This window comes from Sinohyriopsis cumingii, chromosome 13, assembly GCF_028554795.1.
Source record: "Sinohyriopsis cumingii isolate HCF-2022 chromosome 13, ASM2855479v2, whole genome shotgun sequence".
Classification (NCBI taxonomy): Eukaryota; Metazoa; Mollusca; class Bivalvia; order Unionida; family Unionidae; genus Sinohyriopsis; species Sinohyriopsis cumingii.
This window is the reverse complement of record NC_142973.1, coordinates 3,880,703-3,952,791: the sequence shown is the minus strand read 5'-3', so window position 1 is coordinate 3,952,791 and position 72,089 is coordinate 3,880,703. Positions and strand designations below refer to the sequence as shown.

The window sequence follows — 72,089 nt, the reverse complement described above, 5'->3', positions numbered from 1 at the left end:
AATTTAAATGCTCCAAACTGTTACCTACACTTCAGAGTTCGATTAGAAGTTTCCTCTTTCTCTAAGCAGATTCCACGTAAAATATGTTGGTAATCCTTTAACTTGTCTTCCTCAATTCGTTGCACTAGGTGAATCTCGAAGTAACTAAAATCACAAACATGTCGATCATTGGCGACCTGGAAGTATTGAACAAGGTCTGACCACTGAAACAATTTCTGACGAATCAGTTCTCTTATAGCATTCAGGTACCAGTGGTTAAACATCTGGTGACGTAACAGATGCAATTGTTCTTTACGTTTGACTTGTATTTTTGACCAGCTCTCGGTAAATGCGTTCTCTCAACTCCACAGGCAAACCACGAATGTTCTCTTGTAAAGTATCCATGAATAGGTCATACTAAATCCTCTTTGGTCTGACACAATAAATGTACCGTTTGCACAGACATGGTTTTACTTCAGTGTCGAATTTAAATCGTTGAGTCACTAATTTACACATTACAATTCGTTCAGAAGTTTCCTCTTTCACTAAGTTGACATTGTGTAAAAGATGTTGGTAAGTCTTTAACTCTTCCTCTGGAATTCGATGCAGTAAGTTTACAATGTAGTACATAGACTCATCAATAGCAAACCAATCCTGTTTTAAACCATGGGGTCGTTCATCAATGTCTGTCCAATGGAACACATTCAACTGAATCAGTCCTTGTATTGCATTCAGGTACCAATGATTCAAACACCGGTGACGTAACGGATGCAATTGTTCTTTACGTTTGACTTGTATTTTGACCAGTTCTCGGTAAATCTTTTCTCTCAATTCCACAGGCAAAGCACGAATGTTCTCTTGTAAAGTATCCATGAATAGGTCAGTCAGTACAATTTACAATCTTCTCATAGAGCAAAAGTAATCCACATAGTAAGTAATTTCTGACCACTGCCACTCAGGGTAACGTCCAAGAATGTCACTGAAATCTTATGATGAAAACGGTCTAAAGCGGCATAATAGGATGAACGCACCCTTGATTCAGAGAAATCTAACACATTGGTTAACTTTTTTCACTTTCCTCTTGTGAATTTCTCGGCACTAAAGTTCTACAGTTACCCATTGAGATTTCACTCTGGCAAGTCCCTGCCAAACTTCCTTGTAGATCTTCTCTCGCAGTTCTTTAGGTAATGATTCAATATCATTTTTGAAATGAAGTTTAAATACTGGTCTCGGTGATGTCCAACATTTGACTCCTAGCCAATCTGGTTTCTTCTTCAACGACATCGTAAGTTACTTCAATGTCTCGGTCCCACTAAGGGTAAGTAATGACAATTCAGTGACCAACGAGCATGTTCTAGGTAGGCCGAATCTTGCGGTTCCCAGTGGTGAAGTGACACACCGCAACTGAAGCACTTGACTTTATCCCCTTCACCCAAGTAGAAAAGTCCGGCTCTGGCTAACTCTTCGGGGGTTGGTCCTCCCAGATACTTAGGCCATTTTCCTTTGAACGATTGAAGACGATTTTCAAAGTCGCAGTATTCGGACAAACGCACAAGGAACGAATATTCGTCCTTCACAGGATCTCGATGAGGGTAGGGTGACATGGACAGGATTTGCTTAGGGCTGGATGACATCCGTAGGGTGGTAGACGTGAAGGTTGACATCCACATTTAAAATGAAACCCAGTAAAGTGTCCAAGAGGACGAGTGGCATCGCTTTCGCATCCATCAGGTTTGACACGCACAGCATCACTTTCCGTGATAGTAGTAGTGAGAACAAAGTTCCCATGATGCTTTACGGCATCGCTAAGGTCACAACGTACAGCATCGTTCCTATCGCAAGGCTCACAATCGCACTCGTTACGCAATTACAGTGGTAACCGCATGGACACTTGCAGTTTCCTTCCGGACATTTTCCGTCGCAATGCATAGGTCTTATCCATCCAATATTAGTCACACTAGGGGAAGGTAAAACTTTTTTACACTCCCCAAACTGGAACGATGTCTCTTTCAAAGGATTCATCTTGTTCGCTTGGTCTTGGTAGTCTTAATGAACTATCGATATTAGACATTGTCCCTTTTTATATACAGACCAATACCAACATGTCCATACGGCAACGTGAAGTGATTGGGAAGTCGCACTCGCTTCTGGTACACGATTTGATAGACTTTTTGCAAGGGTCGACTGACGATGTGGTGAGTGGGTAAACGTACAATCTTGTTGGGCTAATAGGTGGTCACTTTAAAGTGTTCATCTTTTCCAGACTGCAAGGCTTCTTTCAATACGCCAAAGTTCACCACTCGACTGGTACGATAATTCAGAGCCAATCCTTTCACTTTACACTTCGTGAGCACTTCTTGTTTCTCCCGGTATTAGTAGCCGTAATTTTTAGGACCGCTACTTGCGAAACTTAAAATTTTTCTCGTCGGGGTGCTCGTCTGTCCAGGCTCCTAAACAGTCTCCTTCGATATCAGGGTGCTGTTGACTCGGGTGATGTAAATGCAACTGTCCGTGTCAAAGTACATGACACGTTCCCCTAGCAGTTCTAAAGCTTCGTACAATTTTAAGCGAGCATGAGTTGTAACGTAAGCCGCAATGATGACATTTCCAAATGGGTCGGCTTCTACAAAGTCCAGATCTTCTTCCTAACTGACTAAGAGCTAATCCTCGCGAACGACGTCCACGTGTTTCATGAATTTGGTTTTGTCGTGAATCATCTGAAAGTAGCGATAAGGTTCTGTCAAATACTCCGTCTTGGGTAAACACGGCCGTTTTGCCATTTTACCCCACAAGCAATTTAACATCACTTTGGCAAACGATCTCCTGCCTTCGTTTTTCTCGATGTGATCTAAAGTAATGCCTTCTTGTGCCCAGTATTTATCTTTGAATGTCTTTTGGTCTTCGGGAGTGTGACACCAGGAAGGATAGCCACTGGCTTCTTGCTTTAGTTTCAAAAAGGTATCCACGTAGTCTGCGAACATGCCTTTCTGAGTGGGGTCTCCCTTGTGGTACTGTTGTGTCTTGGGAAAGTGACAAATTTCGTACACTTCTAACAGTTGGTATCCCATGTCCATAGCTTTGAACAATTTTACGCTGACCCACGTCCCCGTCAAGGCGCGTTCTTCCTGGGTGTGCTGACAAGGTTGATCTTGGTTGCACGTTTCGGCACAAGTACGGCACAAAGGAAACATCAGTTTGCCTTGACAATGGTGAGGTAACACGGGATGGTACAAGTTCTGCTTCATTTCGTTGTTTGGCTCGGTCGGATTGTTGAATAGTTTTCCAGGCTCTTTTCCATTCTGCCGTGTCGTTCTTGTCGACATAGGTTCGTCCCACCACGATAGCCCTGGCTAAACACATCTGGTCTTGAGAATTGTGAATTTGGACGAGGCTCTTTTTGGTGCTGCGAAGACCGTTCACCAATAACATTTTTCTGCGTTGTCGGTCCCTTGAGGGGGAGAGACGTGGGTCATGTCCAGTGTGGCTTTTCCATCGGTGATGTCAAACCGGTCATTGGATTGTTGCAGTGTTGAATCTTGTCCATGTCTTTGGAAGCGGTCAATTCTGCAGGACTGCTAAACTCGATCCAAGCAGGGGATTTCGAGCCGTCGTGTTGTATGGAAAGTCTCAAGCGATCGTATTCTTTGAGTTGACGTTGTCGCTTGAGTGTAGTGAGCAAAGAATCCCACATCTCGGTGATGAACCCTTCTGCTTTCTCTAACGGTACTTCGGACTTGAAATCTTTAAACTTCACCCTGTATTTGTAAACCGTGGTTCTAAATTTTCTAGAGGGACGCTTTTCCGTCTCTCGAATGGGATAGTACTTTTCAGGGTTGACAAAGGGTGGTGAACTTTGTTTAGAGGAAAACTCTCTGGGTTTGGATTCTGGTTCACTAATGTCCTCTTCAAAATCACTGGCATGAATTTGTGCCAATACTTCAGCCATGGTGGTACGAGGCGATAGATCACGTTTCTGTCTCTTACTTTCTTCTTCTCCTTTCTTCTCGATTGGATTGGATCGTTTCATCTTGACTGCAAAAAGTCAAACGACTAAAGTTTAAACATTATGGGTTAATTTATAGTCATTACAGACCAGCGTATATAAAGGGTGTGTGTCTTGTCCTTCCTCTATTCATTTCGCTCTCAAACCGAGCACAACGATGAACGAGACTACACAGATCGAACTTTTCATCATAGCTTTGCGAGGGGTCATCCGAAATTTTTTTTCAGACCAGCCGAGGGACTACTCACCCTCCTATCGAGATAAAAGTCAAGATACTTGCTATATCTGTCAGAAGAAAGGGCATTGGTCTTCAGAGTGTCCAGACCGTCAAAGAAAACAAAACAGGGGTTAAAATAAACAAAAGTCAAGATACCTGTTATCATTGTCAAGAAAAAGGACACTGGTCTCCAGATTGCCCTAAGAAACAACAGGAGCAAGAAGAAGAAGAGGGGAGTGATGGATAGGAAGAAGAGGAAGAAAGCAGACAGGCGAAGAAACAGAAACAGGAGAAGAAAAGAAGAAGGGAAGAAAGTGAGAATGAAGAGGAGGAAAAGGCTGTGAAAGTGAAGACATTTAAAAAAAAAGAGAGAGTGAAGACAGACAAAGAAGAAGTTTATGGACTTTTTAAAATGTTATGTGGTGTTGTGAATTGAATTGTAAAATTTGTACCAGAATAGAAAGTCTATAAAAAGTAAGTGTCTCTTGGTTTTGATTTTTAGAATAAGAATCTACACTCAAACACTCCATCATTCACACGTACACTAGGGTAAAAAAGGGTTTTGTGTTTTAATTGATGTTGGCTATTGAAATATTATTTCTTTTCAAGAGACATGGGTGGCCCTGAAAAGGGCCTTTGGGTCTTGGTGGGTTTTATACAACAAAACTTAGGAAGCAATCAACTTTAACTGCCTTAAGCCTTTGCCACGGCCAAGGCCTACTTCTGGACTGCGTACTGTCGATGATGATGATTTGGTAGAAATCACTAAGGGTGGTAGGGTAGGTGGTGTCACTGGGTTGGGTTGTTTAGCTCTTGAAGGCCTTTTTCTCTTCGGTCGTAATAAAGAAGTCTGATACATTTGTTTCACACTTCTTATCTCCGCTAAAAATGTCCAACAGTATCGTGACCGTTTAACTTTCACCCTCTTGTTTCTTGGCTGCTTCTTCTTGTTGTTTCTTTCTTACCTCTTCTTCTTGTTGCTGTTGCTGTAGGAGAAAAGCTTGTTCCGCTTCCTTTTGCTGTTGTATAAATTTCTCCAATTCTTCTTTCTGTCTTTGTTTAAAAATTCTCCACGTGCGGTAATGAAGGAGAAGGTGGCGAAGGTTCCGGAATAAATTCTTGCGAAAGAAAATCCACAAAATCCCAATTTACCTCTTCTGAAAGTAAGTCCGGGTTCCCTTGGGTAGTCTCCACGACTGGTGCACCCCAATTCACGGTCTTCTGAGTTTGCGCCATGTTTATGCTCACTGTGTCGCATGGATTGACTGCGCACAAACGCTAGTGTCTCTATATAGGACATGTGACGTCACGGTCTGCTTTCTTCGGATTGGACAAAGGGTGACTGAATCCGTTTCAATCCTTCCTCTCCCTGTAAATACCCACAGTTTGCTGAATTCCTTCACCTGTTCTCGTCACCAACATGTGGACCGACGTAGAATCATCAACTCTTGTCTCTTCCATGATGTTCAGAACGGACTTACCCATGTACGTCCGATCCACCTGGACTATTGTTAGAATGACAGAAACCTGTGCGTGGAAAAGAAGAATCTACGTGGAGAGGCAAGGATGTTTAAAGAGGGTTCTCATTTATGGCCCTGAAGTAAGACAGAGTTTGAGGACAAGAAGAAGACCAATGCGGTGCCCTATGTGTTAACAATATGGTATGTTAACATAAACCCAAAGGCCCTTTTCAGGGCCACTCCCATACATCGAAAAGATATTCATTTTCATGCCTACCTTTTTTTTTAACAAATGTCTATTGTCGTGTGTGTGTGTGAGTGTGTGTGTGTGTGTGTGTGTGTGTGTGTGTGTTATCCCTCTCCCCTGTTCAATTTCCCTTGACGCTATACAGACCCACCATGTTCAATTTCCCTTGACGATATACAGGCCCACCATGTTCAATTCCCCTTGATGTTAAACAGGCCAACGATTTATTCCCCTTGTTAAATTCCCTTGACGCTAAACAGGCCCACGATTTTTTCCCACGTTAAATTTCCCTTGACGCTAAACAGGCCCAGGGTGGTTTTTAATGCTAATTCCCACTGACGCTGAATCTCCCCACTTCACTACTTGCGTCGCTTGGCGCTTAGCATTAAGAGGTTAGTGTTAGGACTGGTCGGCCTGGTGTCAGAATAATGTGACTGGGTGGGACATCATGCTACATGTCTGCGGCATGATGCCTCAGTGCTAGACATCACAATAAAGTGCCACACTGCAGACATCGTAGCGATTTGACTGAAAAATTGTTAAAGATACGTTAAAAATCCTAATCACACACACACACTCCCATACAAATGCAGTAACCTATAAATATGAGTAGACTATATTCAACAGCTATCAATCAGATATATAGTTTTCATTGGACTGGGTGTGTTAGCACTAATTTTAATGATGTAATAGTTACCGATTACTATTGCATTTCTGTTACTTCTCCGCGTGGAAAATACCTCAACATCGGTGCGCGCGGGGCTGGAGGTGTGAGTCTGGCAATATCAGCAGGTAAGTATTTAAAACAAGAAATTTAAAGTAAAAAGTAAATTTATATATTTGTTATAAGGTATCAAACCTACTGATGTGGTATAACTGAAATTGTTTGTTTGGTGGAAGGCTGATCGTCCCAAAACTGGCCGATTAAAACAAGCACGCGGAATACTCACCACCATTCAAGAACAGGAGACTACTGTGTGATGGGACTCGCATGGGGTACTTTCTGAGCGACGACGGCTGTGCCCAAGGACAAAATAAATTTGCTTTGGTGAGCTAACGAGGAAAATTAAAAGCGGAAGAAAATGGTGTCAAAGCGCCAAAACGCAGCTTTCATCACATTCTCCAAAGACAAACGAGCTAGACAGGTCTATGAGGCAACAATTGCTAGAACTTCATTGGCTTTAATTTTCATAAAAGACAGGGCCTTATTGGTAAGGAACTGGTAAGCTCTTTTGATACCTAATGCAATCCATATAAACATCATGGAAGCTGAATTTCCAATGAACCTGAGCACTGCTCCATGGTTAGGCATGGAGCTCGCTCCTTCGTCGCGCAGACGCTTAGGACAGTATATATATATATATAAAATCAGTCAAGGCGGTAAGGTTCTAGAACGAAGATTCTCTCAAATGTTCAAAGGGGTGTTTATTTGGAGACCTTAAGACACCAGAACGATTATATTTAAGCAATAGAGAGCGCGACAATGGGCTTTATAACTCGAAATACCTGGTCAGATCTGCTAAGTGAGAATCTCCCGATGGATGTGCCTTTCGAAAAGGTGAGTGTTGAAAGAGCTGCTCAATAGCTCTTAATAGCAGAAACCGAGCATTGTTTCTCTTCGAAAAGGAAGAGATGAAATTCAGCCACTGCGCTTTCAGAGGAGCATCTAGGATTGGCACATTTTCTACTACACCAATCACGTAAGATTCTCCATTTTGATGTCATACACCTTAAAAGTCGATTTTCCCTGAGCGGAATGATGCCCTTGTCAACTTTGACCGCAAATGTTTCTTTGCGGAGAGATCGTTTGCTCCGCCAGCAGATCGAGAAGATCGTTGAACAACGATTGCTTTGACTACAAAATGAACTGAGCAGTATTGTTGGAAGAGACCATCATACATCGACCTATTCTCTTGTGGAAGCATCCCTGGAGGGTTAAGGAGAGGGTGGGTCCGACTCACACTCTCCCCTTCTGAACGAAAGAAAAATGCCGCTCTCTTTCCTAGTGGGAAAAAAAGGGTGCTGCTCCTCCCTCACGGGATGCCGTATTTCACTTTTCAGACATATATATCCCGCTAAGTATAAATAATAAACAATTCACAGTATAGATAACCTGAATTATAATGATACAACGTAAAAACAATTCTAGGAATCAACAGGAGTTTGTAGACTGCAAATCATGCAAGAATAGGGAAAACCTTTTAGCAAATACTCACGCAAGCTAGACAAAAATGCACAACCAAACGAAAACACTCGTCCTGTGTATAGTGCATACAGATACTCAGGGCAAAACAGTACATGACGTGTAACCATCAAATGCTAATAACTTTCAAGAGAGATTAAATTACCAGAGAAAAAGCCCCATCATGGTGAATCTAAATGTTTATGAAGACAACGCATACGAGAGATATAGTAATTAATATGCCTTGTTGACCCATGAAGGGAAGGCAAATCTACATCGACGTAAACAAGATAGACTCTACAGTCATGCAACCAGAAAACGTATGAAGTTCAGAGCGTAGGAGCAACGTATCTATGGGTTGTCTCATGAGCGATTCGTTGTTCTAAAAAAAAAAATGTTTCGCCGCTGTATTTTCCACTTGGAAAAGTTGCAGCTACTCAGTAGCAACATATATGGTTTTTTTCTTCTGATATTAAAAAACCCCAACCTTTTGACCTACTTGAATTTGTCTAGCAGGTAAGTATGATTTTATTTTGTACTTACGATCACGTATTTTGTGAAATTCTTTCATTTGGGAATCATGTACAGCCATTTAACTTTTAATGCTGTGTTTCACAATCAGCATGAACTGTGTTTTCTGTTTAATGCAGTTCTAGCCCAATTGCTTAGTAACTTGTTTGTTATTATGTAACTTTGCAATTTGTGTAATTTTTATGTAATCCACGCTAAATTAGATGCTAATCTAGACAATTCTCCATTTATAATTTCAGGTGTTTTCCTCTTATACTAATAAATGGTTTATCCTTGATGATCTTATATTTTAACCTGATATAAATATACCCTTATGACACACATTTCACCGATTAAAAATCAGTAACGTTCCCATTTTTATCGCTGTTAATTGTATAAAATGAATTTGAACCAAATTTATTATAACTTTTAGTAATAGAAACGTTTCAACAGTTTTGTTCATTACTGTCTTACTTAACAATGTACTCAAAGAAGTTGGAGATGGATCTATCGCCATTCGTATCATATGCTGTTCAGGGTTGGAATAGAAAACATTATGTTCATAAATCATAAGTGAATCTTACCAATTTATCGGTGTTATTTTGCATTAAATGACATTATTCATTTAATATATTGCATATAGTCTGCAGAAATATTATATCAATTTCATGATATTAGCCTATTATAAGTAAGTTCTCATAATCCACTCACACAACCTATTTAAAAATTCATGTAGATAAAAATGGATGTATTAAATCTGCCTTTCAAGAGTTTACTGCGTCAAAGTATAAACAATGAAAGTGTTACTAGAAACACCGAAATACACTTTTAAAAAATCGTAATACACAAGTATATATATATATATATATATATATATATATATATATATATATATATATATATATATATATATATATATATATAAAGGTACTCACCGAAAGTATCATTTGTAATTGTTTTTATAATAATAATTAAAGTCAAAATGAACTTTGATTTAGGAGATTTTGATGCGAATTATTTACTTATTACCTATTTCTAGCACAATTCATGTAATGACGTCACTGGGTCGTACTGTACTTGATGGTACATGTATAATACAGGGCGCATCGTTCCGAACTTGAAATATAACATTATATGCAAGAGTGAGATTATGAACAAGAGAATGTCGAACATGTGTTTACCTATTTACGATATATATATTATATATGTGTTGTTTTTTTTTTTAAATTGAGCAAAGACTTAAAATGCAGTCATTAGAATCACCCAAACCTACAATCTGCTTCATCCATCATTTTAAGTCACTAAATTCACATTTCAATTCACTGCACACTATTGTCCTCCATTTGATTTCATTTCTTATTCAAGGGGAGAAAACAATGTCGCACACGTTAAAGAAATGGCACGACTGTAGTGTGTACGATATATCTGCCAGTGCGACCCCAAAAGTAATAACATTTGCTGCCAGAGAAGGGCGAACTGAGTGATTTGTAAAAAGAAACAAAAGATGGCAAGTATTCTGTAGAAAACCAATTCGAGCGGAAGACAATAAAGACGGGGCTCCAACTGACCGAATCACTGCCATCTCACCTTTGTCTGCGTGGGTTCGAGTCTCGGGTTCGGCCAATGTGGGTATGTGAGAAAGCTTGTCAGTAGCTTCTCGTGGGTCGGTGGTTCTTTCCGAGGTTTTCCATTGTAATTCATCCACCATTTATACTGGCCGCCATGTTTAGCCTATCTTGTGCTGAAAAATGGCGTTAAACCCTACAACAACTAAATAAAGACCTTCGACTTATAACCTGGCAAATATCAAGCTTTTGTGATCCACATGTAAACTCTACAAAAAGAGGGTCATGTAACATGGGGAAGGTGGGCCTGGCAAGTAACATGTCACTGGTTGAATATGTTCGGAAATTCCCGGGTTTAACACCGCATTAAACTCGCGATAGAGGACTCCAAAATACAATGAACTGTCATAGCCGACAGGACTTCAACAAACAAAAAATATCAAAAATCAAAGGACAGAAAATCGCCAGGACTCCAAAACTGTTGTTATACGAAGCACAGGCACTTGATTCAGGGGGAAATAGATTATAACACACTCCCAATTAATTAGGAGTATGTTATCATTGGTTTCCTCCTGAATCAAGTGCCAGTGATACAAAGGACAAACAGGCGAAAAACTGACAAATGAAACGAACGCCAGCAGCAGAGAGGGGGAACAGACCGAAACTATTTTCATGACAAACCCTTCCAGGAAACTATTCCTCGATAGAGGGCTTATTTCGACGAAATAAACCCTTCTATTCAGAATACAGGACAAAAAAAAAATGTCCCCGACGATGCTAGTATCGCTCGCGGGGTCGTCATTGAAAAATCCATGGGTCGGGTCCGGCCCCCGAGAAATGCTTCGACGCGAGAAATGCTTTGCATTTCCAAGGAAACATTTTTATGTTAGCGGAATTAAATCATTGACAAATAAATAATGGCAAATATCGGAGAAGCACTTACTACTAGATTAGCTCGAGAACGTCTCGAAGCAATTCAGAAATTTCTTCCTGTCCGTGATAGTGTCAGACAAAAATTACAACTAAGACAGCAAGCGCGGGAAGTCTTTGCAGAATCCGCGGAGGAATTATTTAAACCCGTGACCAAAGCTACTGAGAAAGTTACAACTGTCATCAAAGAAGATCTTCTTCCGGTATCAAAACAAACTGCGACGCAGGCTGAAAAAATAGCAAGAAGAACTAAACAGACAAAGAAGATTTTACGAGATCTTCCAACTGATATCGCTGCGGCTCAACCTCCACCTGTCGGTGAAGAAATACTTGAAGGTACTGACGTCGCCGCCGGGAAAGAAAAACCAAAATCAGTAAAGGAAACCGCAGAATTGATTAAAAGATTTAAGGAAGATTTTATCGAAGACATTAAAAATACTAAAAGGGAAGAATTACCTAAAAAAGTATTACACGGTTTATATAATAAAACTAAAATTTTAACCCCCACCTATGAAAAAGCAGCTGATGCTAATATTATCAAATGGATATATCGAATATATACAGACAAAAAGCAAGCTAGAGAAGATGATCCAGATTTTATAAATTTTCATGAAAATTTAACAAACCTTCATAAGATACTAGTAAAACAAGCAAAGAAGAACAAGCAAAACAAAAACAAATAGAACAAAAACAACCCGCCGGGTATCAACTTCCTCCACCTCTGCAACAACAGCAACAACAGCAACCTTCTTCTCGGCAGCAGAAACAAACTCGGCAGCAGAAAAAACAACCTCAGCCACAACTTCGGCCGCAATCTCCAGAGGGGGAATTTCACGACGCACCAGCCGCTACTGGTAGTGGTCTTGGTGGTCACATTATTTGTCCTGATAATATCATCAATGACGTATCACGGTTGGAAGTTCTCATCGGAGGAAGACGTGCCGGAAACAACTCTCCGGAAATTATAAATGAGGCCGCAGGTATCTGTCAGCGACTATTTCAGCGTGGCATTATGGATATCGGCGTTTACCGGGGACTTATTGATGAACTCGCGGATGGTTACTACAGCGACTAGCAAATTTAGTTAGAGAAACAATAATTAAATAAAATGATCGTGCACAATTCTCAACCCGGACACGCTCGCGTGTTACAAGTCCGCGTAGTGAACTCGCGATTACCAGTCTACAGAGCAACTTACGGTGATGGTCTCGGTGATACAATTACTGGTTTGTTTTCAAGAATAGCCCCTAAGGCGATTCCAATTGCAAAACAATTGTCGATGAAAGCTATTGATGTCATTAAGGATAAAGCCCTTGGATCTGTTGGTGATCTCGCCGGGAAAGCATTCGCGTCAATCAAGGACAGACTGTCACGGTTAATTCGCAGATCAAAAAAACCGCCACCGGTGAAACTGGCCAGTACTGAAATCATGCCCGCGGATGTCAGTAAAGTGATAAATGAGGCTGCCAATCAAAAACTTGCAGAGCTTGTAACCCAAATACCCCAACAAATAAATACGAGCCTGATATCAGGAAGCGGAATTTCCCGAAGTGGTCTTCGTTTTAGACGACAATAATTTTATATAAAATGTTTAAACGCGTATCTGATCCAGCATTTGACATGGAAGCACCAATACTCAAAGATGAATCTGTTCGCGATTATCAGTATTATTCTTACGAAGCAAGAAATCCTAATCAGCGAGGACGAATTGAATTACAAGTTCAGGACACAAGTAGATATTTCTTGCCCGCGGAAGCATTTCTTGAAGTCACGGGGGAACTTGTAACAGATGTTCCTATTGATACACCATACGACGCTAATATCCAAGTTGGGTTTGTTAATAACGGTATCATGGCACTATTCAGAAGTGCCTCATACAGCATTGACGGGAGAGAAATTGAAACAATTCAGGATAATGTTGACATTGCCACAACAATTGTCGGATTAGCACGATACTCAGATGATTACACCAGATCGGCTGGTCCGACTATGATGTTCGCTAAAGATAATTATGATGAACCAGATGGTAGACCTAGCATTATTAGACAACCATTTAACCGTGCTGCTCCTGCTGTTCTTAATAATGATGTTGAAGATTTAATATTTCCCAACCCTAATTATAATTTAGGATTTAAGACGCGTCAATTAATGTTGGGGGATGTACGCAGGAGATTCTCATGCGCAATTCCACTGTCTCACATCTTTGGGTTCTGCAGAAATGTCAGAAAGGTTATTTTTGGAGCCAAGCACACAGTTGTATTTGTGCGAAAAGGTGACGACAACGACGCTATCTGGCGAGACGATAATCCCGCTGTCGCTGCCGGTAAAGTAATATTATCAAAGCTTGCGTTGTGGATGCCAGTAATGTCTCCATCACTCGCTGAAGAGCAACGGTTACTCTCTTTTATGGACACAGGTGGTAAATCACTGATATCATGGTTAACAACAACAACAGATTCTATTCAAGGTGCCGGTGTTGGACAATTCACGTGGCATATCTCATCACAGCAGGGTGTGTCAGCACCGCGACATATTTTCATAACACTTCAAGCTAACGCACGAGTAAATAATCAAACCCGATCACATATGATATTTGATAAACTCGCTGTTTCTGGGGTTTCGCTGCGAATAAACGGACATCAAGAACCATCCGAGGATATAGTGATAAATTTTGAAAATAATCAAGTTGCGTGTGCGTATCATCGTCTAATGACATTTATGGGACGCGATCAAAATATTGATACTGGGTTGCAGATATCACAGTTGGATTTTACAACGCTGTATCCCATTTACTACTTTTCGCTGGAACATTTGGATTTAACAAAACAATCTGTCGTTGATATACACTTCAAGGCTAACGTTGGTGAGTTTCCCGCTGCAGTTGTTGGTCCACCTGCAATTCCTGGTGGTTTTAGAGCTGTCGCGGTTATACTCTCCGATAAAGCAATGCTACTTGAAGGTGTTGGTGGACGAATGAGAGTTATTGACGCTCCCGTAGAAAATATGTGATGTTTTCCAAAAATATACAACAATTAAATTAGTTTCTGAAATATAATGTCATACAGTCACGTTAATGTCACCTTGACTTCCGGTCAGACAAAGAAATTGCAATCGAAGAACGCAAGCACGTGCGGGACATCAATAACACTAAAACGAGATCAACTTGTTGGTGGTCCAAACAAATTGTCGTTGACTAATACTCAGATTAAACATTTTAATAAGGCACTAACAGCAAAAACCGGTGTCCGACTTAATTTCTCTGCTGCAGCTATCAAGGACATGACTAAAACCGGTGGAATATTTCCTCTTCTCGCAGCAATACCGGCGTTGATTGCCGCGGCAGCACCAGCCGTAGCAAAAGCCGCAGCACTCGGTGCAGTTGGAACAGCGGCCGGAATGGCACTTAAAAAGGCAACCGGAAATGGATACAAAAAAAAGGGACGCGGTCTAAGACTACCAGGAACTCCGGCATCATGGTACCCAAAACGGGTTTAAAAACGCTTCGTCAGTCTCCAATGTTGAAGCTTCCAGCGTCTAATTTTGATTTATTAGATGCTGTTAAGCGATTGCGTATAAAACATTTCAGAGGTGTATTCATGCGAGATCAATTACCGCAACGACCAAATAATCCAGAAACTGGCATTATCAATCTCGACAACAAAGACGGTCCTGGAACTCACTGGGTTGCTTACGCGATCGATCCACGTGGAATTATCTATTTTGATTCGTACGGTTTAGCACCGCCAGTTGAGTTTCTCAGGTATGTCCGCGGAGTGCCTCGCACTCTCAACAGCAGATTTTCTAATATTCCAGTGTGGCAGTCGACGTTACCAACACAAACATTAGTTGATCCGCCCATTTGTGGGAACGAGGTTTTAAATGTTCTTGATGCGATCTCAAAAAATCTGGCAACATCTCCGCATCGAGTAGTGCATGAATATACCGCATCGAGAAACGCTAGCGTTTCCAATGCTTAGCATTTCTGGAAGTCCAAAGGACTTCTCACGCATTTGAAAAACAGCAATAACAAATAATGGTAGATATTTACGGAAGACCTTTCACAAGAAAAGTCAAACCTGGCACGGATGTTGATCTCTCAAAATATGCGACCCGAGATGAAGTCGATAATCTTTTGAATATAGCTGGAGTTGACCCAGATGAAGTTGCTATTTTTCAGGACAAGCAGGGAAAACTAAGAACGAGCAACATTAAGTGGAATGATATAATTCGCAGAGTTCTTGGAGCTACCAAGGATAACTTCGTTGCATTTAGTGATGGCGGCCGGATCAAGGACTCGAACATATCAATCGCAAGCATCAAAGACAGTATTGATAAAGGTGTTGATAAATGTGTGAAAAAAGCCGGTGACACGATGACAGGCGAACTCAGCATGAATGGAAACAAAATAACCGTACTCAGAGATCCAGCCTCGAACGACGATGCAGCAAACAAACAATACGTCGACGCGCAGTACAAACTCGTTGTTGACCTAGTCAGCGACAAAGTAACAAAATCCGGCGACGTAATGACCGGCGGACTTGACATGAGCGGCAACAAAATAACCGCGTTAGCAAATCCCGAATCCGACCAGGATGCGTCAAACAAACAATACGTGGACATCGTCAACGGTAAACTAAATACGCTGCGTGCAGAGTATGATGTTCACGTGGGCGCGTTTACAAGACTTCGAAGAAACTTCTCAAAAACTGATGAGGCCGTGGATAAGTTCTTTGGGGATCCTCCAGTCGTCGACACGAAACTTTCTGAAATCATACCAAATCTTACTAATAACGCCAACGATATCAACAAAATTAATACCCGGTTAGGTGTAGTCAGAACGGAAAAAAGTTTTTCAGATCAAGTTCAGATAATAGAAAATAACATTAACACGATCAAACAAACACAGCAGAATATAGTATCGGGTATTCCTGAGATCGTTAACAAAACCAGTTTGATTAAAGTTCCCACTGGAGTTACTCCCGGGCATATCACCAACATCGTATTCACGGTATCATCGGGATTCGCAACATGGTCACGACAAAATAACAACACTATCAAATATACAGCAACAGCCACCGGTGTTTACAGGTTGTCTGTGTTTTCAGCCGCTAAATTTGAAATCTTCACAACATATCCTTGGAGACATTCCACCGATAAGTATTCCGGGGTTTGCACTGTAATACTAAACAGCGGAACCGAGGAAACATTTATGCTTGAAGCCGCCGACGATACTTTAACAGCAACATCTTACTGGTTTTGTTTGGAATTCGTCGCTGCAACGCCTCAATTGGTTACCGTGTAATTGAAAATCGGCAGCGATTTTTAAATAAATGTCAACGTTGAAATCCGAAGGATTTCCAGATGCTCAACAATATCGATACAATCAAGTCCGTGAGTGGCAATCTGAGTTAAAAACTGTCATCGAAGTAACCAGTCAAAAAGTAAAAAAATACCGCAGACGCATAACAGTGTTAGACGTTATGGTTTATTCAGTATCCGCCGTTGTTGCATCCGCGGGAGTAATACTATCAGCGGTCACTCCGGTAATTGCAGTCGCTGCCACGATCTGTGTTTGTACGACCACTACCGCGGCAGGAGTTTTCGGCATCATAGCAAAAAAAATATCCTCGTGTGCTAACACAAAATTACACGATTACACGACAAAATTAAATACAGCCACGACCGCATATCAGAAATTATCATCGCTGATATCATCATCGTTAGACGCGCAATCCAGCGATGCCGCGTTGATATCAGATTCTGAATTCAAACTAATGTCAGATGCGTACAATGACTATTTGAAAACTAAACAAATAAATAATGTCACTGATGGCAACGCCACAGGAACTGCTTCAACAAATAGTCACAAACACAACACCGGTAAGGACCACAATGATCTCAGTGTCCTCGACGACACCAGAATTCAGCATTAATTTTCGAACTCCAATTCGTGTGAACGAAATCGCGTTGTCGAAGCTCAGTGCGTATCACAGCTGGCCTAATGTCAGAGCGGCATCATTTGGTGATCTGCAGCCAAATAATTCGTTTGTGTTTTCGTGGAAAACCAAAGCCGACTCTGACGAATTCGACTGGGATACAATTACGCTACCCACTGGGAGTTATCAGATCGACGAAATCAACGCGGAGATACAACACCAAATAAAACGAATCACCGGCAAGGAAGCCAAAATATCTATAACAGCTCATGAACCAACGCTGTCTGCGGTCATTGAAATCTCAACACCGGGATACGCCGTGGATATTTATAGCAGCTCTCTTCGAACAGTATTAGGATGGCCACAAAAACGACCCGAGGTCGAACCGGGTCCACCAAAACCTAAAAAATCGGATTTTATGACCACCAAGGAAGAAATACACGACCTCGCGTACAGCAATTATTTTTCCCTTGCAAATAGATTACTAACAAAAAAAGGAAATCTTAGACCACCAAATGATATATTTAATTTTTGGATTGTCCAGGTTCCACGTGATGATGGAACCCCCATTGCAGATAATTACAAATTTGATGATATAGAATCTAAATTTTTTATTCCGATCAAGACCGAACATCAACAACAGCTACAATTGTTGCGAGTATATTTTCAAGATTATATTTCCGATTTAACAAGTGGAACTGCAAGCAGTTCGGGAACTGGAAACGCTAGCGTTTCTACAAGCAGTTCTCGCGATAAAATTATCACAACCATAGAAAAACTAAACAAACTCGCATCCGCGATGGAAATCATAAATCTAAAAATAATTCAGTTGTTGTTGGATCTCGGGGATCCGGATGCGTTTAAGGAGGATCCTCTGAATGTCCTTGGGGAATATGGACAGCAAACTAGATTAGAATTTGCAACTAAATACGGTATTCAAGTGAAGGATATTCCGGGGTTTAAATTTCCTGGATATAACGCACCAGCGCTGCGAGAATCAGTTCAGGATCTCATCGAGGAATCCTACAAAGATATCACTGACGCGTACGCGCGAACAAAACCGCAGCCGGTTATTCTCAAGCACGACAATAGTATAGTATCCGATGGCAGGCACGTATCTCCGGGGATCGTAAATATCACAGATGTTATTGCGGTCAATCTTGTATGTGACGTCATCGACGGTAGCTACAGCGCTAGCGCTGACACAACGACGGCCCAACAGGGGTTTATCCTGTATACGTTCACACCAAAAGACCCCCCCGGTTTTCTGATTGTGCAAGAACCAATCAATGTGGTCTATCTGCGGTGTAATAATCCGTGGTTGTCAACGATAAATTTCAAACTCGTCGACCAACGGGGAAATTTGTTGGACCTGCGTGGCGAGACTGTCTCCGTGAACTTACTGGTGAAATCCTGAAACTCTTCGAGTTTCCAAATTGGCGATGCTAGCATCGCTCACGCAAAGCACATTTTGGAAATGCATAGCGTTTCACAATTAAAAAAAAACAGTTGTGTATAATGGAACACGAATACATCCACGCACGAGTTCATATTCATGATAAGCAAATTCTTCACACGGCAATAAAAACCGCATTTGGAAACGCACACGAACAGTATTTCCCCGTTAAAATAATCGTTGACGTGTACGGCGACGAAGACTTCTTGTTAACGTCGTCACAATTGACGCAGTTACAGCAAAATCATATGATCACAGCTTGGTGTCAACGAGAACAGATCATGACTATTCTCATTGTTGTATTGATGTTGAAACGCTCGAGCAAATCCTGGAAGTCTAAGGACTTCTCATGTAAAACATTTCGAAAACTCTTTGAGTGGAAAACGCTATGCGTTTCACACACTCTGAAATTGGAAATACAAAAAAAAATAATACACTTTTTTTTTACCCGGGAAATGTCAAGTACGCTGTCACTTTCACACTTCTTCGGGGTCACAAATACTAGCAGGCATTTCCGCGTCCTTTATATAACCTCGCAACAGTCTCACCCTGGTGCTAATTAATTTTCGAGTCTCATACTCGTGTGACAATTCAAGACGAATCTTCTCAACTGCACGGCACAGTGGAATAAATTCAGATACCTGATTGGACGTTATCGTGGCAAGTGATCTGTAAATGCGATCTTGCAAACCCTTAATGAACCTATATCTGGCAGGGAGATTGTTCTTCTTCGTTGATAGCTCATTAAGGGATTCAAAATCTGAAATAATTGTTTCAGTGTCTAGTAAAATATTAAAACCTCGCTGTTGTAATTTTTTAATTTCAACAAGTATGGTATTTATATTTTCGTGATTCATATTATTATATATTTCATATATTTAAAAGAAAACGGACACCCCATATGAACTCGGAAATCCTACACATTCCCGGAGGAGTTATCGTAACAGAATGAGATCTTTTGATTAAATTTCTTTGACAGAGCTGATCTGGTCACGTTATTTGCAACTAGTTGTACTGAACGGGTGGTAATATTGAAATATTTACCAGCTGCGTTCATTGATTGAAAGCTCAAGACTTCGCCAGTAACTGTATTTGTAGACTTGACCCGTCTTTTATTAAAAACCTTATATTTTCCAACATTACCCCGAATATTATTTACACTCTGAGTGACCGCTTGAAGGTTGCTAATATTATTATTACACTTATTTCCATCAACGTGGTCAATGACAAGACCTTTAGGAATCTCTCCAAAGAAACATTCGTAGATAAAACGATGGCAGTAATAATGTTTTCTTCCTTTTTCAGCAGTGAACATTCGATAACCAGCATTAGTTGCAAATCCGAGTGGTCGTCTTCGCGTGCAGTGTCTGACTATGCCGTCGCGTGATGCTTCATAATTTTTAATAGTTGGATGTGGAACAAATTCTTGTTCGGGGACGAATTCTTGATTCATTATACTATAAGCAAATCATTTGTCTAATTCATAATTTGTCTGAAAACTTATTTATGTAATCACGCTCCGAGAACGTGTTCGAGTCTGGATTTTTTTTATCATAATACCGTTTTAGTTCTCGATAGCGTTTTCCACCACACGCTGAACATAATTGCGTTTTTCCTCGTACTCCAATGCCGCATCTGATACACGGCATCGGTCCTAGACTCCCGCCGCGGACCTGTTGAGCATGTTGTCCACAGTATTCGCCTCTGCAACGTCTGTTACACGGCTCTGATGAATTTAGTTTGATCCACTTGCATGAGAAATGCTTTGCATTTCCAGAGAAACTCTTTGAGTTTTCGTTCATTATATATAATATTTTTGTCTATTTAAATACTTGTCTTAATTATAATAATGAGTTTTGAAAGACTATCCAGAATAAAACCTGGAAATCTCCAATTTCCCCGAGGTCGATTTGATCTTGACCGGTTAACCACTGATCGTCGACGAAGAGAGTTAAAGGAACTGCTTGGTGTTATCAAGAATGCCAAGGAAGAGTTTCGTCGTGATGGTGCCGCACATGTGTGGTCGACATATAAAATTATCCCCGACGCGAGCGTTATCATTGATGCTACCATGAACGATACAATCGCGCGTAACATAATTGGGTATCTCGACGATAGAAGATATTTCATACAGATAAAATTTATTGTCAAAGTGGTCAACGAAAACGACGATGACACGTGGATTATCCGTGATAAACTAGACCCTGTTCTTGATGCCCGCGGAGGGAAAACCGTCGTCGTAACCAAAGACTCAAACCCGGGAGTACTTGTTGGGATTGATATACCATATTATGCCAGAGCGTATCCTGTGACCGCAGTCATTTATGGAATTTATCCGATGAAGAAACCACGCGTTGATAAACTCAAACCGATGAAGATGTCGGAGTCGTTGACAGAGTCAACAGGGATAAAATCCCCAGAGAAGTCTCTGACTTCCAGGATGAATTGTGTAGCCGAGCGAGTAATGGAACATTTTAAAAATGCCGCGCGAGGAAACGGCCTAACACCGCTAAGACAGACTAAAATAACAGCGTGGGCGGCAAAAGTAGTGGATGAAGGAGCGTCAATAAATGATGTTGCCGAGCTCGAACGATTACTAAAATTTCCTATAACGGTTTCATCGTTGACCGGTGAGGTATTGTACAAGTGTAAATACGATTCCCGTGGAGCACCAATAACTATTATCGATCATAACAGTCACGCCTGGACTGACTCGGTTAGGATATTTCCTCGAGACCGTGTTGTAAAGTATTATCCGGAATTGGAAAATGCTAGCGGGGGAACCACTAGTGGTTCTGGAAATGCTAGCATTTCTATGTTTGATTTTATTTATCAGATAAGTAAAACCGATCCCGTGTCTGTGTGGTTATTCAGAAGTAGCGAAGATGGAGAATATGATCAGTTTGTGAGACCCAGCGGGGAAATATACAGAACAATGGAGTTACATCACGAAATGAAAAAACTCGCAGAGAAGTATGTGAGAAATGCTGGCATTTCCAGCACGAACACTGATACATTACTGACACAGTGTTTTACTGTCCCGGGTGTTGTCGCACATGTAGCCCGAGAACGAAATTCATGGAGACCAACCCCGAAGAGTTTTCTCGAGGATATTCAGCAGAGCTGTGTCGAATACGGACACGGTGGTTTGTGGAATACCCAGTATGATCACCGCGATATGATATCCGTCGACATGACGGCGTGTTATCCAGGAAGTTTCCTTGGGCGCGGAGAATGCAGCGAATATTTTAAACGGTTTGGTCACATTACAAACTCGATGACAAGAGTAGCTGTTGACGGACCATTGCCTGATTTTGACCTGACCGGGGTTGCTTGTGTGTCGTCGTTTAAATTCGCTACGGGTTTACATCCTGTGTGTTATGCTTGGTTTGGCAGACATTTCGTTGAACAGCGATGGGCACCGATAGTGTTATTGCGATACATGCTTGACAGTCGAATACTGCTGTCGCTGACGGTCAGTACCGCGATTATATGTTATTGTCGTCAAACCGAAGTTTGGTTGCCAACTCCGCAAGTCACCGTAGAAATTGAAAATTTCCGAGAATATCCAGAATCGTTTATCGACACTATCATCGAAAGAGCTCCCCGAACTGATGAAAGCACCGCAAAAGATCTAGGACGAAGAATAATAGGAAAATTTACTCAAGGTGGAGCGTATGATCATAAATTACATCATAGTCGATTAATCATGGACGAGGCCGAATTGGATCTTATTGTCGCTGATGCCGCCACGAATAATACGTTTTGTACCCGCGAAGATGTGTTTCTGTCAAACGGGGAAAAATTAGGAACTGTTGTTAGTTATATCGACGGAGAATCATCTCAGTACACACATTTGAGATCTTCGATGCTAGCTTATGTATCAATAAACCTATTGTCGATGATTAATAGGTTTCCCGTTGACGCAGTGAGAGTTGCAACGGATTCATTTTATATCGATAAAAAACACTTAGCGGCGTTAAATAAGGTTATACCGAATGATCCATCGTGGGGTTCATGGAGAATAAAAAATGAAATGTTGCATGGATATTGTGAATCGGCTGATGTTGAAATCGAGGATGAATATCGCGGCGCAGAAATATCTGGGAAATTTTCAATTTCTACGACAACTTCGCTGCCGCCGGTGCACGATCCTGTTGTGAGACACAAAACAGTTTATCTGAACGGTCCTGGTGGTTCCGGTAAGACAACTCGAGCGATAGAATTATTTAGAAACTCTGACATGATTGTGCTAACACCCACACATAGACTTGCCAGGGAGATGAGACAACGGGATGTTAACGCGTGTACGTATCACAGTTTTTTCAAATACAGCGGCGGCACGTGGACACCTACGCGAATGGGTACGAAATATATTCCCGAGAAAATAATCTGGGATGAGATAGACACTGTGCCGTTAGATATATTAAAACAGTTTCTGGATTGGTTGCTAAAGAAAAATACCGCAGTGGTGATGTGCGGCGATCATGGTCAACCACCCCCATTTACAGGTGAATCTCCACACACGTGGCTGAAAACTTTTGTAGATTATTATGAGGAAATAACTAACGATCACAGATCACTCGATGAAACGCTGAAAGAGTTTAAGGCGTTGATCAGGCTACAAACCAATAAAGTCCAGTGTGAGATAATGCGTGAAATAATTCCACAGACGGAGCTGAGCGACTTTTGGGAAACGTGGAAACCAGATGATTTAATTGTTGCAAGTAGAAAGATAGTCAGGGACACGCTTCAGCAGCAGTTATTTCAGTTACATCAGAAGAAATTTCCAATGTTGCCAGTGCCGTTGTGTTATAGACCAGCTGATACGCGATTGCAGAATATTGACGTTGATATTCCAGGGCGCCTGTCAGAGTCAAGGAAACAAAATTTAGTATTGAATGATATTGTTATCGTTGATGTTGATGCTGTCGAACAGGCACTGAAAATGAGCAAATCCCCGTGGACACTAGGATACGCTATGACCATCCACAGTTCGCAGGGACTAACTATTTCAGATACAACAGTTTGGATTGTTGATGATCGCATCGAGTGGTCAAATTTAGTTTATTTAGCCGTGTCAAGAGTAAGAAGGATAGGTCAGTTACGAAGAATTGTATTAGATGATGTTATCAACGACAGCATCAACAGCTCAATCGCTGATGATACAATAAGAAAGAAATTAGCCGGTTACAAACAGAGCGACAAAAAAAATGGCAGAGAGTTTGATCTCGACGAAACACTCATTATACAATTACAACAACAGCAGAATAATCACTGTGCGAGTTGTAATTGTTTATTGCTGTGGCAGTATTCGAAAAATAATCCAAGGCAATTTACCGTAGATAGAATAGATAGTAATCGCGGTCATACGCGTGAAAATGTAATGCTGACCTGTCTTGAGTGTAATCGACGCAGAGGTGTTGCTGCAGTTATTTAAGTGATCGAGGTGGTAATTGTGTATCCGTGGGAATCACCTGAAGTTGCTCGCGTGTGAATCCACGCTGAGGAGCAGTTGAATCTAATCTGTAGATTGCGTTTCTCCCAGTTGATCTTGTTATGCTGGATATCTTATGTGTAGTAACACTCCATGTGGGATCGGTTGCTCTTTTTTTTCCTCCTTCGAGTTCGCCAGGTTCGTATAAATACCTAACGGTGACATTACCCAGCAACGGGGACGCTAGCGTCGTTGGCTGCGTTGAAACACGTTCACTGACGCGGGGTATATATTTTTTTGTGATTGCATTTACAGGTCTCATGTTTGTTGTTCTGGTAATTTCATTATTCAGTGCGGCTATCACGTTTGGCAGTCTTGCAACCCATTCACGAGATCTCGTATCGTAAATGAATTCCCTCGCGTACTGGTATCCGAATAATCTCTCAGCGAGTGTTCTATTAAATCGCTCAACAATTGCCTGATCGTGATGAATTTCAGTATGTCCTCGTCGTATAACAACGTTATGCTGCCTTGTCAACGATGACACCGCGCCCTGAAATTCCTTGCCAGGATCAACTTGTAATAATCGTGGCCAGTTTAGAGGTCCTCGCTGATAAATTCGCGAAAACGCAGAGGCGACTTCGGACGCTGTTTTTGTCATTAATGGTTCTGCTTCTTTGTATCTACTAGCAACATCAACTACTGTTAACGCGTATTTGTATATTTTTCTACGGACAGTATCATGAGGCAGAAATAGTATGTCAGCCTGATGAACTTCATTGGGGACACTAACATCAAAATGTGCAAAGTTGATTTGTCGAGGTGGTGGTAGGTAGATTTGCCATATTGCTTGTTTTGATAGCCAATTTTTGGCAACCTCGCGTGTTACTGATGCCGCGTTGGCGAGTTTATTAATTGCTGAGTTACCTCTCCAGTATCCGATTGGGGAATAATAAATCGCTTGCATGGAAACACTAGCGTTGGAAGTCCTTGGACTTGTCTGCATCGTTATTAATTATCCAGCGCCTAATGCTAATTTAGATTTCATCGCTGATCTTACTAACCAATTAGCGAGTGACTCCCTAAATGATTTATTTTTTATGGCGCTTAGTGCATGAATTAATTTCACATCCGCGATATGCCTGTCTTGTAGATCTTTACTTCGATAAGCAATATCATGTATGTGACACGCTGCGTCGATAGCGTTTATCGGATACTCGCCGGGTTTGGGCTGATCGTTGCTGTCAAGCCTGATATCTAGTCGTGTTCCCGGACCGCAGTAATTGTATCCTGGGAGATGTTTTTCTCCGGGATACTTTCCCCAAGGGGTACCTGGAAGTCGTCCGAGGGCGGCTGCAATGTCACTACCTCGTTTTTTTTTTGAAATTTAAATTTTTTTGTGCCACATCGCGTACACGTACCTGAAGTTGCTAGTCTGTTATTTTTTGTTGTAACCGTTGTTAGATCATTCGTAGGGGTTCGTGCCCGACACTTCACACAATATAGATCCATAATTATTATTCTTTGTATACAAATGGAAATTACAGACTTTTCTGCGACGCGGCGAAGGGAGCCAATCAAGCATAATTCGGTGTTGCCAAATTCTATCAGAATGATTATCATTGGACCGTCAGGATCGGGTAAAACGCAGTTGTTGCTGAACCTGATTATGAAGTGGATAAAGTGGGATAAGCTGTATTTGGTAGCACCATCTGTAGACGATCAGCGATGCTATAATGTTATAAAAGATTTTAATGAGAGTGCAAGCGCGCTGAGTGAAGACGGTGAGGAAGTAGTTGAATTTATCACTGATATCGAAGAAGCTCCCAGCGTTGAGGACCTCGACGGGGAAAAAAATAACCTAGTAGTGTATGATGATGTGATGCTGGATAAACAAAAAAATCCTGCAAGGATATTCTCCCGGGGTCGTCATAAAAACACTGATGTCATTTATGTTACTCAACGTTACACACAAATACCAAAAGTAATCAGGGATAACTGTAATCTTCTTGCGATATTCAATGGAGTTGATGTTCATACGCTGAGAAATATTCATCAAACCTGGTGTAGCGGCGATATGGATATTAATAAATTCAAAAATTTCTTTAGTCGCGCTCAAAGAACCCCGCACGGATTTGTAACAATAAATTTACACGACCCGCGGACACGATACCGTATTGGACTTGATACACTATTTGCAACATAAAAATGTTTCCTTGGAAATGCAAAGCATTTCTCGCGTCGAAGCATTTCTCGGGGGCCGGACCCGACCCATGGATTTTTCAATGACGACCCCGCGAGCGATACTAGCATCGTCGGGGACATTTTTTTTTTGTCCTGTATTCTGAATAGAAGGGTTTATTTCGTCGAAATAAGCCCTCTATCGAGGAATAGTTTCCTGGAAGGGTTTGTCATGAAAATAGTTTCGGTCTGTTCGCCCTCTCTGCTGCTACGCCTAATCTATAAAATGTGATAATTATTCCTAAAATTTTCAAACATGAATCTTGAAATATACGTCGCTAGAGATTTATAATATAATGTCGGCGAATACTTTGGAGGTGTCATATATTTCACTTACATTCTGTGTATGTGTTACGATTTGCTGTTTATTAAACATGTCCACTCCAGCAGGAACGGTCTTAGTAAACACGGGGCCCGATTAGGATAATTTTGGCGGTGAGCCCTGGATGTACGCGAAGAGCCCCCTGTGGGCACGGCATTTGGAAATAAACTTTTAAACAAATTTTATATGATATTAAACTTAAAATTTTCTTCCATCGCTTTAAAATTACGTTATCTCTATAGGGATATTGTTTGTTTAAAATTACTAACGCCCGGAGACCCTGAGACCTGGGGTCCCGAATAAGCCAAATCGGTCCAATCGGCCAAAGGCCAGCCTTGCACTCAAGTACGACTGAGTGTTGTCATTAATGACATGTGCTAGGAATGGGTAAAGCGTAAATATTTTATATAAATTACAATTTCATCAAAGTTTATTTTTAATGCATTATTATATTGTTGAAATAGATTCAAATCATAACAATGTGTGCATGGATATATACACGGAAACATATAAGTACTTGTATATTTCGGTGCATTTCGGTTTTTTGAGCGTAGTTCGGTGCTTCTAGTGACAGCATTGAACTAACCCCGGAGATCCGGTAAACTAGAATAGCTTTGCAAGTACTTGCAATTATTTCAGAATGAGTGTAACAATTCGGGATTCCAAATTATAGCGCAATTCCAATTTGTCGCCCAAGGGTTTTGTTCGACTGTGATCATAATTTGTTTCGTGGTACTGTACTTTACATTGTGTCCAAATCCTTATAAATCATATGTTAACGTAAAGTATCTTTTAAGATGAACTCATGGTGAAAATCTTGTCATAGGTTATCCGGCATATTATTATTTATTTTCTTTTAGAGAGAGAGAGAGAGAGAGAAAGAGAGAGAGAGAGAGAGAGAGAGAGAGAGAGAGCCTGGACTGTAAACAAAACACCGTAGAATGGGTCACATATTTCACTTCCGGATCAACATCATTGCCTCGTTACTCACTGTGCACTGTCGCCGAAATACACACCATAATCCTCATATTCCAAAGAACAACCAGTTACCTTTAACCAATATAAAAAATGCCTAAATGAAGTTCGTGAATCATGATGAAAATGAGAGTGGTACAAATGCTCTAAAAAATAGATTGGGCTTATATTCCTGAACCGGAAGGAATAATTATAACCTGAGTTCTATCTTTGGACTTTAGACCGGTCCCCTGTCTTACTAATGTACATGGCAGTGGTCCCAATAGTCAGAGAACCAAGCTACATTGACTCAAGCAGACCGGCGTTTCGAAGTGTTCCTTTAATATTGTTATATAACCCGCCGAAGCTATGATTCGCAATTGGTCTGCAGTATGCCTGATTATTGTAGGCATTTTTAGAATTGGTGTCAGTGAAGGAGTCCCAAGGATAGGTAATAATTCAAAAGTGTTCACTGTATGTTTTACGTTGCATGGTTTCCCGTTCTTAATTTCGCGTCATGCCTAAATTTGCGGTAGTCGCAAGCATCTTCATAATCGTATTTCGTGCTACATCTTTCGTTGCTGATTATCACCGCATGTATATGTCTTGTGGTCTAATAGCTGAAGATTCGTTTTCAGAGCAAATCTTGTACGCTTACATCTTGAAATCCTGTTAATTTTCCTTAAATATCCCCTCCACTAAATCGCCCAGAATAGTCACATAATCCACCACCATAGACAGTCTTCACCGGCAGGTCCAGATCAGTTCAAAGGGTGGGGTGGGGGTAATTTTTTGAAAAAGGGTCCTGACAATAATGACGTAAAAAGTACAGCATATTTCACGCTTGTGCTACCATGTCTTGAGTAGAAGCCACATTAATAAAGATGTAATAGATATAGATAGTTCAGAGGAGTGCTTCTAGATTCACCACAAATAGATAATACTAGCAGTTTCAGTACAGTGTTAAACCATCTCCAGTGGGAATCGCTCAAATCCAGGCGAACCAAGGTCCTGCTGATATGTTGTGCAAGGTAATGAACAATCTAGTGGACAAATACTTGACCATAGCGTATAGCCAAACTATGACAAACCACAGGAATAAGTTCCAATTAAAGTCAGCATCAACAAATTGTTTCAAGTACAGCTTCTTCCCACGTACAATAGGTACTTGGAACAAAGTGCCATCAATAATTGCAGAAGCTCCTGAATTGGTATTTTGCAAGCAGGAGCTATCCAAAATCACATTCTAATGAACTAGTCAGCTACAAGTAAGACGAAGTGATTCTCAGGACTATGCTGGTTGAGGTTCATTATCTCATCGCTGCTATGGTAGCTGGATCGGTCTGAGTAAGATCGGATGAAAACATACACTGACACTCTTTTGCTTATTTATGCCTTTCCTATCATTACTCTTCTGACTGTCCTATCACTTCCGTCTTTGCTTTATCTTTGACAATGCACTACCAATTGTTTAATAGTCAAGTGTGACTATCAACATATTTATAGATCGATAGACATTCCTGGAAAGGGAACCAAGGCAAAAGTCTGTGTGTCTGTTTACTCAAAGTGTGCTGTGCATAATACCCAGTAATCATGCATAATACCCAGTAATCATGCATAATACCCAGTAATCATGCATAAGAATAATACGATGGTCAAGTTTTAAATAACTAGGTGCGTGTACATTTTTTTGTTGGTTTACTTTTAGCCTGGGGTAGGTTTATGGACCCCTTCCCCCAATATGGCCTTGACTGCATCTCTTGATTTACACATTTGTTTTAGTTTGTATTAATAAAAATTTGTTTTTATTTCAACAAACTTATTTTATTTAACCCATTTTGACCAAATGAAAATCAAGTGATTGTAAAAGGATAATATGAAATTTCATTGGTTAGAAGATAAGGAGGTTAAGACGGGTGTTACAGGGTTCTCAATATATTTCCAAACTGAAGAGTCATTTGTCCCTTGACCCCAAAATCTCAAGAGTCAAAACTAAAATCTTGAGGGTTCTTTTGCGCAGTCATGAGCCCATAGCTGTGATTCCTCATTATTGGTTGGAAATAATGTTTAAGCTTTATTGTCTCGTGCTGAATAATGAGAAATACCTGTACATTATTTTGTTAGAAATATACAATCTCATTTTTATAAAAGTGTTTTTCTAACTATATGTTACTATGTGTTATTTTGCATATGATTGTTTTATACTTTATTATATTTTCAACTTTGCAACATATGCTGTTATCATCTGCTCAAATAATTTTATATGAAAGTATATACCAATACAACTGTGAAAGTTTTTTATTATTCAGATATCACTGATGTACATCACAGAATTGTCAGTTCATTTTTCCACTTGTACTTAAATTTTCTAACAAATTTTGGAGATTTACTCTTCTTTTCCTTAGAGCTGACTCTTTATATTTCTTTCGAGTCTCAGGGTCAGAAAATTCATCACTGCCAGGTCGTTTCAGGAACAGAGACAGAAAAGAAAATATACTTCTTTGCACGATTATGATTTTAATGTTCAGAGTTCAGATGTATGCACTGAGTGTTCTGTCCTTTCAGTTTTTTTCTGAATGATCCAGTAATTAAAATGTTCAAGGTTTTAAATGTTTTGCCAATTTAGGCAAATTTATCGCCAATAAAACACAATCCCACGCCAGAAACTGGCTTATTGAGAAACCATATATTCCCGTTTTGTCTAACAGATTATAATTTAAAACGCAATCAAACAAATGCCAATACTAAATCAGAAATGAATCCAGTGAAGACATAAATGATTCCAAACTTTTAAACATCCCGATAAATATAGCAACTTGCCAATAAAACAATTAAAGTTGGTCCACTTCCGTTGACAACTGGCTTTGTTAGTCACCATAATGATATACTCTAGTTCTGACCAGTTGATTATAATTTGATGTCCAAACATACCAAGGCAGTCCATTCTTGTCATAATTGTTTCCTCTTTCTCTCATCAACTTCAAACATGATCTCAAAATAATCCAACACAAGTCAGCTGAATCTAAGCCAGACTTGAGTGAACTGTTGTTACCTCCGCCCAGTTTGTGTATATCTTCCGTTGTCGCAATATTATTGGTTGTCAAGGTCTAAACTATTGTTGAGCAGATGTCAATCAGTGCCTTCATTAGTATATTTTTTATGGACAGCTCACTCTTGGTAAGAAACTGAGTTGGAAGCAAAGGAAGGGTAATTAAGATTAATCTTTTAGCCCAAATCTACGTGCTTCAAAAAGACGCTCAAGTTGAAATTTCTGCGTTTCAAAAATGGGTAGTTTTTAAATAACATGTGTCAAAACCCGAGGGTATGCATCTATTCAGGGATGGTCCTGGCTTTTAAAAAGCTGTCGTCAAAAAAATCGCCAACCTCAATATTTTGTAGCAGCAGGGGGGGGGGGGCGAATCCGACATTTTGTCCAAACGTCATTTGGCTTAATTAATACTTTCTGCACTCAGCGGATCCGGTGTCGTCAGCGCCTGGTAAAAAAAAAGACGACGTCGTCGTCGGGGGATCGTCCAATCGTCATTTGGTTTAATTAATACCTTCTGCGCGCCGATCCCAGCGTCGTCAGCGCCTGGTAAACAAACGCGACGACCGCGTCGATGTCATCGCCCCCCCTGCTGCTATGATCTTACAAACAAAGTGATCACTAACTCCTCCTCTTGCAGATCAATTAGGTTATTTGACTGATCGGTAAGTCTAAAATTAATTCTCGTTAAAAACCGATTATGGCATCGCATATAGACCGGATTAATCGGACTCTCAACGATTAAAAATCCCGGAGGGGCTGTTGGTGAAAATGAATAAAGGATATACCCCTGTTGAGCCTGATTTGATTGCTTGGTATCCACCTGGTAACTCCCTTCGATAACATCACACACTAGATTAATCGCTATCACCGATGCAATATTTACGTTGTATGGAGCAATATGCCTACCACCATCTCCGTTATCGTGTCTGAGGATAGTTGATGGACTGAGAAAATCATTAAGAGACTTTTTTAGTTCTGGCGCATTGTATCCTGGAAACCTGAAATCGGGTAAATCGGCTTCTGCGATATTATACTCGGTTAGGAATTTTTGTTTATTATCATCGCTGCTATCGGATATTGTTTTAACGATTCGTTCATTGATATATTCCATGTCTGATATAAGTTGATTTAACACCTCAACGTGTTTTCGTTCTTTTGTTTCCCGTAGCTGTTCTAGTTGCAATCGGTAATTATGATTAATCTCGATAAAGTACCTATTAATATCACTTAAACCAACTGTGGTCGACGCGAACAATTTAGGAGTATCCTTATACGGAAACTCCCATTACATGGTATTCCTGTCTTGAAATATAAACTTGCTGGGTAATAACGCGCTTTTTATGATAGACAAATCAATTCGATAAGTGGGATCAATCTCATGATACGATTGCTCATTCGTGTGTAAGTCCGCGGGTGGATTCTTAGGCCATCCTAGTATGGTTCTTACTGAACTGTTATAAATATCAACCATATACCCCGGTGTGCTTATTTCAATCGTCGACGATAACGTCGGTTCATGAACCGTAATATCGATTTTTGATTCCTTTCCTGTGATCGATTTTATCCTGCGTTGAAATTCCTTATTGATTTGTTCTATTTGGTATGACCCAGTTGGTATTGTAACCTCATTCCAGTCTGGGGTCCCATCGGGCTTATTTGTCCACGCAAAAACCAGCGAGTTATTAGGTTGTTGTCCGTTAAATGCGTCCGCTCGGATATTAGGCCAACTGTGATATACTCGCAATTTTGCCAGCGCTATTTCCATCACTGGAACCGGTGATGGAAAGTTCACACTGAATTCGGGTTTCGTTGACGTTATCGATATCATATTTGTTTGTACCGGAGTGGTGTTCTCCGCGATCCGCTAAAGTAATTGAAACCCTTCGGGGTTCAGCGACATTATTATTATTCGTTGTTTTTAGTGTCTAATTTCAACAACCAGGTGGTTCCGGCTTCCAGTTGAAAATCCTCGATTTTTGACATCGCGGAGCTATACAACTGGACCATCGTGGAGAATTCAATATCGGATATGAACAAATTATCAATCGATAACGAGATCAACCCGGATAATTTCGAGTACGCGTCGGATACTATTTGATGTTTTACTGTATACTCGTCGAGTTTTTTCTGAAAAAACGATGATATCTTTTTAGTGATTGCGTTGGCGACTCCAGCAATTGTTGTCATCGCGGAGATAGCGATTGGAACAGCGATCGGGGCTATCGTGGTTACCGTGGATAAAATAACACCGGTACCGGCTACTATACCCGACACCGAGTACACGACCGCGTCGATGGTGGTTATTTTTCTGCGGTATTTTTTTATTTTTGCGCGGTATTGTTCGGAAAGCGTTTTCAAATTCGCGGAGAATTCTTTTGCGGTATCGAATCGATATTGATGTGACGTCGGTGATACCTCTGATTCAATTACCCTGGTGGTCATTTTTATTTTAAAAGAGCTAGTGTTTTTAATTAATTAGATTCGCTACAAATTCCACATACCATGCGATGTTTGTCCTAAATAGACTGCTATCAACGGCTTTAATTATAAACCGTTCAATTGTATCCTTGTCAATGATTGTTGACACTGTATTGTTAAACCCGGATGAACTCGACGATGATATACTGAACTGCATCGCCGAAATCAATGTCAATCGATAAATGCCCTTAACAGTTGCGGTAATATCTACTGTATTCTGTGTAGGAGTCCAATCGAATGATCCATGCCGAATTGTGTATACTGTGTTGATGATGTTCTCATGAGGGGTTTTTATTTTTTCGAATTGCTCTGCTACTCTCGGTAGTCCGTCTTTAATCGCTTCAACATCAGTTCTGATTATTTCTATTTCCCGCCGACTCGCGTCTATATTATTCTTGTTCGCTGCAACATCAGTTTTGATCGTTCCTATTTCCCCTGTATGCGCGTCTATATTCCTTTTGTTCGCTGCAACATCAGTTTTGACTGTTTCTATTTCCCCTGTATGCGCGTCTATACTTTTTTTGTTCGCTGCAACATCAGTTTTGACTGTTTCTATTCTCCATCCATGCGTGTCTATATTATTCTTGTTCGCTACATATCAGTTTTGATCGTTCCTATTCTCTGTTCATGCACGTCTATACTTTTTTTGTTCGCTACAATATCAGTTTTGATCGTTCCTATTTCCCCTGTATGCGCGTCTATATTTCTTTTGTTCGCTGCAACATCAGTTTTGATCGTTCCTATTTCCCCTGTATGCGCGTCCATATTTCTTTTGTTCGCTGCAACATCAGTTTTGATTGTTTTTATTTCCCCTCCATACGCGTCTATACTTTTTTTGTTCGCTGCAACATCAGTTTTGATTGTTTTTATTTCCCCTGTATTCGCGTCTGTATTTCTTTTGTTCGTTGCAACATCAGTTTTGATCGTTCCTATTTCCCCTGTATTCGCGTCTATATTCCCTTTGTTCGCTGCAACATCAGTTTTGATTGTTCTTATTTCCCCTCTATACGCGTCTATATTCCCTTTGTTCGCTGCAACATCAGTTTTGATTGTTCTTATTTCCCCTGTATGCGCGTCTATATCCCTCTTGTTCTCTGCAACATCAGTTTTGATTGTTTTTATTTCCTGTCCATTCGCGTCTACATTTTTTTTGTTCGCTGCAACATCAGCTTTGATTGTTTTTATTTCCTGTCCATTCGCGTCTACATTCTCTTTGTTCGCTTCAACATCAGTTTTGATTGTTTTTATTTCCTGTCCATACGCAGTGATATCATTTATAGTTGTTGTAATCTCATCCAGCTTGACATTTTTTTTACCAAAGAATTTATCAAAGTTGTTATCGATCCTGTTAACATTTTTTCGTAACGTGTAAAATTGGCCCGACAGCGTTGTAAAACCGTCTCGGATTAATGTTATCGTCGATATATGTTCACCCGGTTTGAGTCGTCCGTCGCCGGTATACAACGCGATAGTGTCCTCGGCGGCGTCACGCTGTCGTATTAAAACGTCATCCAGCGACACATTACTGGATTTCAATTTACCCTGGCGGTCCTGAAATACAACTATTTCGCCCGGGTCAACACTTGTTAAATTCAACGTATCAGCGATTTCATCCTCGATTAGTTTTTTTATGTCATCGGTGGCGAGCGTTTCCGTGGATTTTTTAGCGCCGAAACCGGTCGTCCCCAAATATCAATCATCGTTATTGTAAAAAAAACGGCGTTTCTACTTAACCCGCCGGGCCTCTACGACCGCACTAGCGTATTCGTTTACAACCACATGAGGTGGTTTCCGCGATGATGAAATCGCCGCGAGTACGTTCAATACCTCACGGCCACATATCGGTGGGTCGCTTAATCACTGTGTTGGCAGCGTGGAATAAAAAACCCGGGCTGAACACGCCCGGATATACCGCATGAACTCTTTCGGCGGGGCTAACCCGTATGAATCAAAATAGACGATCGCACGCGGATCAATCGCGTACGCAACCCAATGAGTTCCCGCTCCGGAGGACCCATCGAGGTTAATTATGCCGGTTTCAATATTTCTTGGCGCCGCCGGTAATTGATCCCTCATAAAAACACCCCTGAAGTTTTTTATCGCTAACGCGTCGGCGGCATCTATTAAATCAAAATTAGACATAGGAGTCATTGACTCCTGGTTCCCGGTAGTCTTAGACCCTTTCCCGAGTACCATGAATACGGGGTTCCCGGTAGTCTTAGACCCTTTCCGGCCATGGATCGTTTTTTTTTATAGCCTTTCCCGTTTGCCTTCTTCAATGCCATCCCCGCCGCGGTACCAACGGCCCCCAACGCCGCCGCCTTAGCCACTGCTGGTGCGGCCGCGGCAATCAACGCTGCAATCGCAGCTAACAGCGGAAATATCCCACAGGTCTTTTCCATGTTTTTAATCGCTGCGGCCGAGAAATCTATTTGAACACCCTTTTTATTCTTCATCGCATTATTGAAATGTTTTATTTGACGCGCCGTCAACGATATCTTATGATTACCACCTGCCATCTGTGACGGCTTCAGCGTTATTGTGGTTCCGCATTGTTTAGCCGACTTTGATCGTAATTTCTTGACTTGACCATCAGTCAACTCTACACTGACGACACTATACGACATTTTATTGTAAACGCGTTTGTGCTTTCAATTACATGTTTTCCACTGGCGCATCAACGATTCTCATTCGTCCGCCAACACCTTCTAGCAGCATTGATTTATCGCTGAGAATGACAGCAACCGCTCTATAATTGGCACCAGTCGGGGCTATACGAGCTCTAAAGTGTATATCAACGACGGATTGTCTCGTTAAATCAAGATGTTCCAACGAAAAATAATAAATCGGATACAGCTTTTTAAAATCAAGTTGTGATATTTGCAAACCAGTGTCGACGTTTTGATCACGACCCATATATGACAGCAATCGATGGTACACACGTGCGACATGGTTGTCGCCGTAATTAAGCTGTATATCCTCGGATGGTTCCTGTTGTCCGTTTATTCTCAGCGAAACATCCCTGACTCCTAATTGATCAAATATCATATGGCTGCGTTCTTGATTACCCAATTTTTCCCTATTCTGTAGCGCTATAAAAATATGACGCGGGGCTGAAACACCCTGTTTTGATGCCAGATGCCATGTAAACGTATCGGCGACGTTATCCTCTTTAGCATCAGTTGTTACCGCTAGCCAACTCAACAACGATTTTCCTCCCTGTTCCATAAATGATAACAATCGTGCTTCCGTGGTAACTGATGGAGTCAGCACCGGCATCCACAATGCCATTTTAGTTAAAACGACTTTACCGGCAGCGACGCCAGCAGCATGCCATATTGCATTGTTATCATCGCCCCTTCGCGTCAGCGCGATTGTATGCTTGGCCCCATAGATAACTTTTCTGACATTTCTGCAGAATCCAAATATGTGATGGAGTGGAATCGCGCATGAAAACTTTCGGCGTGGTCTTTGCAACATCAATATTCGTGCTGCGAATCCCATATTGTAATTATCGTTAAGACTTTTTATAACAGTGAAATCAGCGTCCGGTTTTGCTCTGCGGTCTGGATTGGCTGCTTCAGCCTGATCACCTGCGATATCTTTTTTCGTAAGCACGTTAACGTACTGAAAATGATCAGCGTTATCGGTGGAGTCCTTTGCGAACATCATAGATGGCCCCGCCGATCTTGTATAATCATCCGAATATCTCGCTAACCCAATTATCGTCGTTGCAACATCAACCTCGCGTTCTATTGATTCAATTTCTCGCCCGTCAATAAGATATCTGGCGCTCTCAAATAACGCCATGATACCGTTGTTGACGAAACCAACTCGAACATGATTGTCATCTGCGTATGGTGCATTATCGGCGGCATTTGTCACGAGTTCTCCCTCAATTTCGATAAACGCTTCACACGGCAGAAAGTATTTACTGGTATCTTGGACTTGAAGTTCAATTCGCGATCGTAGGTCAGGTTGCGCTGCATAATAAGAATAATATTGATAATCGCGGACAGAATCATCCCTGCGCACTGGGGCATCCATATCAAACGCGGGATCAGCGGTTCGCGCAAACATTTCTATTATTTATCATGTTGATGTTTTCAATTGCGATTTTTTCGTCGTAAATTCTTTGAATTCTGTTTAAGACCACTCTCCCACTATTGTGTTCATGGGCGCGTTGGTGGATGACTGAGCCGCCAACGACTCTAATTTTTCTTCCACGGCGTTATTTATTACTTTACTGACATTCGCAGGCATCACTGTCGTTGATGGCATCACCGGTGGTTTCTGTTTTTTTCTCCTCACCAACGACATTAGTTTGTCCTTTGCTGCAGAAAGCGCCTTTCCGGCAACGTCTCCAATAGCGCTGATTCCCTTATCACGAATAACATCAATAGCCTTCATTCCTAATTGTTTGGCTAACGGCGCTACTTTTGGAGCCATTCTTGTAAATAACCCCGCAATGGTGCTACCGAGACCATCTCCATAGTACGCGCGGTAAACAGGCAATCGCGAGTTTACCACGTAGACGAGTACTGGTTTATTGTGGTTGTAGTGTATGATCATCTTTATTATAAAACACCGGTTTTTCAATTAGTGATTGTGATCACCAGTGATTGACCCCCCTTCCCACCGCCGTGTGGAAAACCGGAATAAATTTTATCAAAATTTCCTCGGGTTTTTACCCTCGATAAAAATCCGGTTTTTTTCCGGTTTTTTCTTGATTTCTAGTCATTTTTGGTCATTTTTTGTTGCCTATAGTCGTTTTTTTTCGATTTTTCAGCAAAAACATCGATTTTCTCTAAATGATTTCCTGGGGTTTTTGCCCTCGAAAAATGGCAAAAAACGGTCAAAAAATGGCAAAAACGGTCAAAAAATGGCAAAAAACGGTCAGAATTAACAAAACGATAATTTTTTTAATTATCCACGAGTTCGTCTATGAGCGTTCGATACGCACTGATGTCCATGATACCGCCCGTAAATAACCGCTTGCAAATATCAGCGGCCTCATTGATTATTTCCGGAGAATTATTTCCGGCTCGTTTTCCTCCGATTAGTACCTCTAGCCGTGATATATCACTGAGAACACTGTTAGGACAGGTAACGCCGTAGGATTCTTTGCCAACAGAGTATCCTTTTCCTTTTTTTGGTTTTACCCTTTTTTCAACTTCCTTGTGGAATGCGTCGTAATCGGGATCACCACGATGTGGTAATGCATTCTCGTGTTTACTCGCTAAATACACTATTCTTGTCCAATCCTTTAACGTCTTTATATTTTTCTCGTAACCGCTATTGATATGCTCCTTATCTCGTATGCTCTTAGCAAAATTGGAGGCAGTAAAATCAATTAATTCTTCCCCCCTGCCGCTGAAGCCTCTAATTTGATCTATTGTGCTCTTCTTAAGTACATTACGGGGTATATTCCCCCTTTTCTCTTTTTCTTCTGGTATTTCTTCTTCTGGTATTTCTTCTTCTGGTATTTCTTCTTCTGGTTCTCTTGCGGTGACGCCTAGTTCTTCTTCGTCGGCCATTGTAACATAAGGTTCTTGTGGTTCGGTTATAGCGAGTGGTGGTGGCCTCCGTGTTGTAGCAGCCGCTATTTTTGCAGGGAGTGTTTCTAAAGACCTTTTTGTTTGTTCGGTCTGAGCCGCTATCTTTTCAAGCGCATCGAGAACGGGTACAGTTGCCGCCGTAACATCTTTGGTCGCTTTAGTTACCGGGGCAAAGAGTTGTTCGCTTCCAACAGTAAAATCAGTTTGCATTTGCTGCCGCGTTTGAAGTTGTTCTCGGACCCTGTCTCGTAACGGTATGAACTTTTTAAGCGCCGCTAGCCGCTCTCTGGCTAGCCGAGTAGTAAGTGATTCGCCTACCATTATTGCAATTGCGAAGCAATTTCTAATTTCTCGCCGGAGTTTTCGTCTATGATCCTTCTAATGTTTTTGATCTTACTAGAAATCTCCCGGCGTCGTTCATAAACACGTCCGAGTTTTTTTCGTATTATTTCAACGGCAGTGAATAGTCCAATGAATGCATTTGCGTCATTGTGGTACAAGTTTTCATTGATCGTATGTTGTAATCGTTTTATAAAAAAGTACTCGCGGGCCAGGGTAAAACGCCCCCGTTTCGACTGTTCGTTAATAATCTCGTAATCGGATAATATTTTTTCACTGTCGAGACCATCAGATAATTCAATTCCTTGATTTTTTAATTTTGAAATCTCGGCTAATATATTATTGATGTCTTCGATATTCATTATTCTTATAGAACATCTTGTTTTTAAATTAAAAAAAAATGAAACCCCCGTGTATCAATTCCGAAGGTGTTCAATAATTCGTTTTCTTCCGGAACAGACAATAACGTTTCACACTGTCATGGCGACTTCGTCAGCGCCATGGGCGCCGGTGACTTCGTATCTATATATAAAAATCGAATTCTGTGGCCCGTCTTTTTTGAGATCGCTGTTTTAGTTATATTCTCTGCAACATCTCGAACTGAGGCTCTACAAATATCGAAATATTTTCCCGCCTCATTCATCGACTGAAATATTTTTTCCTCGTGCGTTGACGTATCAAACGATTTGACGCCCCTTGCTTGCTTTGAAAACTTGCCAGTTTGGCCTTTTTTATTGTTTTCACTCTGAGAGATGGCTTGCAGGTTTGTAAGAGAATTATCAGTCTTATTATTATTAATATGATCAATAACGAGACCGTCGTTGATCAGTCCGTTAAATGCTTCAAATACCACCCTGTGAACAAGATAAATTTTCCCCCCGGCACCAAATATCAAATACCCGTGATTATTTACGGTACCAACCGGCTTCTTCAGTCTACGATTTCTAACAATGCCGTCGCGAGACTCCTCGTAATTGACGAGCAGGGGATGCGGCTGAAATTCTCGGTCCATTTGTATAATAATACTACTTGCCTAATTTATTATTTGGTTTAATTATAAATCTTTCAACGTAGTCTTGGGGGGTTTTGATGACGAAATCGGCGGTGGGGTCAATGACGGCGTTTTTAATTCGCTTATCATAATAGCGTTTTAGTTCCCTGTATCGCTTTCCGCCACAATTGATACACAACTGCGATTTTCCTCTTACACCGACGTGGCAAACCAAGCACGGAAGGGGGCCAAGAGAACCATTACGAACGCTTTGTAAATGGTACCCGCAGAATTCACCTCTACATGATTTATTGCACGGGGTTGTCGACCCAATCATCAACCATTTGCAGTGATTCATTATACTATATTCTTTCATTTAAATACTTGTTTTAATTATATGGATGAGTTCGAGAGATTAGCAGCAATTAAGCCCTGGAAAAATATTAAGTTCAATCTCGATAGAGTCCTCAAGGACGCACCAAAAGCGTTAATAAACGATAGAACCCTGTTGAGTAAAATACGCGATTGTATCGATGAATTCAAGCGTGATGGTGCATCTCATAGTTGGTCAACATTTCGAATTGATGGTGTTGTTGATGCTACCATGAACGACAACCGCGCAGCAACGATAATATCACAACTTGGCGGTAAAAAGTATTTCTTCAGAGTAAAATTCATTGTCCGGGTGGAATCAGGTGATTGGATCATACGTGATAAATTTGAACCAGTTCTCAGCGACAAGAAAACAGTCATTGTTAGCCGCGACTCCAAGCCGGGGTTGTTAACCGGAATTGACAGACCATACTATGAACGAGCGTATCCTGAAACAGCAGTTGTTTATGGAATATACCCGTTAAATAAGAAACCTGATATCGGAAAACTAGCGCCGATGAAACAGTCAACGGGGATAAATTGTGTAGCAGAACGAGTAATAGAGCATTTTACAAATGCATGTCGAGGAAACAAATTGACTGATTTACGACGTAGCAAAATCAACCGGTGGGAGGAGACAGTGCGCGAGCGAGGAGCAACCATCAGCGACATAGCGAGATTAGAAACATCGCTGAGATTTCCAATAACCGTTACAACGATAACCGGTGAAGTATTATACGAATCAAAGTACAAATCAAATGGGGCCCCAATCAAAATTATTGATCATAACGAACACGCATGGACGCCCGCGATCACAGTGTTTCCACGGGATAGAACAGTAAAGTATATACCCGAAGAATTCCTGGAAGAGAACGGGTTTCTCGCGGAGAGGAAACTATTTGATGCTATTGCTTGTTTGTGTAAAAACGACCCTGTATCAGTGTGGTTACTTCGCAGCGCTGATACCTTTGACCAGTTTGTAAGACCAAACGGTGAATTATATCGCACTGAAGCATTTCACAACAGGATGAAAAAAACCGCCATAGAATTTGAAGAGCATGATGAACAACTGCTAACAAATTGTTTTACGATTCCATCGGTTGCGGCTCATGTTGCAGCGAGGAAAAATGCGTGGAGTCCAACGCGCAAGGAATTTCTACCGGATGTACAATCCAGTTGTTTGGAATACTATCACGGTGGACTATGGAACACTGAATACAACCGCGACGCTATGATCTCGGTTGATATGGTTGCCTGTTATCCAGCGAGTTTTCTCGGGTATGGATCCGCCGCTGAGTACTTTAGACGATTTGGACACCCCAAACATGAAATGACTCGTGTTGCTATTAATGGACCACTGCCTGATTTTGATTTAACCGGATTCGCTCGCATAGTATCATTTGAGTTCGCGGGAGGACTTCATCGCTGTTGTTATATTTGGATCGGTAGACACATGGCTGAAAAGAAGTGGTTGCCAATAGCGCTGCTACGGTATATGATTGATTGTAAAATGCTAGTTTCGTTGATTGTCAGTGACGCGATTATATCATATCGGGCGCAGACTGAAGTCTGGTTACCAGAACCAGAGCGTCTAGATAGCATAATTGACGAATCCAGAAAACACATCGATGCCGACGAGGAATATATCGTCGAATGGTCCAAAAAGATATTCAACCAACGAAACCACGAGGCAAAAATCTCGGTAGAAGAATAATCGGTAAGTTCACACAAGGTGGAAAAAACTGCGACTACAAACGATATTGCTCACGGCTGATTATAGATGACGCAGAATATGATTTCGTAATCAAGGACGCAGTGGCGAAAAATAGATACGTGAACTGCGAAACAGCTTTCTTGTCCAATGGAACAAGGTTGGGTACAGTTGTTACCTACAGCGATGGAGACAGCCTGGCATACCCGCATTTGAGGGCGTCTATGCTGGGTTACGCCGCTATCAATTTATTCTCGATGATAAATAGATTCCCCGACACCGCGGTTAGAGTAGCCGTTGATTCGTTTTATATAGACGTAAAGTATAAGGGAAACATAGCCGAGTTTACTAGTCCGGACGAGAGTTGGGGTACATGGAGAATTAAAAATGAAATACGACGCGATTATTCCCCGTCAGCAGATGTCACCGTTGAAAACAATTACTTACGCGGTGATAAATTGTCAGAATGGTCTAATGCACCACCGTGTTCTGATCCAATTTGTAGACACAAGACGGTTTATTTAAGCGGCTGTGGCGGGTCAGGAAAGACGACTCGGGCAATTGAATTATTTCGAACGCGGGCAAGTATAATCGTGCTTACACCGACCCATAGACTAGCGCGAGAAATAAAACAACGAAATGTTGACGCCATTACTTATCACAGCTTTTTTCGATACAGCGGCGGTGAGTGGACTCCTGATCGAATGGGTGAAAAATTTATTCCTGAGGTTATCATCTGGGACGAAATATGTACTGTTTCGTTAGACGTTTTACAAATGTTTCTTGATTGGTTGCTGCTCGCGAATACAGCGGTAATCATGTGTGGCGACCATGGCCAACCACCACCATTTGTCGGCGAGGGTCCACATGATTGGTTAAAGGGTTTTGTGGACTATTATGAAGAAACCGATACTGATTACCGGGCACTTGATGAACAACTGCGCGAGGTTAAAAAATTAATCAGATTACAACCGGATAGAATTCAATGTGAAATAATCCGCGAGGTGATTCCGGAAACGCCGTTAAATGAATTCTGGGAAACATGGAGACCAAACAATTTGATTGTAGCGAGTAGAAAGATAGTCAGAGACACACTTCAGCGGAGGTTGTTTACGTTGCATAAGGAAAGGTTTCCAACGCGCCCAGTGCCGTTATGCTATAGACCCGCGGATACACGGCGGCAGAACATTGAAGTTGAGATTCCAGGCCGGACAGAAAAACAAATTCTCGTGCTGAATGATATCGTGCTCGTTGATATCAGCGTCGTCGAAAACGCGCTACGTGCTGATAAATCCCCGTGGACGCTAGGATACGCAACAACAATACATTCCTCGCAGGGACTAACCATCACGGATACAATTGTTTGGATGGTTGATAACCGCATCGAATGGTCAAATCTAGTCTATCTTGCGGTGTCCCGAGTACGGACGATAAATCAGCTTCGAAGAATTGTTGTTGACGGAGTCAGTGACGACAACGACATCATCGATGCAAGCGTCATTGATAGAAAACTCTCGGGTTACCGCCAACAGGATAAAAAAAAAACAGCGGCGTTTTGATATTGATGCCGAATTAATAATTGCGTTACGACAACAACAGAATAATCACTGCGCGAGTTGTAATTGTGTAATGCGCTGGCGTTATTCGGATAAAGACGCTCGCCAATTTACCGTGGACAGGATCGATAACAGTCTCGGTCATGTCAAAAACAATGTGAGGTTGACCTGTCTTGAGTGCAATAGACGCAACGGCGCTAGTTAAGACCACGCGGGGGCAATTGAGTATCGTCAGGTATCAAATGAAGTTGCTCGCGTGTAAACCCCCGCTGTGGGGCAGTTGAATCCAGTCTATAGATCGGTGGTCTACCAGTTGATCGTGTTATCGTTGATATGTTATGTGTGGTAACACTCCAGATAGGATCAGTAGCCCTTTTTTTACCGCCTTCAAGCTCTCCTGGTTCATATAGATATCTAACAGTGACATCGCCAAGAATCGGCTTGGAAACGCTATTTATTTTTGATTTTCCGGGTATATACTCGTATTTAATCGCGTCGCTGGGCTTCATGTTGATTGCTCGGGTAATCTCGTTATTTAACGCGGCAATTACGCCTGGCAACCTTTTGACCCATTCACGAGATCGTTTTTCTTGGATGAATTCCTTCGCGTATTGATATCCAAATAACCGTTCAGCGAGAGTCCGATTGAATCGTTCAACAATTGCCTGATCACGATGTAGCGCAGTATGACCTCGTCGTATCGCGACGCTATGATGTTTCAGCGTTGATAGAACAGCGCCGCGAAATTCACTACCGGGATCAACTTGTAATAGATTTGGCCAGCGCAGAGGACCTCTTCGATAAATTCTTTCAAACGCAGCGGCTACTTCAGTTGCTGACTTTGTTTTTAACGGCTCCGCTTGTTTGTATCGACTCGCAACATCAACTACGGTTAGCGCGTATTTGTAACCGTTGTCATGCGGAAGAAATAGTATATCAGCCTGATGAACTTCATTAGGTACGCTGACATCAAAGCGCGAGAAGTTGATTTGTTTAGGCGGTGGTAGATAAATTTGCCATATAGCCTGTTTGGATAACCAATTAGCCGCAGTGGCCCTCGTTACTTTTGCAGCGCTTGCAAGCTTACCAATTGCGGCCTTCCCCTTCCAGTATCCTCTCGGAGAATAATAGATGGATTCCATGTTGTTATTATAAACGCTAGCGTTTTCAATTACCAGCGCGAGAAGCTCCGCTTCCAATCATTAATTTACCTTTCATAGCCGATTTTACCAACCATGAGGCCAATTTTTCTTTGAAGGATTTATCAGGAATAGCATTTAACGCGTGAATTAATTTTACGTCCGCGATATGACGCTGTTGCAGATCGCTACTTTTGTAAGCAACATCATGAACATGACACGCCTTATCGATAGCGTTTATTGGATACTCACCGGGTTTGGGCTGATTTTGATCATCGAGTCTGATATCTAATCGTGTTCCGGGGCCACAGTAGCTATATCCTGGAAGGTGCTTTTCTCCTGGATACTTTGCCCACGGGGTTCCGGGGAGTTTTGATAACTTGGCTGCAATATCACCTCCTCGCTTTTTTTTTAAAACATCCCCGGGTCTAATAGAAATAAATCTAAATTTCTTTGTACCGCATTGTACACACTTACCAGTAAGCGCCGATCTGTTATTTCTTGTTGTAACGGTTGTCATATCATTTGTGCCAGTACGCACTCTACACTTTACACAATATAGATCCATAATTTATGTATAGAGACATGAATATAATTGACTTTTCAGCGACTAAAACAAGAGAACCAGTTAAGCATGTTGCAGCGTTACCAAACTCGATCCGGATGATTATCATCGGACCATCTGGATCCGGCAAGACGCAATTGTTACTCAATTTAATAATGAGATGGATGAAGTGGGATAAGTTGTATTTGGTTGCTCCTAGCGTAGATGATCAACGATGCTACGAGGTGTTGAAAGATTTCAACGAGAATGCATCAGCGATCGCTAAAAAAAATGTCATCGAGTTTATTACGGATATCAATGATGCACCGGGTATCGATGATATTGATGGCGACGTTAACAATCTAGTCGTGTACGATGATGTTATGTTAGACAATCAGAAAAACCCAGCTAGGATATTTTCCAGAGGCAGGCATAAAAACACTGACGTGATATATGTCACTCAACGATACTCTCAGATTCCAAAAGTAATCAGAGACAACTGTAATATTCTTGCTGTATTCAACGGCGTTGATACACACACGCTACGAAATATTTGGCAGACATGGTGCGGCGGTGACATGGACTTTAATGTTTTTCGAAACTTTTTTAGTCATGCTCAGTCGACCCCACATGGATTTGTAACGATAAATTTACATGACCCTCGGACACGATATCGTATCGGACTTGACCAAATATTCGGTTAGTTGTAGATAACCACTTAGCAGCAGGGGGGGCGATGACATCGACGCGGTCGTCGCGTTTGTTTACCAGGCGCTGACGACGCTGGGATCGGCGCGCAGAAGGTATTAATTAAACCAAATGACGATTGGACGATCCCCCGACGACGACGTCGTCTTTTTTTTTACCAGGCGCTGACGACACCGGATCCGCTGAGTGCAGAAAGTATTAATTAAGCCAAATGACGTTTGGACAAAATGTCGGATTCGCCCCCCCCTGCTGCTTTTGTCGCCAATTTTCAAAAAGTGTCGCCAAAAAAAGTAGTGTACAGTTTTCCAAGTGTTAATTTAGTCTATTAATGTAACAGGCAATGAAAATTACAAAAGATGGATTAGTTAATACTTTAATTACAACAAGCATTAACAAAATGTTACAAAGTGTTGCATGAAGATCCGTCGCGATTTTAGGGCTGCCCACTTGTTGAATGCAGTTTCAAAGTCTAATTTTTCACATCTGTACATGCTGATTCTCATTAAATTCTCGAGAGGTGAGATGCAGAACTTATTTCTGATGTCAGTTTTTATGAGGTTCATCTTATTGAATTCACGTTCACAGTCCTCAGTGCTGACAGGTGACACTAGTAGTCTCTCAGCAGACCCCCCCCCCCCCCCCTTATGGCTAGCTTCACAAAGCTTGTAGCGAATTGCTTCCTAAATCCCAAGAATGATCACTGAATGCTGTATAAATTTTCTCGACAAGAAAAATATGATCTCCATTCCCACGAATGAATCTTACACGAGTCAACACCTGGCAATATTGGACCGTATATATAAGCATAAATTCACAGCCTTTTTAAGGATTCTTTCACTCCTGTATTTTGAGAAATAAATAATTATTATTAATTATGCAAAACTGTTGTTTTTTTTGCTATTTCTTGTTGCGGAGTTTAAGTCTCTGCAGCCGTAACACGGGACTGATGGCAAAAGGAAAAGATCAATGAGTAAAATGCTGCACTGGCGACAGATGTAATTGTCATTGAGATTTTTTCCATTTGCTTTGTATTTATACATAGTAGTCGGTACTTCAAAGGTTATCAGTTTTCTATGAAGGTTCAGCAAAACTCTTGTATTGGTATATGTATAAAAAAAAACAGAAGGATTAGCCATTCTATTAATTGTATCTGTTCTATTCGCGTCTTCAGAAGTCGGTCAATTTTAGGTATAGTGCGGTAGCATGATTGACTGTATCGCAGCATACAGTACTCAGCCCAGATGTCAGCATAAGCAGATTATGATGTAACAATGCACTGTAAAGATGGGGTTGTCAATAAAAACAAAAGGATCGTTTGTGTAACAGATTGATTCCAATGCATTTCTTAGTCAAGTTTGTGGCTTCCTTTCATTCTGCCTTTTAATTTATCCAGTCCAAATCCATGATTGTATGATGATTGTATGTACAAATTAAATAACCAAAAAGTATGTCGCCAAAAAAATCGCCAGATGGGATATTTTTGTTGCCAGTAAGGAAAAAAAATCGCAATTTGCGACATTGGCGAAGGCCAGGACGATCCCTGCTATTGAAAACTCTGTGTTAGTTGACATGTTGATGCCTTATACTTATGATTTAAGGACAAATTACATATGAGTGTACTTTGATAAGCATCATTAAGCACAATTTTATGAATCATTCTTTAAATCCTTCTGCTATGGTTGAAACACTTATATTTTGTCATATACTGTCTTTAGAATAATAGTGCCACATTTTTTTTTGTTTGTCAGAGAAATTAGCTTTTCCATGTTGTGTTAAGTCATTATCGAATATGTTTTTTCCAATTGCAACTCTACATCATTTGGTAGCAAGTGCAAGACTGCAGTTTAGCCATATAATGCAATGGATCCCCTCACAGAACCTGGATCACTTTATGGTGGAGAGTCACTTTATGGTGTAGAATCATATGAAGTTAAAAGTCATGGAATGGAGGATGACAGGATGGTTGTAAAATGGAGGATGGTTGTAAAATCATGCTTGGGATTGTGCAGGAGTTACTCTGGTGAAAGTGGAAAAATAGAAAAAAGAAATTGCTCTAGTGGCAGTTAATTAACTGTTTATGCTGTCTGTAATTACAATGTAATTGTTTCTAATGTGTTCATATGAAGTCATGTGGCCAAAATAATGCTTAATTTTATTGTTGCCAGTAAAATAATATCCTAGATGCTGTACTGAAGCATTCAAGTAGCTTCATGGATGAATAAGATCCTTTTCTCCATCTGAATTGGTATACTGTTAAGAACAAAACGGGAGCCATGCCACGACTATTTTATATCCGAATTTGTGTTATAACAGAGCGTGCTATAGCAGGGTCACACTGTACAAGGATGAATGAGATCCGTTTCTCCATCTGAATTGGTATACTGATCAGAACAAAATTGTGCTACACATGCCACTATTTTTTAAACCGGTTTTCTTAATATGACCACAGACTTTCTAGCTTCATTACAGCACTTCATATATAGGGCTGCAAATTTATGTTTTTTTTACATATGTAACTATGTACACATAATGATGTATATTGGTTAGATATTATTTGCTTCACGTTTTCATATTTTCATAAGATGCTCTCTTTCTCTCTTGCAATCTGTACAGTTATACTATACATATATGTGATAAACACACAAATATCATTGCAGTATGCTGCAATTTCAGTATCTTTGTGATTAACTACCTGTGCAATCTTGCTTTCTCACTAAATCTTTATCTATCAGGGACTTGTACATACGTATGTATGTGTGTGTATATATATATGTATATACGTATGTATGTGTGTGTGTGTGTATATATATATATATATATATATATATATATATATATATATATATATATATATATTGCATACATGCATATGCAGAGAAAATTCTGATACTGTATGGAGATCCACAGAAAAAAAACATTAAGGGAGGCAACTCATGAAATCCAATAGATGTCGCTAGACACTGAAATATCTGCTTGATATGACAAGGCGTAAATAAAGTTAATATATCAGAACCTTGGCAAGCGAAGATATAGCAAGATGGAAGCATGTGAAAATAAAATAAGAAATATGCAATGTATTACATTTTAAGTATTTGCAAAACAAAATCTTTCAATACATTCAAAAACACTACTTTTATAGTACATTTGGCACAAAGCAAAATGTTTTTAGCAACTCAGTTATACTGAATAGTGATTCCTGTTTGATTTATCAGCAGTGCAAAATGGTTGGACTTCTACAATGGTGATCTGCAAACCATCCCTGTCTACAAAAGTTATTATTATCCATTAATAGCCATATCTTATTTCAGATACTCTTATTTTCTAATAAAATTCTGCAATCTTTAATTTGGGGGCCCCGATTGGCCGAGTGGTCTAAAGCGCTCTCCGTCACGGATCACTGCCATCTCACCGCTGTCTGCATAGGTTCGAGTCTCAGGCTTGGCCAATGTGGATATGTGAGAAAGCTTGCCGGTAGCGTCTCATGGGTCTGTGGTTCTTTCTGGGGTTTTCCCAGGTTCTTCCTCCACCATTAATACTGGCTGCCATGTATAGCCCATCTTGTGCTGAAAAATGGCGTTTAACCCTATAACAACAACAACAGCAATCTTTAATTTGCTTTGGATGATAACGTATGCCATTTTTGATAGTCTCTCCATTACAAGTGATTTTACTTTCTTGCTTTTTGATCCGTCAGTGTGGACTTTAATCTCTGCACCTATTGATTATTTATCTGTTAATTTAACATTGGGATATATATGGAAGTATAAATTGTTGGATGTTTAGTACCATGGTGATTACCCCATGATCATTTCCTTTCTGGTAAATTAAAACAAAATCAAGCACTAAAATGATTTACTGTAATGGAAGCATTAGATAATCAAGTCCAGGCCGCTACATCTCTTCATACTGTTGAAAATACATAGTAGTATGGGCTCATTACATTAAAGCATATATGTGTGGTTTGATAGAATAGTGATTGCTTATGATATCTGCCCCACTATCCTGAAGCTAAGGGTGGCCGATCGGTCAACAGATCTCTTGCCTCTATCCACCTGGGTTCAAGGCTCAGCTCAGCCAATGTGAGAAAGCCTGCTAGTAACTTCCGTTGTTCTGGTAGTTCTTGCTGGAGTTTACAAAGGTTCTTCCTGGATACAAATATACTGGCTGCCGTGTGTAGCCTATCATGTACTGAAAAATTTGCATTAAACTCACAGAACCAAACCAAATGTAACAGGTCATGTGGAGAACACTACATTTTTATGTACTTTATGTTTTTAATATGTGGATCAAATATATCTAAAGTATGCATAACATGTGAACCATGTCTTTGACAACTTTTTGTTTGTAGTCTACCAGAGTGAAATATAAAAGTTTAAAGCACAGCAATATGAAAAATTATTTTTGAAAAAACTCAGAGTAGTAATTAGTTGTTTCATAATTCAAGCTTGGTTTTTTTTCAAGCCAGTTTTCTTAAAATCCATCACATTTTTATATCATTTGTGACATAGTTTTCCTTTTGTTCAGGTATTGTTGGAGCAGGAGTTGGTGGAACATCGGCTGCCTATTTTCTGCGAGAGTTGTTTGGCGATTCTGTACAGATTGATGTATTTGAGAGGAAAGCTGTTGGGGGTAGACTGGCAGTTATCAACATAGATGACCATTATTATAATGCAGGAGGATCCATCATCCACCCACAAAACATGTACATGGTCAACTTTACTAACATGTTAGGTGTGCTATATTCACAGTAATGTAAATTGTATTGCAACATTTAATGAAAATGGGTTAATAATGAAATTATTTTTACACAGTCACTTTCAAGGTAAAATATATTGTTAATTATTTTTTAAAAAAGATTGAGAATCTTAGGCAGCATGTTAATAACTTGTTTTGCAAACAATGTGATTAGACCAGCAACATGACAGAAACAAGTACCTTTAACAAGAATTCCAAACTGATTTATGGTGTGTTTTCAGTTGCACTGAAGACAGAAAAGCTTATGGGATCGCCTGTCGTCTGACTTCCATCTATTAGCAGAAGCTTGTTACTGCTATTCCTAAACTACTTGGAGAGTTGTCATGAAACTTTACACACAGATTGTTACGTGTTTATGCTCGAATAAACAACACAGAAAGAGTGCTTTCTAAAATTTAACAAACAATTTATTTTCCTGGTAAATTCTGTAAAAATCAAAAAAAGGAGAAGAACTTACGGTTTCAAGAATCAGATCCAAAAATAATCCACGAATTAAATTGCAAAAGTCCTGGTAATAAATGTTCTAATAATTTCAAATTCGAATCCTGCTGTAAAATCTAAGATGGATGACGATGACGTATGCTGTAGTGAGTATTGTGCTTATCTACAGTTCCTTGTAGAAATACAAATAATGGCACTCAGGTGTTGGAAATCCAAATGAAATTTGTAAGCAATGTCTTTCCAGAATTTCTGTGTGAGCACTCCTCAAAATATTTTCCAGAGAATAAAGAATTAATCCTTTTGAAATCCAACTGATCTGAAGAATTATTATAGCTCAAATCTGGCTACAACAAATTAACTTGACATCAGTATGAAAAGCCCAAAACTGAGAAATCTCTTTCAGAACAAAGATTATATTGTATCATAAGATGCAGTTTCGAAATTCCCCCAAGTTGCGAAATCAAACGGGGGGAGGTCACATGTTTATATCACATACACAGAATATGACCTTGATTAGACTAGTGATTTTATTTCCAGAATTTAAAAAAAAACCTCTTCTTAACCACCCACGTAGTCCCATCATGACCTTGACAACAACAAATCATGACCTTGACAACAACCAATCATGACCTTGACAACAACCAATCATTTTAAAATAGAGCTTTCTTTAATAATTTTAAATCCAGGTCAGAATTTAGATCAACACCTGGTGTTTATAAACTAACAGTCAATGTCAAACAATTTTCTGAAAAAGTATCATCTCTAGTGAAAAAATGTACATTATAATAGAATATTTCATATATAATCAACATCATACTTAAGATATAATCAGCATCATACTTCAAATATAATCAGTATCTTACATCAAATATAATCAGTATCTTACATCAGATATAATCAGTATCTAACTTCAGATATAATCAGTATCTTACATCATGATCAGTATCTTACATCAGATGTAATCAGTATCTTACATCAAATATAATCAGTATCTCACTTAAAGCATAATCAGTATCTTACATCAAATATAATCAGTATCTTACATCAAATATAATCAGTATCTTACATCAGATGTAATCAGTATCTTACATCAAATATAATCAGTATCTTACATCAGATATAATCAGTATCTTACATCAGATATAATCAGTATCTCACTTCAAATGTAATCAGTATCTTACATCAAATATAATCAGTATCTAACTTCAGATATAATCAGTATCTTACATCATGATCAGTATCTTACATCAGATGTAATCAGTATCTCACTTCAAATATAATCAGTATCTTACATCAAATATAATCAGTATCTTACATCAGATATAATCAGTATCTAACTTCAGATATAATCAGTATCTTACATCATGATCAGTATCTTACATCAGATGTAATCAGTATCTTACATCAGATATAATCAGTATCTCACTTTAAATATAATCAGTATCTTACATCAAATATAATCAGTATCTTACATCATGATCAGTATCTTACATCAGATGTAATCAGTATCTTACATCAGATGTAATCAGTATCTCACTTCAAATGTAATCAGTATCTTACATCAAATATAATCAGTATCTTACATCAGATGTAATCAGTATCTCACTTCAAATATAATCAGTATCTTACATCAAATATAATCAGTATCTTACATCAGATATAATCAGTATCTAACTTCAGATATAATCAGTATCTTACATCATGATCAGTATCTTACATCAGATGTAATCAGTATCTTACATCAGATGTAATCAGTATCTCACTTCAAATATAATCAGTATCTTACATCAAATATAATCAGTATCTTACATCAGATATAATCAGTATCTCACTTCAAATATAATCAGTATCTTACTTCAAATATAATCAGTATCTTACATCAGATATAATCAGTATCTAACTTCAGATATAATCAGTATCTTACATCATGATCAGTATCTTACATCAGATATAATCAGTATCTTACATCAGATATAATCAGTATCTAACTTCAGATATAATCAGTATCTTACATCATGATCAGTATCTTACACCAGATATAATCAGTATCTTACATCAGATATAATCAGTATCTTACATCAGATATAATCAGTATCTTACATCAGATGTAATCAGTATCTTACATCAGATGTAATCAGTATCTTACATCAAATATAATCAGTATCTTATTTCAAGCAAAAAATCCTGCTTGTTTTAAAGCTTCAGACTTTTTGCTCATTAGCAAGAGTTGCAATAATATTCTTCTTGACTAACTCTGTTCAAGAGAAGGAAATTTGTATGGAACATTCTTTGTGTTTTGCCTATACAAAAATGTTTTTGTAAAAAATATTATTGACGAATTCTAAAAGAAATTCATTTTCATAAAAACAATTGGAACAACCAGGTTGTGACTGTTTCTCAGAATTTTGAAATTTTCCTTTTCTTTGAAATTTTTGTTTATTGGAATTGTATGCAAAATATATGTTAGGATTCCCTGTGGTCATTTCAACACATTGTTCTTCAGGATAAAATCAAGGATAGATTAAAAATGCAATCAGTTCGGTTGTTTCCCTTTGCAAGTGACACTACCACATGACCTGATGCAAGTCAAGTAAGGTTTTGGTTGATTATGTAATTGGGTTAGCTTGTTACCAATTCATCCATGATAATTGCAGTAAGGCTGATAGTTAAAATTCAAAATCACATAGCTGGGACATTGAAGAGTGCACAGAGTTGGGACATTGATAAATGTACAGAGTTGGGACATAGAATAGTATTTATCGACTTTTTTGATGATTTTTATGATGCAGTTGGGAGAATAAATTTTAGCAGTGACTGAATATGTGTCTTACCGTTTTATATTTAGGTGATTCAAGAATAAATATTGAAATTTTTTCCAGTAACCAGAATGAAAGTTTTCAGATTATAATTGCCATCTCTTGCAGTTAATTACCATTGGTAATTTTGATGATTGTTATGTAAATCTAACATATATTGTATGTTTCCTGTTGTTTGGGATATTTTTGGTCCCAACTTCTATGATTGGTTTAACAAAAATAAACATTGTTTTTTATTGCAAAATTTTCAGCAATTTTTTTCCAGATATCTAAAATATTGACACAATTTGATTTAGATGTCAGGAATATCCCAGATATTCACAGAGTTGCAAAATAAATGTCCACATTTTCTTACTTTACAGCTGAACTGTCAGAAAAGCATTCAGAAGGGTCATTTACTTGAGCACTTTTTTTCAATTCATTAAAAAAACTAAAAGATTTTGATTAACCAAATTATGATTTATGTCATGTATGTGAAGAGATTTCTTCTGTGAATGAATTCTCTGATCTCATTAATGTCAGAAGAATAAGCATGCTTAAACCTTTCTTTAAAAAAAACATTATGAGGTCATAGTCAAGGTAATGCAATGGGCAAGAGTTTCTTCCCATGTTTATGGAGTACATAGAAAAAATGATGAGGTCGTAGTCAAGGGAATGCAGTGGGCAAGAGTTTCTTCCCATGTTTATGGAGTACATAGAAAAAAACGATGAGGTCGTAATCAAGGGAATGCAGTGGGCAAGAGTTTCTTCCCATGTTTATGGAGTACATAGAAAAAAACGATGAGGTTGTAGTCAAGGGAATGCAGTGGGCAAGAGTTTCTTCCCATGTTTATGGAGTACATAGAAAAAACGATGAGGTTGTAGTCAAAGGAATGCAATTGGCAAGAGTTTCTTCTCATGTTTATGGAGTACATAGAAAAAATGATGAGGTCGTAGTCAAGGGAATGCAATGGGCAAGAGTTTCTTCCCATGTTTATGGAGTACATAGAAAAAACGATGAGGTCGTAGTCAAGGGAATGCAGTGGGCAAGAGTTTCTTCCCATGTTTATGGAGTACATAGAAATAAAGGTGAGGTCATAGTCAAGGGAATGCAGTGGGCAAGAGTTTCTTCCCATGTTTATGGAGTACATAGAAAAGACAAAAGTTTCATAGTGTTGCCAGTTTCAAGTTTTAGCAGGATGTTGAAGATTTCGATCCAGTTAGGAATTTTAAATAGAGTAGGTTCTTAATACAGGTGCTAAATATTATGTTTGATTTTTGGTCCATATTCGGGTGAATTTTTATCACATTGTACACTTTTTTTCTTCTGAGTTCTTGTTTTAACACAATATAATTTATAAATGTTGTTGGTTATTAATGTGTACTCTGTGTAAGTGTGTGTGTGTGTGTGTGTGTGTATATATATATATATATATATATATATATATATATATATATATATATATATATATATGTTGGCTCAATACTCAAGCTGAAGCTCAAATTCCCAGCTTTTGATAACTTTACTTTGATGCATGTTTTTGACAGGGTTTTATGACTCATCAGCAAAAAAGTGGCTGTGTAGTTCCAGCAGATGTTCAAAAAATATATAAATAAATTGCATCAAAATGCAGGAAGATAAATATTCCAAAAATATTAAATCATGCACAAGATAAAATATAAAACATAAATGTTAAAATTCTGTAAAATGTATGTAAAAATAAGACCAATATAAGACATATAATGTGCAAACTTCATTCCCTCAAAGACTCAGAGTATCTTGGTTGTTTTATCATTGTATATTTTCGTCAAGCGGTTCTATTCAAAATACTTTAATTAAAATTAAGTTACAAAAGAAAAACAAACTTTTAGTCTCACTTCTAGACTGCTGATTTTTACTTATCCAAGGCAATCAGAGTATCATATTTTGACTGTAGGAGTTAGAACTTTATATCAAACAGGTTTTGAAAATACGTGGCTTGCACATGAAGTCTCCTGAAATTGGATATTTTGGGTGTCCATTTTCACCAGATAGTTGAATTAAACATATCAGATTGACAATAAATGAACAAAATAAGCCATTGTCATGTTAAATTGTTACATTGCTGTGCCTTGAAACACCAAATCAAACCAATCATATTTAACTGTTGTTTGAAGATAAGTGAACTTAAAATGAAACCAGTCGATAATAATAATTAGTTATTACAATTTTTTAATTTGTTTGATTTTTGCTCAATGCTGGACACACATGGATCGAGTTGTTTCTTTCTGGACTGGTTTGCCTTTAAACCTTCTTGAATTTGTTGAAAAACCTTGAATTTTTCTGAAGGAATATAAAACATTAACAGTGAGTAAAACATAATTTTTTAAGTTAAAAATGTTTTTGGTATCTGTATTTTTCAAAATAACGAATAAATAAATAAATAATAATGGATAAAATGTGGGTGGATCAAACAGCATGAAAACAGGTAGTTATGAACTTGGCAGTACTGGTGCACTCATTATTACATTTTCTTTTTATCACTATTATACTGATTTATGCAATGATAAACAAAGCAACAAATGGAACAAGTTCAATTTTCATTACACGAAACATAATACTCGTTGAAAATGTTTAGAAGCCCTGGGGCTGTATGAACCATCTACAATATCTGACAACTTAGAGGCAAGACTCCTAGTGTAAAGTGCCTACAGAGATGTCTGAGTTGTTACATTTACTCTAATAAAAACAATAATGATATTCCTTTTCTTTTAATCAGGGCTTGGTATGGATACAAAACCTGATTCTGGTACATTAGGACTGTTTAATGGAGATGAGATGCTGTTTTCAACCAGTGACTGGTCTGTAATAACCCTCATGAAGCTTGTCTGGCGTTATGGCTTGGACATCATAAATATCAAAAATTGGGTGCAAGAAAAAGTTTTGAAGCCTATGCAAAAATAAGTAGCTTACTGGAATAATAGTTAAACATTTTGAGCTTTTTGTAGAACTAGGAAGATAATGTTTATTTCTGTAACTTTTTAGTTTGTTAAAAAGCTGCTAAAAGACTTCTATGATGAAATTGATGCTGTTTTAAAAATCTTGTTATCAGTTCTCCTCCTTAGCAGAAAATCATGTCAGTGTGGGGTTTCACCAGAAGACTAATTATGTTGTTTAGTTTGGCTTATATAAAAGTTTTTCTGATCTGCTATCAAATAAGGCTGCCTCAGTGGGTGTATTGAAAAGATTACTGATAGTCCTTCTAGATGGAAAGTCATGTCTTTTTGGGTTTTCACCAGAAGACTTCATATAATATCTGGTTGGTATTAAATGAAAATTGGTGCTGATGTGACATCCAGTATGGTCACCATGGTAACCAACTTGAAAATCTTATTATTGCTACTCTTAAATGGAATGTCATATTGACATGGGGTTTTCACCAGAAGACTTATTAGAAGTGGTTCTGATGGTATTAATCTGACCATAAGTATGGTTTTGAGAATGAACTTCTTGTGAATGGATAGTCATATCAATATACGTTTTCACCAGAATCTTCCAATGACTTCTTTTTGTGTCTGGTTCATACTAAATGAAAATGTTTTTGTTCTGATGACCACCATGACAGTCATCTTGAAAATCTTGTTATTGCAACTCCTTCTAAATGGATGGTCATGTCAAAATGATGTTTTCACCAAAAGACTTTGTATGGCAGATATCTAGTTAGTATTAAATGAAAGTAGTGCTGATCTGCAATCCACTATGGTCACTATGACGGCCATTTTGAAACTCTTGTCTAATTTAGCTGTCATTGTGGCCAGCTTGAAAATCTTGTTATCACTACTTAACGAGAATGAATGGTCATATCATCATGGGGTTTTCACTGAATGGCAGCTTATGTTTTGTTGATCTTAAATTCAAATGATGCTGATTTGTTATTCAATATGTGACCATCATGAAAATCTAGTTTTAGCTATTCTTCTTAAAGGTAAAGCCATTTTGACATGGGTATTTTATCAGGTGCATTTTTATGGTGTCTTATTGGTCCTAAATGAAAATGACTAACCCTCAACATGGTTACCATAGTGATTATTTGGAAAATATTGTTATCTCTGCATCCAAATGGATGGCTCTAATAACATCTAGTTTTTACCAATATACTTCAGATGATATCTAGTTGGTCCTTAACGAAAATGGTGCCAGTCATCATGGCTATTATGAAAATCTTGTCTCTATTACCTCAGAATTGATGGTTATTGTGATATGACTTTTAATAATATCCACTTTATCCTAAATGAAAAAAATGCCAATCTGATAGCCAGGATGTCCACTTTATCCTAAACGAAAACGATAGCAATCTGATAGCCAGGATGTCCACCGCTGCATCTAATTTGAAAATCCTGTTATCTCTGAAGAATATCAAATGGTTTCAACTATCAGCAGTTCAAAAGAAGAAATGGTCTTGTCTAGAATTACTGGAAATTCTTTTTGCCCAGTAGAGCAACAGTCTCTTCAGGGGACTCTTGTTTAAAGTTATAGCCGTGAGCGACATAGATTTGTAACAAGCAGGACAAATTATCTCAATCATTGTTACATTTAACTCTAGTTGTCACCATTATTCTTATCTACTGGCTGTTATTCTTTCAAAGTGAACTCTTTATCTTGTTGGCATTAAAAGATAACCAGATACATGCTTTCAAGTGTCCCTTTATCCTTTCTTTTTTGATTTTGCCCTCTTCTTTTCCCTCCATTTCTTCAAATAAGACCTTCTGTCCCAACCATTCTAAAATTTTGGAGACCTTCCTTTATCCATATTATATGTATTAACCATCATGAAGTGGTTCTTTCTTTTTGGTACTTTATGCAGTTTTAAGAGAACATCTAGTTTTCTTATCTTATGAATTTGTCTTGGCAGCCTGGTCCATCTGTTTGTTGTACTTTGTGAGTGGTAGAGACAGCATGTCAACCTTGCCTGAACTGCAGTTTCAGATGAAAGTTGGTTGCTGCAGTATGGAACCTGTTCAGTTCAGTTCATTGTTTCCTGGAGGAGCAGGTATTTTAGTCTACTTCTTTGTAGAGATATGGTGGTTAAACAGCAAGTGGTAGGTCATATGATTCTGCCCCACATTCTGTTTGATTTTTCCTTTTTTTCAGTACTTCAAACAATCAAAAACATAGCCCTATTTGATCCATGTTTTTTTTTTCTCCAGAAAAAGTGCTTAAAAACGTTTTTCAGGATCTTTAGGTTACATTCATATCCCTTTCTGATCTGAGTTGAATAACTAAGACTCTCTAAAAGAATCTCTATGCTACTTCTCAAATTGTTAGTTTTTGGTGGACAAATGTTGGCTTAGATTTGCAAGGAATGGAGTCTTACAACATGGTAGATCTTGAAAATAACACTAATTTTTTATTTCAACAACCAATGAAATCACTGCACATTTAATTTTTAATGTTATTCCTACAACTTTGTAATGTCTTATATATATCTATATTTTTCTTTTGTAACTCCTGCTATATGATTTTATTTAATTTTTGTAATTTTTATTAATGGCTGTAAATTGTACTGATTATCATAGATTTTGCCTGCATGACTAGGGTCTGTTTTAGGGATATTAAAGAACACAGAATTGCATAGGATCTATAAATAGATACTTGTGTACATATTGACAGTTACTAATAATAGAATTGTTAGTAAAGATGGTTGCCTTTTTTCCATTGGACAGATCGGTTGGGTGGTATATTAGAAGAATTAAGTTAATCCTTATTGGATGAGTTAGGTCACCTGAATAGGTATTATGAAAAATTAGAATGAGTATGATCTGTCACATGGAGGTTTTATGTTTTTCTTAGATAATATTTGAGAGAAAAAAACATTTTTTTAGGCTTTAAGTGGAAATAGAGTATGCTCAATTTTTGGACTTAAAATATTATTTTGGAACTATCATGAATTATTTAAAGGAGTTCTGGACAACGCCATTTTGACAACGTCAAGATTCTTGGCAGACCATTACATTTCTGGTTTTTTAAATTTATACCAAACTTTTCATTCTTTTGGACTTCACTAGAACTTTATCAGGATTATTTGGGATTTACTTCATGATACTATAAGTTCCTCTCAAATTACATTGATAACTAATTTATTTCTTTAGTTTCATAAAACTTGTTGGTTTTGCTTCTTTCTGTTACTTAGTTTATATGACCACTGTGGTAACCTAGTGGTTAGAGCATCCATCTTGGATGATGTTCACTGGTTGGAACCCAGGCAGAGTTATATCAAAGACTTATAAAAGTGGTCCTAATAGTTGCCTCGTTTGGTGCACGGCATTAAGAGATTAGTGTTAGGACTGGTCAGCCTGGTGTCAGGATAATGTGACTGAGTGGAACATCATTATTGACTGTGTACCTTAAAAAGCCAAAGGGTATTAATAAATAGTTTTCATTTTACAGAATTTAATAAAATGAAAGGGAAAAAAACACAACAAAAACACAATCTCTCACTAAGTTTGTGCGCTGTAATGGAAAGTTTTCCACAACTGGCCACTGCGCATTTGTACATTTTGAACCAACGTTTGTATGAAGCCCGGATGTAGCAGTGGTTTAAATTGGAATCATTTGCTTCGACATGTCTGGATGCTGATTCCAACTTAGGTGGCTACATGACGAAAAATATCAAGTTTGGATTATGAGATAGTTTTCAGAGAGCTTTTCAAAATACAAATTCTGCCAGAAGGTTATTGATTTGCATGCAACGGGAGAGAGTGCTCCATGGTCACATGCTGTGGGAAAAACCCCAAGCTTGTGTAATGGCACTTAATACAGGCAAAACAAGAATCCTTCAGCATGAAATCATTTGTGATGAAAGAGGTATGTCTGTGAACACAGAGATTCAAGTTTTAAAATAACAACTGAAATTAATGAAGTAAAGCTATTTATTTGAATATTTATCTCTGAACAAGCATACCGTGATACAGCATTATGGAACAGATAAGAATGGTTTAGTAAACAACTGATTGAAAAAAGTGAAACTTTGACACCGTTTATATTTAATAATGAAAAATCCTATTTTAGAGCAGATGTATCCAAAAGAAAATATCTGTGATCTCTGGAAAATTGTACAAAACAGTCATAAAGATCAATTTCCCAACTTACTCAGGCTGACAAAGCTAGCTATGTATATGCCCTTTCAGAAAAGCACAGAACAATATTCATTTACAGATAAGGATCAGAGTTAAGAGATTAATGTATATACAACTAGCGGTGACATCTTTTAAAGACTATTATTTCACTAGAGCTCTAACAGAGTGGAGCAGAAAGAAGGAGAGACAGATATGGAAATGTTAGGTAAATATAGCACTATCAATGTTTCCTCCTTCCCTGCCTTTTTTGTATACCTTCCCCCTTATTTCCGTGACAGAGGGAGAGGTCCTTGCTTTAGATAAAATCCTGGCAGTGTATCTCTTAAATTGTACATGAAGATATTTAACCAGTGATGGAAGGTGCCAATGGAATAAATAAAATTAGCACAGAATGATTGAGGAGGCAGATTACAAACCACTCAAGCTTACCACCTTGTGTACATTTTTATACAAAAATTTGTAATAGGACTGATTATTGTCAATAGTTTTCATTCTTCTCTAACAAAAACAATATAACTGTGGCTACAGCATCTTCGGGAAGTATAATTTGACAGATTCATCCTCATTCCTATGCCCAGATTTGTTCTATACAAGATTTGATTTGCATGAGGAAATTGCATTATTTCTTCAGTTTTGAAGATAACATTATAACATCTTCCAAGTTTAAATTAGACATGAATTTGGTAATAAGATGTTTTTAAAGTATTAATGCAGTGAAAAACAAAGGGCCTGGTGGTGAAAGCATTAATGCAGTGAAAAACAAAGGGCCTGGTGGTGAAAGCATTAATGCAGTGAAAAACAAAGGGCCTGGTGGTGAAAGCATTAATGCAGTGAAAAACAAAGGGCCTGGTGGTGAAAGTATTAATGCAGTGAAAAACAAAGGGCCTGGTGGTGAAAGCATTAATGCAGTGAAAAACAAAGGGCCTGGTGGTGAAAGTGAGCTAAATTGAACCAGCCTTATATGGACTAAAAACGTTGAATAAAACTCACTGACAGCCAACAGGTAGATTGCTTGAAAGTAGATTTATAAAAACGTTGAATAAAACTCACTGACATCCAACAGGTAGTGTGCTTGAACGTAGATGTATAAAAACATTGAATAAAACTCACTGACATCCAACAGGTAGTCTGTTTGAAAGTAGATTTATAAAAACGTTGAATAAAACTCACTGACATCCAACAGGTAGTGTGCTTGAAAGTAGATTTATAAAAACGTTGAATAAAACTCACTGACAGCCAACAGGTAGTGTGCTTGAAAGTAGATTTATAAAAACATTGAATAAAACTCACTGACAGCCAACAGGTAGTGTGCTTGAAAGTAGATTTATAAAAACGTTGAATAAAACTCACTGACAGCCAACAGGTAGTGTGCTTGAAAGTAGATTTATAAAAACGTTGAATAAAACTCACTGACATCCAACAGGTAGTGTGCTTGAAAGTAGATTTATAAAAACGTTGAATAAAACTCACTGACATCCAACAGGTAGTGTGCTTGAAAGTAGATTTATAAAAACGTTGAATAAAACTCACTGACATCCAACAGGTAGTGTGCTTGAAAGTAGATTTATAAAAACGTTGAATAAAACTCACTGACAGCCAACAGGTAGTGTGCTTGAAAGTAGATTTATAAAAACATTGAATAAAACTCACTGACATCCAACAGGTAGTCTGTTTGAAAGTAGATTTATAAAAACGTTGAATAAAACTCACTGACATCCAACAGGTAGTCTGTTTGAAAGTAGATTTATAAAAACGTTGAATAAAACTCACTGACATCCAACAGGTAGTGTGCTTGAAAGTAGATTTATAAAAACGTTGAATAAAACTCACTGACAGCCAACAGGTAGTGTGCTTGAAAGTAGATTTATAAAAACGTTGAATAAAACTCACTGACAGCCAACAGGTAGTGTGCTTGAAAGTAGATTTATAAAAACGTTGAATAAAACTCACTGACATCCAACAGGTAGTGTGCTTGAAAGTAGATTTATAAAAACGTTGAATAAAACTCACTGACATCCAACAGGTAGTGTGCTTGAAAGTAGATTTATAAAAACGTTGAATAAAACTCACTGACATCCAACAGGTAGTGTGCTTGAAAGTAGATTTATAAAAACGTTGAATAAAACTCACTGACAGCCAACAGGTAGTGTGCTTGAAAGTAGATTTATAAAAACATTGAATAAAACTCACTGACATCCAACAGGTAGTCTGTTTGAAAGTAGATTTATAAAAACGTTGAATAAAACTCACTGACATCCAACAGGTAGTCTGTTTGAAAGTAGATTTATAAAAACGTTGAATAAAACTCACTGACATCCAACAGGTAGTGTGCTTGAAAGTAGATTTATAAAAACGTTGAATAAAACTCACTGACAGCCAACAGGTAGTGTGCTTGAAAGTAGATTTATAAAAACGTTGAATAAAACTCACTGACATCCAACAGGTAGTGTGCTTGAAAGTAGATTTATAAAAACGTTGAATAAAACTCACTGACATCCAACAGGTAGTGTGCTTGAAAGTAGATTTATAAAAACGTTGAATAAAACTCACTGACATCCAACAGGTAGTCTGTTTGAAAGTAGATTTATAAAAACGTTGAATAAAACTCACTGACATCCAACAGGTAGTCTGTTTGAAAGTAGATTTATAAAAACGTTGAATAAAACTCACTGACATCCAACAGGTAGTCTGTTTGAAAGTAGATTTATAAAAACGTTGAATAAAACTCACTGACATCCAACAGGTAGTCTGTTTGAAAGTAGATTTATAAAAACGTTGAATAAAACTCACTGACAGCCAACAGGTAGTGTGCTTGAAAGTAGATTTATAAAAACGTTGAATAAAACTCACTGACAGCCAACAGGTAGTGTGCTTGAAAGTAGATTTATAAAAACGTTGAATAAAACTCACTGACAGCCAACAGGTAGTGTGCTTGAAAGTAGATTTATAAAAACGTTGAATAAAACTCACTGACAGCCAACAGGTAGTGTGCTTGAAAGTAGATTTATAAAAACGTTGAATAAAACTCACTGACAGCCAACAGGTAGTGTGCTTGAAAGTAGTTTTATCTTGTCATCAATGAGAATTGCATATAAATATATGATAACTCGATGTCTGTCTATAAACTGCATATTGGAAATAGAATCCCTTACCAGTATGTCAACAAGAAAAGGGCACCACCTACCTTCAAAAAATGGAAAGATGATCACATTCATATGTGTATCGATATGCATTATATCACAGGCTGTGTATCGTGAATTGATCGATACATGGCATGTGTATTGTTCCACCCTTAATGACAAGACATGCTTTTTCTTTTTTTTCTACAGATTGTATCAGATACAGGCAGATGGTCATGCTTTTTCAACTGTAGAAGATCTTCTCAGTGCAATGGATGAAACTCTAGTCAGTTGGACTAAGAAATCCATCAGGACCTTGTTGAAGGAGGAAGGGTTCTCTGACAAATTCATTGATGAACTTGTGATGGGAGGCTTGAGGATGAACTATGGACAAACCACTGACGTGCATGGACTTGTTGGTAAGATGCAATTAAATATAGGATGGAAATGATTAGTAAATTTGGCTTGACCAGTGTGGGTTTGTGAGAAAGCTTGCCAGTAACTTCACGTGGGCTGGTGGTTCTTCCCTGTGTCTTTCAGGTTCTTCCACCACCAAACATCAGGCTGCCTTGTATAGCGTATCATGTGCTGAAAAAGGCATTAAACCAGACAAAACAAACAGACCACAAGTATAAAGTCAAGTAATTGCAACAGTATAGCAAAAGTTATTACTGCTGTAAATGGCTATAGTGTTAAGATTTGTAAAAGTAGAAGCATTTGAGCTGGCTGCCAGCATCTTATGAGAAGGTGGAATGCAATGCATCTGGAAAGTTTTCTTAGCCACCTTGAGACCCAGTCAGAACTAGCTTTTGCATACAGGTGGCTGCTAAGTACAAGTAAAACCTCATAAAGGACACCCAAGGAATTGCAAAAATGTGTCCTTTATAGACATGTAAAGAGTAAATTTTGAGGAACATCACTTCAGACCCCTTTTCAACAATGTTCTTTTTGAACAGGTGTCCATATAATCTATAGGAGCTTTCATGAAAATAATAAGAAAGTATGAACTAAATTTATTTCCTAACTCACTGCAACCAAAAGAATCAGTATTTATGTGTCAGAACCAATTCAAATTTCAGCCTCAAATTCTCACATCTGATTTTGAGATGCTTCAGTGTACTTTGAGTGTACTTCAGTGTACTTTGTATAACAGATTTTTACCTTATTCTGTAAGAATTTAGTTGTTTTTTATGTACAGTTTTATAGATCTTTTTTAAATAATTTAATGTTTATTTTTCCTGTTGTCATGTGTAATTGTTTTCATTGTTTTGGTAGGTTTTATATTCCTAAACTTGATGAACTTTATACCATTAAATATTTGGGAAGTTATCCTTTTGCCAGCACTATACAGCCAGGATTTTGCATTGTACTATTGAACCATATACATACATGTATAAATAAAAATATATTTTAAGTATAACAATATTTTACTGGGCTGGGATCTTGCTGTTTTTGAAACGGTTTCTAAAATGCAGACATTCTTTATGCAGATTATTCTACAACTGTGCCACAGCTGTTTTTACTTATTATAACAGTTATGCATCTTAAAATGAAACTAATCTGCTGATCATGACACCAGCATGGAAAGAATAACAGAAATAGAAAACAACATAATTTTGCACAATTATAATTCATTGTTTGCCTCAGGGCCCTTTGCCTTTCCCAATACACTATCATTAGAACATGACAATACATAATTCACCAATGCTGATATGCTTTCATATTTCCTGCTACCCTGTACAATTAATCTGTTAAATAAATATCGTCTCACCTGATTCAAAGCCCAGTCTCAAATGACACTATATCTTACCTCTTGTGCATGCAGTTAAGGTAATCTAGGATAATTACTCATTAGGTTGTGAAGCCCAATTACTGCTGCATGATCTTTGATGCTTGTTTTGTTTTGGCCCTGACAGAGTCTTGTTATAAGCCTGCAATAATAGAGTTTGCTGTTAGTGTGTTAGGTATATATTTTAGTCAAACATTTGACACATATTACTATTTAAGTTAAGCAGATTCTTAATACTCATTCTGAAAAATGGACACTGCAACCCAGTCACATTATCCTGACACCAGGCTGACCAGTCCTAACACTAGCCTCTTAATGCTGAGCGCCAAGGTTGTACAAGCTGTTAGTACCATTTTTATATCGTGGATCGAACCCATGACCTCCCACATTTGAGGTAAATGCTCTAACCACTAGGCCACCGGATCGGTTCACTTGATTAGTATTTTAGGTAGATTTTGCATCTTATTAACAGCCATTAAAAAAATTATGCTACAGTGAATGCTCATTTATGAATAAGTTTTTATGATCCAGTGAATCATCATGTATTCAGAGTAAACTGTGTCTGAACTTTTAATGTATTACAATTATTTTGAAAGCATTATTGTATTTTGGAGATATTGTGTAAGTTTAGTGCAATGGTGCCTATAATTCATATCAAAGGGATGTATTTCATTTAGTGCAAGTCAAAAGCATCAATGTACATGTAGCGATGCCATGATGTAAACATGTTCACTAGATGCAAGCATTGAACCAAACACTATTGTTGTTCATTCTTGTCATACTTAAAGCATAATTTTAACGAGTTAGGTATTTGTATTTTCAAGGCAAAATAAAATTTAACTACTGGTACATTGATTCAATATTTAAAAGCAATAATGCTTGAACAAACAATAAGAAATTGAAGAAAAAAAGGATAAGATACTGTTATAAATGCTTACAGCAACCTGCTAATGCTCAACTCTTGTCATTGATCAAATTAAACATATTTGAATTTGTTAGATATAGTAAGGAAACAGGAAAATATAATATATTTATTAACTTTTAAAACAAATTATATCAATTTATCATTTCCATGTATCCACTCATGATGATAGTCCTTTAATATTCATGGTTGATTTTTCTTTTTTTTAATAATGATCCATGGTCGATTTTTCTTTTTTTTTATATGGAAAAGGCCGTTACAATTGAGAAAATACATTGATCAATTAGTAGTGTCCCCAAGACTTAATAGTACATGAAAAAATTGCTTGAATATGGTGTCTCAACATTTACATGTCATAAAAAATCTTTTTTGAAAATAATTTTAGGATGTCCCATGACTTATAGTGTCCCAAGATTTGCAGTCATTGTGGTAATTAGGAGAGAGGTGGAGAAAGTGAGATGCAATGAGATAAAGTTACATTCGATTCTTTCAAAGAGAGTACAGCAATGACAATATATAATTTGTCATACAGAGTGCACTAGCCGATTAAGGACTTATTATGGTCTGATCATAGGCATTAAGTAGTTGAAATCTATGCTGTTGGGTTTAACGTTACAATTGAGAAAATACATTGATCAATTAGTAGTGTCCCCAAGACTTAATAGTACATGAAAAAATTGCTTGAATATGGTGTCTCAACATTTACATGTCATAAAAAATCTTTTTTGAAAATAATTTTAGGATGTCCCATGACTTATAGTGTCCCAAGATTTACAGTCATTGTGGTAATTAGGAGAGAGGTGGAGAAAGTGAGATGCAATGAGATAAAGTTACATTCGATTCTTTCAAAGAGAGTACAGCAATGACAATATATAATTTGTCATACAGAGTGCACTAGCCGATTAAGGACTTATTATGGTCTGATCATAGGCATTAAGTAGTTGAAATCTATGCTGTTGGGTTTAACGCCATTATTCAGCACATGATAGGCTATACAAGGCGGCTAGTATTAATGGTGGAGGAAGAACCTGGGAAAACCCCGAAAAGAACCACCGACCCACAAGAAGCTACTGGCAAGCTTTCTCACATACCCACATTGGCTGAATCCGAGACTCAAACCGGCACAGACAGAGGTGAGATGGCAGTGATCCATAACAGAGAGTGCTTTAGACCACTCTGCCACTCTGTGCCCCTTGAAATCTATGTAAGAACATGTCTTGTACAACCCTGAAAAATCTGGAATTTGAGGGATAGCCTTGAAAACTCTTTAAATTTGTATTTAAAAAAAAGTTAGTTTTTAAATTCAGATGTCTCTCATATCTGTTAGAAAACTGAATAAAATATCCTTTTTTCAATTCAAAATTTTGGTTATTTTCATATTCACGAACCACCGTTAAATTTTATAATATTAGGTGAATCAAGCAACATGTGACACAATTAGTTACCAGGTGGAGTAGATTATCTTTTATGTAAGCATGTGTTTATTTGTAATGTGTTTTTCTTATACATTTGTACCAGTTTATGCTGTGATAAAGAAAGTATTGTAGAGAAAGTTCAAATTCAATAAGTAAAACATCCTCTTTGAAAAATCTGAGAATCATTGAAAACTACCTTGGGCCTGTACAAACCATAATGTTACTCTCAATCAGTGATCAGTAGTAACTTAGTAGATAATAAATCACCAACTGGCACAGGCATGATTAGAATCCATATACTTCTGTTCACAGTTTTGACAATCTGGACACCTGATTATATGGAGTAAATCTTTGTCTGGATCCAGATGATTGATGTGTTATTCCAAATCTAAATGTTCAATATACTTCATAGTTTTAATGTCAATATTTCAACGTAACAGATGTGACATGAAGATGTAATGCATATTTTATTTAATACTTCAGGTGCTGTATCAATGGCTGGCATTGAACCAGGGCTGTGGAATGTTATCGGAGGCAACCAAAAGGTACCAGAAGGCCTTTTGGAAAAATCAAAGGCCAATTTAATACATGGAGTGGTTCGCACCGTGACTCTACTTTCAGATGATACACCAATGTACACCATTCACTACACCACATCTTCGGATCAAGAAAAGCCAGAGATGAAAGAGTATGACATCATTGTCCTTGCCACTCCAATTTACAAGGGAATTGCAAATATCGAGTTCAGTAATTTTCAAAAGGAAATCAAACCCATAGATTATGATTTCCATTTAACAGTTGCAACATTCATAGAAGGACAACCAAATGCCACATTCTTTGGATATGATAATGTTAATAATCTACCACATACTATACTTACAGTTAATGACAAGCTATTCTTTAATTCTTTTTCAAAACAAAAACCTGTTGAACCTCATAAAGAAGAGTTAAAAAATGATAAAGTTGTTTATAAACTTTTTTCAAACAGAGTTCCAACAGAGGATGAAATTAATCATATTTGCCCAAAACAGAATGATTTACGAATGATAAATTGGATGGCATACCCTAACTATCCCTCATCCATTAATTTACCATCATTTATATTGAATGAACGGCTTTATCATATTAATGGGATAGAAATGGCAGCTTCTGCCATCGAAATGAGTATAGTAAGTGCTAAAAATGTGGAATTGCTGGCATATTATCATTGGAATGGACAGTATGATAAAATAGATGAATTGTCTGCGGAATCTGAAAGGGAATCAAGAACCGAAAAAACAGAATTGTAAATTAGCTTGTAGCACTGAAAGATTACCACATGAATTATTCACAGAACCGTTAATGATAAAGAGTTCTTTACTCTGTCAGTTGTTTTCACTGTGTATTTTTGATCAGGTTTCTTTACTGAGGTACCAAAATAGGTACATGTATATTTGACTCTTTTTTTTTATGGTGGGGAAAAGAGTTTTTATGATTTTTCCTCATTTAGTCATTTTACTCGCCATTCTTGGTTATCAGTAGACTGCATGTAGAGAACCGATTGTCATTTACTCATTAGTAAGTGCATATTGATGTAGTGAAGAGAATGCTTGCTACATTACCATTTCTTTATAAATTTAAGGTTTATTGGTTAAAAGGAAAACATTGTAATACATCTAACTATTTGAATCCATCACCTGTATTGACACTGTAATACATCTAACCATTTGAATCCATGACCTGTATTGACACTGTAGTGCATCTAACCATTTGAATCCATGACCTGCATTGACATTGTAATACATCTAACCATTTGAATCCATGACCTGTATTGACATTGTAATGCATCTAACCATTTGAATCCATGACCTGTATTGACATTGTAATACATCTAACCATTTGAATCCATGACCTGTATTGACATTGTAATACATCTAACCATTTGAATCCATGACCTGTATTGACACTGTAGTGCATCTAACCATTTGAATCCATGACCTGCATTGACATTGTAATACATCTAACCATTTGAATCCATGACCTGTATTGACATTGTAATACATCTAACCATTTGAATCCATGACCTGTATTGACATTGTAATACATCTAACCATTTGAATCCATGACCTGTAATGACAGAAGCTGGCATGGACATTAGAGAGCAGTTTAGATGATTGTGGGGGCATTTTCCACTTAAAATAGTTACTTTTTCAGTCTAAAAATGAAGAAATGAACCATCCCTTATAAACTTAAAACACCTTAGGAAAAAACTGGACTGAATGATATGCCATTTAAGATGTGAGGTAATGAGTTCTGTGACTAAGATCAAAGGCTTCCATTTACCTCTTCAAAAAAGCTGTCATTTTCATATTCAGCTTATAAACAAAGTGCTATTTGATCAGTTTGAAAGTTAGAAAAGTGAAGTTTAATTTCCACAGGTGGTTTGGAGTTTATGGATCACTAAAAATCTTTTTGTTGAAATATTTTAAAACTTGATTTTGTTTTTAGGCTTTACAAACTTTTTTGAATAAAGAATACAGTATAGTTGATGGGCATTTTTTACAGGCATTTGGATACTAATTGTATTTCACAAGTTCAGGAAAATGACACTGAAATCTCATATGTGATTATATATATATAGACTATACATAAAATGGACCCAAAAAAAAGTACTGGATGTACAGTAGCTGATGTGTCACAGATGACCTATTGAATATTAACTCATTAGAGAATAGTCACAGATGACCTATTGACTATTAACTCATTAGAGAATAGTCACAGATGACCTATTGACTATTAACTCATTAGAGAATAGTCACAGATGACCTATTGAATATTAACTCATTAGAGAATAGTCACAGATGACCTATTGACTATTAACTCATTAGAGAATAGTCACAGATGACCTATTGAATATTAACTCATTAGAGAATAGTCACAGATGACCTATTGACTATTAACTCATTAGAGAATAGTCACAGATGACCTATTGAATATTAACTCATTAGAGAATAGTCACAGATGACCTATTGACTATTAACTCATTAGAGAATAGTCACAGATGACCTATTGAATATTAACTCATTAGAGAATAGTCACAGATGACCTATTGACTATTAACTCTTATTAGCATATCAGCTCCTTTAATATCAAAGATGTTCTTATTAAAACATTTTTAAACATATTTCATTGGCACTGTTTTGAAATTCAATCAAAATTATACAGATTGTGTCCATATTTATCATGATGTATTGTAAAATTGGGTAATTCTGGTCAGAAACAGGATTTAAATTTTGGCTAATTATATTTTAGCAGATCTTGATAACATTTAAAGCCCCATATATACTACCTTATCAGCAGGCTGCACAGATCAATGATCTGCCAGCACATGTGGTAAGTGTCTATGTTATTTGCAGATGGATACAATTTATAAGTGAATACATATGATAGATACTTTATTGGTTTTTTTTATGTTTTTTGTTACCTCGCTCTGTGCTGCAAAATTGCTCCATGTTATTCACTGCTAAAAATTCCTGCTGTATTGTCTACATGTCAAAGTCCCACTTTAGAAGGCACCAACAACAGCAGCTGCATTATTAACTGTGCAATGATTAACATATGGCCCGGACATTACCTCAGTATATTAATATGGGGTCCTTCGGGTGCTAGAATAGTAGTTCAGTCAGTTTATTTACTACTAGAGCTATGTTGGCTTATAACACTTAGCACCACAATGCTAACTGTAAAATCCATGTTGTCATACAGCACTTGACAAGATTTTGCAAAACTGGTCTCACTGACACTTCTGTTTTAGCTTGCATTAAACATATTGAAAAAGAATGTAGATGATTAATGGTATATTTTTCTCTTAGTA

General features: G+C 38.4%; 1 protein-coding gene across 1 annotated transcript; it reads left to right on the top strand.

The window, feature by feature from the left end:
* The first annotated feature begins 27,663 nt into the window (after positions 1-27,663).
* LOC149784861 (prenylcysteine oxidase 1-like) lies at positions 27,664-70,059 on the top strand. The gene is given in 6 exon segments (XM_089978435.1): positions 27,664-27,890; positions 50,409-50,615; positions 56,635-56,803; positions 60,158-60,169; positions 64,321-64,529; positions 68,720-70,059. Coding segments are annotated over 6 exon segments (1,485 nt in total). The 5' UTR covers positions 27,664-27,808; the 3' UTR covers positions 69,526-70,059.
* Positions 70,060-72,089: the final 2,030 nt, after the last annotated feature.